The 72,089-nt window shown below is 40.5% G+C and overlaps 1 protein-coding gene across 4 annotated transcripts; it reads left to right on the top strand.

The window, feature by feature from the left end:
• The first annotated feature begins 19,354 nt into the window (after positions 1 to 19,354).
• Positions 19,355 to 47,722, top strand: BMS1 (BMS1 ribosome biogenesis factor). Of its 4 annotated transcripts, none has more exons than XM_043476969.1 (23): positions 19,355 to 19,500; positions 20,900 to 21,114; positions 21,820 to 22,010; positions 22,997 to 23,076; positions 25,114 to 25,302; positions 25,915 to 26,057; positions 26,778 to 26,899; positions 27,575 to 27,768; positions 28,775 to 28,914; positions 30,439 to 31,205; positions 31,419 to 31,520; positions 32,361 to 32,518; positions 35,560 to 35,641; positions 37,565 to 37,638; positions 38,293 to 38,469; positions 40,958 to 41,146; positions 41,236 to 41,416; positions 41,615 to 41,673; positions 42,561 to 42,683; positions 43,666 to 43,813; positions 44,341 to 44,516; positions 46,506 to 46,667; positions 47,207 to 47,722. In XM_043476969.1, the coding sequence occupies exons 2-23, from the start codon at positions 20,939 to 20,941 to the stop codon at positions 47,435 to 47,437; spliced, it is 3,864 nt and encodes a 1,287-aa protein (XP_043332904.1). In that variant the 5' UTR covers positions 19,355 to 19,500; positions 20,900 to 20,938; the 3' UTR covers positions 47,438 to 47,722. The 4 variants fall into 4 exon arrangements, with proteins under 4 accessions (XP_043332904.1, XP_043332906.1, XP_043332905.1 ...); XM_043476971.1 differs by having other exon boundaries at positions 19,368 to 19,645; positions 20,905 to 21,114; XM_043476970.1 differs by having other exon boundaries at positions 19,368 to 19,645.
• The last annotated feature ends 24,367 nt before the right edge of the window (positions 47,723 to 72,089 follow it).

The raw sequence follows: 72,089 nt of genomic DNA, 5'->3' as shown, positions 1-72,089 counted from the left end.
AGTGATTAACTGATTGATAGAAGAGTTACTTGAGAAAGAAACCTTTTTCTGCCATCCTAAAATTAATAAAAATCAGAGATGTGTTAACTAGGATGTAAAATTGAGTTAAGAAGTATGACTATTGCAAGAGTAAGACTTCTATGTAAAATGAGGTAAGTTTAGAAGATTGATTTGGGAAAAACTAGGAATTCATTATTAACATAGGTTTAGTATTAAACAACTCTGATAGACCAAAATGACTGTATCAGCATTCAAAACAAAGCTCTTAAATATTTGATCTTGATGCAAGGATCACCACCTGGTCTGCTTATTTCTTACCTAGCATTAAAGATCACATTTGGAGAAACCAAAGACATGTATCAAACTGCCTGTTTTCTCCCCCTTTTTAAGACTACAAAACGGTCTTTGACATAGAGAGATAGACTAGTCAATAATTAAATAGAACACAACTAATTAAGAGGAATATACATTTTCTTCCTGGACAACCAGGCCTGAAGCCAAAAGTTAACCACATTTAAATACAATTGGAGAGCCAATTCAAAACCAATATAAGATTCATCAGATGTGCTTAATCTTCCTCTGTTCTAGAAAAAGTCTGGAGAGGCCAGAACATTCATGACCAACAATCCAGGCAGCTTATATTCACCAAAAACAAAACACTGATTAAAGAGAGAAATACTTCATGTGAAAAAGCACTTACTATGGGTATAAATCCTGTAGGTTCAAGAAAAGGACACTATAAATGTGATTCATATGAGAAAATTTGAAATATATTTCAGAATTAATGACCAGTAATAGAAACTGTTTAAGAAATGATTGATGAAGGTAATGTATGTGGGAAGTCACTTTTCAGTACTAAGCTTAGAGAATTGTCTGCTGAACTTAATGAATATAATAAGAATGGGAAGGATATCAGTCATTATGGATACCTTGCTCAGCTTCAAACTTTGGAGCCAGACTCTGGATTTAATGAATCTCTGAAAGATTTTTACAAGGCAGGCTCTGATAGCCAAAAGAAATCCCATGCTGGAAAAGTAATGAATATGAAAGAACTTTCATCCAAAAGTCAGTCATCATATATGAGAAAACTCATAGACAAAAGCCCTTTGGAAGCAGTGAACCTGAGCAATCCTGCCGAGTGTCAAAAAATTTAAATCAGAGAACACATATAGGAGAGAAGCCCTTTGGGTGTGATTCATTCAGTTACTCATCAACCATTATTGTACATTGCATAAATCAATCAAAGGACACACCCCATGGGTACCTCAAAATATGAATGCCATAATCCAGACAGCACAGCCCACTGAACATCAGAGAGCTCATACAGGACAAGAACCCAGTGAATGTAATGAATGTGAAGAAGCATTTAAGATTTCAAATTTTAAATATAAGAAAAATGACACAGTGGAGAATCGTTATGAGTTCACTGAGTGTAGGATGCCTTACACAACAAGACTCACCTCACCCATACTCAGAGAACTCACGTAGGAGAGAAATTATATGGATGTAATCAATGTTTCAGACTCTTCAACAAAAAACATACATACTTCACAACACATCAGAGAATGCACACAGGGAAGAATCCCTATGAATGTTCCAAATGTGAAAAAACTTTCAGTGTGAAGTCAGCATTTACTGTGCATCAGAGGATACAGAGGGGAAAAACCCTGTGAATGTTCCGAGTGTGGGAAAGCTTTCTGTGTGAAGTCAAAACTTACTGTGCACCAGAGAACACACACAGGAGAGAAACCTTATGAATGTACTGAATGTGGGATAATTTTAAGTGACAAGTAGACACTGACTGAACATCAGAGATCACACACAAGAGAGACCCTTTGTGTGTTCTGAATGTGGGAAAACCTTCTGTGTAAAGTCAAAACTGATTATACACCAGAGAACACACACTGGAGAGAAATGTTATGAATGTACTGAATGTGGGAAAACCTTAGTGGTAACTCACACCTCGTTGGACATCAGAGAAAACACACAGGAGAGAAGCCCTATGAATATATAGCATGTGGGAAAATATTCAGTCACACGTCTTCTCTTGTTGAGCATCAGAGAACACACACTGGGGAGAAATCCTTTGAATGTAGTGAGTATGGGAGAACCTTCAATTCAAATCTCAAATTGCATCAGAGAACACACACAGGAGAGAAGCCCTCTGAATGTACTGACTGTGGGAAAGCCTATAGTCACAAATAAAGTCTTAATTATCATTGTGGAACACACACAAGGCAGAAGCCCTGTGGATATGATAAATGTGACATATCATTCTGCCACAGTTTGCTTCTTACTAAATACCAGGGATTCCAAAAGGAAAGAAGAACTGTAAGTATAATCTATGTAAGAAATCTTTTTTGGTAGAAGGCAAACCCCATGGTACATCAGATAGCACACCTGGGAGATAAATAAGTAAAAATCAAGTTCATAAATCAAACTCATTGTATGACAAAGAATGGATGAGATGAAACACTGATCATCAAAAAATCAGAATAATGCAATATATTCTTCAAAATCCACTTCCATAAGTAGGTATAACTAATTGTACATCAGAATGTTAGTCAATGATTAAAACTTTGTAGACAGTTTGAACATATTTTAGCCTTTGATAAGAATTCAAAAAGGTTTACATCAGAGAATCATTTAGAGGACTCTTAACATGGAAACGGAGAAGGCAATGGCACCCCACTGCAGTACTCTTGCCTGGAAAATCCAATGGACGGAGGAGCCTGGGAGGCTGCAGTCCATGGGGTCGTGAAGAGTCAGACATGACTGAGCGACTTCACTTTCACTTTTCACTTTTATGCATTGGAGAAGGAAATGGCAACCCACTCCAGTGTTCTTGCCTGGAGAATCCCAGGGATGGGGTCGCACAGAGTTGGACACGACTGAAGTGACTTAGCAGTAGCAGCAGTAACATGGAAAAGTATATTATGAAGAAATAGTACATAATCACAGTTTTAATAAAAGATGTAATACGAAATATTTTATAAGCCAATATTGTGATATGTATATGAGAATGTTGAGAAAAAGGAAGTCCCATGTTGTATTTTCCTCTTTTAATGCTCTAGTGAAAGAAATAAATAGCTAATAAATTACCAGCTAATAAATTACCTGGTGTTCTTATATGTAACTATATTTACATCTTAGTTGAGAGAGAGAGTGAAATCTTCATTGTCCTGTCCCTTGCAAAGAAGGACACCTACTAAGAAACTGATATCAAAAAAAGACATGCTTCTAAGTGGTTTGTCTTTTTGGGTTACCATAACGTGTCATCTTAGCTGATAACAGTATTTAGTAGACACTTTATATTTGAATCCTCTCTGAAATGTTTGCTCTCTCCACCTAACAGTAAGCTTATAGAGCCTGAAAAACTAATCCGTAGAGAAAATATTGCTCCTAGAAGAAGCTTCCATTGGCCTTTTTCCTTTTTTGGCTGCACCTGGTCTTAGTTGTGGCAGTTGGGATCTTTTTTTTTTTTTTCTTTTAGTTTTGGCAAGCAGGAACTTTAGTTGAGTCATGCTAACCCTTCATTGTGGCCAGGGGGATCTAATGCCCCAGGGATCAAACCCAGGCCCCGTGTATTGAGAGCTCGCGGTCTTAGCCACTGGACTGCCAGGCAAGTCCCTTCACTGGCTTTTTAAACAGCTTTATGGAGGTACAATTTGCATACCATAACATTCACTCACTAAGTGTACCATTCAGTGGTTTTCAGTAAATTTTCAGTTGTGCAAATATCACTGTAATCCAAATTAGGGACATTTCCATCACCCAGAAATATTCTCTTGAGTAAATATGCTCTCAGTCTCCACCCACAGCCAACCACTGATTTGCTTTTTGTCTCTGTAAATACATGACTTTTCTGAATGTTTCATACAAATATATGACCTTTTACATCTAATTTCTTTTATTAGACAAAATTTTTTGGTCTAATTTGGATTTGTCTAATTTTTAGTTTTTTTCATGTTATGGAGATCCAATTTCTCTATATCCTGACTACCATTTAGTATTGTCTGTTTTTATAATAGTCATTCTAGTGAGTGTGAAGTGGTATCTCATAGTTTTAATTTGAATTTCCCCAGTGACTAATGATGGCTAGCCATGGCTAACCGTGTATATCTTCTCTGGTGAAATGTCTCATGCAAGTCTTTTGCACCTTTTTGAATTGATTTGTTTTTCTTGCTTTGAGATGTATGCCTACATTTTCTGCCCTGACTTTATGTAAGTGAAAGTCGATCAGTTGTGTCCAACTCTTTGTGACCCCATGGACTATACAGTCCATGGAATTTTCTAGGCCAGAATACTGGAGTGGGTAGCTTTTCCCTTCTCCAGGGGATCTTCCCAACCCAGGGATCGAACTCGGGTCTACCACATTGCAGGTGGATCTTTACCAGCTGAGCCACAAAGGGAGTCATAGAATAGAGTCATCTGTACCCGCTTCATTTGAAAGCTGATAAACCTTGACTGTGAGTGTACAAGTAACCTGGCCAGAGACACCCAGTTTGTTAGTAGTAGAACCAGAAGTAGAAAAAGTCTGTGCATGTTATAACAGATAAGTCACCCACCAGGTTCTATTACAACTTAGTTAGAAACAAGTTTTTAATATGTATTTTTGTATTTGTGCTAGGTCTTAATTGTGGCATGTGGGATCTAGTTCCCTGACCAGGGATTGAACCCATGTCCCCTGCAGAGTCTTAGCCAATGGAAAACCAGGGTAGTCCCACAAGTTTTTTTTTAAATTAATTTACTTTAATTGGAGGCTGAATTAATTTACAATATACAAGTTTTTTTTTTTTTTTATTAGTTGGAGGCTAATTACTTCACAACATTTCAGTGGGTTTTGTCATACATTGATATGAATCAGCCATAGATTTACACGAATATACAAGTTTTTAAGTAGACATTTTCCTCAAGGAACCTCCAGTCCCTTTCTGCAGGGTGATCTCTCTGACTCTAAGGATAGGCAACTCAGGAATATAAGTAAACAAATATGTTGAGTATTTTTCCTACAACGTTGATTATGAAAAATAATGGTTTGTCTTCTGTATAATATTATTTATTCAATTAGTTCTAAATTGGTTTGAAAAGAAAAGTCAAATTAATAAATCATTAGGGAGTAAACCCAGGGTTAAATCGCTCAGCCAAGCTCTATAAATTATCTGTCAGAGTTGCACATGTTAATTCTTCCTCCACATGGTTCTTGCTGACTCCTCAGGGGCCAGAGAAACTTTTTCCCAGAGGGACTTTAAACCAGCTGGTAGGCAGAAAGTTTCAGGAAGCTAAGTCTCAAAGATTCACAAAAGCCATATCTCACATGACCCACTCCTATTTTCTTCTCTCATAGCTGTGCATTCAGCCTTTTCTGTATTTTCCCAAAAGGGACAGAAAAAGAATAAGTTTGTTCTAGGTGAGTTGTTTGTTTATTCATTTCTCACATTGTCTTTCACTGCAATAATAATTAAAGATTAAAATGATAAAAAAAATTTAAGGAATATATAGAGAGAGTTAACAAATCTAAAACAAGGAAAAGTCAACCTTTAGTTATATGGAGATAATATAATTTCTTTGTTTGTATGTATATTATACATATAAGTATCATTTTTATAATAACAATTATATGTGGCTTTATCTCTGATACTTTATACAAAAGGAAAACCCTTTTCTTTGACTTTAAGAATAAACAAAAATAATTCATGGAATATAAAGACTTCCTGGCTTGAAGTCTGAAAAAAATTTCTCTGCTTCATGAAAGTGAGGTGGCTGAAAACCCCACTTAACAAGCCTGAAACGATTGCTGCCTCTCTTTTTCTTTTCTGATTGTCCTTTAGTAGGCACAGAGGGAAGAGAGCCAAAGCATGACTCAGTGGATTTAAGCTGACAATCTCTTGTCTGCTTCTTGGTGTTCTTCCTGTTGTCTTTTAGCAAAGTTTATCCCCAAGCATTCATCCTTGGTCCATTATAATTCTTACCTTAACTATTATTGACTGATTTCATATCATATGGATTGTTAACTATACCAGAGATTGAGACAACCACTCCACATTTGAAATTCAGAAGCTGAATTTTGTAAGTGAGACCTATCACTGGCTAGATATATTCTCAACGCAAACTGTTGATTTTCTGTAGAGTTTTTTGCAAAAAGTTAGTGTATTAATTTCCTGTGGCTGCTGTAACAAGTTACTACAAATTAGCCTAGAAAAACAGAAATTTATTGTCTTTCAGTCTGGACACTAGAAGTCTAAAGTCAAGGTGTTGTCAGGGCTGCACTCCTGCTAAGCTTCTAGAAGAGATTCTATTCACCATCCCTTTTGGCTTTTGGTGGCTGTCGTGAGAGAGAGAGGAGATGGAATGGAAAGAAAAACCAAGATAAAAAAAATACATATCCTTAAACCTGTATCAGTCAGAATTTTCCAAAGAAACAGAAACTATAGTGTCTGTGTGTGTGTGCGCCTGTGTGCTCAGTCGTGTCCGACTCTTTGCAACCCCATAGACTGTAGACTGCCAGGCTCCTCTGTCCATGGAATTTTCCAGGCAAGAATACTGGAATGGGTTGCCTTTTCCTTCTCCAGGGGAACTTCCCTAACCAAGGATCGAACCCATGTTTCTTGTGTCCCCTGCATTGGCAGATTCTTTACCACTCTGCCACCTGGGAAGCTGTTTGCATATATGTATACATATAATACACATGCACACAACCATATGTATTTGTACATGCGTATACTTATTCATTTTAAGGAATTGGTTCATGTGATTGTGGAGGCTGGCAAGTCTAAAATTTGTAGAGCAGGGAATGTGCTGGTGATCCAGTGGTTAAGACTCCACATTCCCAATGCAGGGTGCCCAGGTTCAATCCCTGGTCAGGGAACTAGATCCCACATGCTGCAACTAAGAATTTGCATGTCAGAACTAAAGATCCTGGACAGCCAAATAAATAAATACTAAAAAAAAAATGTGTAGGGCAGATTGTCAAGCTGGAAACTATAAACATATGTGTGTGTGTGCTTAGTCAATTCAGTTGTGTCCAACTCTTTGTGGCCCCATGGACTGTAGCCCATCAGACTCCTCTTGTCCATGGAATTTTTCAGGCAAGAATACTAGAGTGGGTTGCCATTTTCTTCCTCAAGGGGATCTTTCCAACCCAGGGGTCACACCCAAATCTCTTGAATCTGCTTTATTGGCAAACAGATTCTTTACTGCTAGTGCCACCTGGGAAACCCAAAAATATAAGTGTGTGTATGCTTAGTTGCTCAGTCATGTCTGACTCTTGTGGATATGGAAGTTTAAAAATAGTAGAGCTCATATTTAGCACCAAGTTCCCCTTCACTAAGTTCCTCTGGCTACAAATCTCAAATGTCTCCAGTGGCAGCAAGTAGCAACATTCCCACAGTCAGGTATTTCTTCTCAAACTCCATTTATATTCAATTTGAATTTCACATCTGATATACTCACTTTTCATTTCTTTACTGCTCTTTCATCTTTGTTGGCCTTGTTGCAGTTAACTGTTCTTGCAAATGTCTTATTGCTGAGAGATAAGGAGGCAGTACAACTACGTGCTTTGCTGTCTGTATGATGAATGTATAGCAACCAGTCACTGGCAGACAGACCTTGAAGATGACATGACTGATCATTGTTCATGATGTATGTCTGTTATTTTGTAGTGATTTGTGAACTGAAAAACAAGCAGTGAAGTTTGTACTTTATTTAATTACAGTTATCATAATAACTAAAAATCTGACCTGTGTTGTTTGGCTGGTGTTACTCGACTAAATAGTGGTGACTGAAATTTGTGCATATCAGAGGCATGCGAAGTTGGACAATCTGTCTAGACATAAATTTTCCTACATACCTATTAACATAAATTTGTAGATGCTTAAAAGTTTTTCCTGGCAGAGTGGGTCTTCAGATACTTAGGAGAACTCTTTTGTAAAGGAATGTTCCCAAGATTACACATTATCTATGCCCTGAACAGACCAGGGCATTCTATATCATTAAAGACCCAAATTCAGTTCTCTCCTGATTTTTTGCTATTTGTTAATCCAATTTGCATCCATACCAGATTCTAAGCTTCCTGAGAATTGAAACAGTGTTTTATGTATTTTATATAACCACAGAAACTAGGATACTTTCATGCCTACAATGTATTTTATGTTTGTGTGTACTTATATATATGTATATAGTGTAAGGAAGCAAAATTTGCAGCTGCAAAATGTGTCCTTTGGTATGAGGGTTAACTTAAGCTGATTATTTTTAAGAAACAGAAGACTCAGGAAGTCTGTCTTTTTACAGAAAGAATTTAGATATAGGGCCAGTTCCTGGAGTAGAGCTGTCACCAGAGAATCTGCAAAGAACGAAGGCTAGGTGTGGTGGGGCAAACTGCAGCCTAGAGATCCCAGCTTACTGTGTCCCACAGTCTCTGCAGAGCCCAGCAAACATATGTTCACCAAATGTTTGCTTTTCCATCTCCAGGTAAATTGCCTTCCTCCCCTTTGAAATCCCAAATCACTGCCACCAACATCCTCTTTTGTCTTTTGCTGAAGATGGTGTTTAAAGTGAGGGTTTTGGGCCATTTTGGCAAGTTACTTTGTTTTCCTGGGTCTTGCCTCTGTATACATTTCATTAAACTTCTGTTTGATTTTCTTTTGTTATCTGTTCTATGTTAACTTAGTTTATTTTTATTTGAGTATAATTCATTCACAATCTTGTGTTAGTCTCAGGTGTATAGCACAGGGATTCAGTATCGGTTATTACGAGATACTGGTTCTAAGTCTCTGTGCTATACAGTATATCCTTGTTACTTATCTGTTTTATGCATAGTACCTTGTATATGATAATCCCATACCCTAATTTGTCTCTCCTTTTCCCTCTCCCCTTAGTAGGATTGTAAATTGGTGCACCCATCATGTAAAACAGTATGGAATTTCTTCAAAACCTAAAAATAGAACTACCATACTATCCAGCAATTCCACACCTGGCTGTATACCCAGAAAAAAATGAAAACACTAATTCAAAAATTTATATGCACCCAGTGTTTATAGCAGCATTGTTTTTAATAGCCAAGACATTGAAGCAACCCATGAGCCCAACAGAAGATTGAATTAAGGTGTGTGTTACACAGTCACAGAAAAGAATGAAACTTTGCCATTTGCCACAGTGTGGATGGACCTAAAGACCATTTGCTTAGTGAAATAAGTCAGACAGAGAAAGACAAAGCTATATGATATCATTTATATGTGGAATCTAAAAAATAATACAGATAATGCATATGCAAAACTGAAACAGACTAACAGATACAGAAAAGAAGCTTGACATAGAGAATATTATCTTTTGTTAATGTGGTATATCACATTGATTGATTTGCAGAGGCTGAACTATTCTTGTGACCCTAGAATAAATCCAACTTGGTCATGTTGTATGATCCTTTTTATATATTGTTGGATTTGGTTTGCTAATATTTTGTAGAGGATTTTTACATTTGTATTCATCAAAGATACTGGCCTATAATTTTATTTTTTGTAGTGTCTTTGTCTGGTTTTGCTATCAAGGTAATGGTAGCCTCATGGAATGAATTTGGAAGTGTCTGTCCTCTTCAGTTTATTTATTTATTTATTTATTGGTCCTCGGGTTTCTTTTTTTTAAATTTTTTAGAATTTATTTTTAATTGTTTAACAGTGTTGCATTGGTTTCTGTCATACAGCAGCATATCATCAACATGAATGATGTCGTGCAAGTATACACATGTTCTCTCCCTCTTGAACCTTGAGCTCCCTGTGTTATTGAGCTCCACTAGCTGTCAGTTTTACATACGGTAATCTCTTCAGTTTTTTAAAATAGTCTGAGATAGGTGTATGGTAGAATTCCCCTGTGAAGCCTCCTGGTCCTGAACTTTTTGTCCAGGGTGTTTTTAAATTACATATTCAATTTCACTTCTAGTGATTGGTCTGTTCAAATTGTCTGTTTCTTCTTGACTCAGTCTTGGCAGGCTATATGTTTCTAGAAATTTGCCCATTTCTTCTAGATTTTCCAATTCTTTGGCATATAACTGTTTCATAATATTCTCTTATAATTTTTCTATATCTTTGTGATTTCCAAATTGGAACGAAAGAGTTAAACTCTCATGTCAGTTTAATTCTTAGACCAGTCAGAAGAACCTAGAATGGTAGAGGAAAATTTCTTCCTCCCTGACAACATTAATACATGAATTAATAAATTAATTGGGAAGTTTCACAATGTTTTTCTTTCTCTTACCACAAGTAACACAAAACAGGTAGTATAGTAAACACCTTATGTAAGCTTTTTCTAATTAACTCAACAGTGAACTTGGTGAAGAATTAGTTCCTAAATGTCTTTTCTCTATCTTACAATTGTGATTATTTCAGATTAATCAGATATTTCCTGTTATAGGGATCAATTTCATTTGAGGACGTGACTGTGAACTTCACCTGCTCAGAGGATCTTGTGCAGGGACATAATGCTAGAAAACTACAGCATCCACATTTCACTGGGTAAGCAGAGTAACAGCATCAGGCCTATCCTCTCTTTGTTACCGAACATATGGATCCTTTGTAGAGTTTAATGGTATTTGATTTTGGATACCAGGAATATAGGTGGCCCAATGGTAAAGAATTTGCCTGCCAATGCAGGAGATGTGATTTTGATCCCTGAGTCAGGAGATCCCCTGGAGGAGGAAATGGCAACCTACCCAGTATTCTTGCCTGGAAAATCCCATGGACAAGGGAGCCTACTGGGCTGCTGTCAAAAGTGTCGCAAAGAGTCAGACATGACTTAGTGACTGCATGGACCAGGAATATTGTTTGTGTTTTCACCTCCCCATTGAAAGATTTCAGTGGGTTCTTTCATTGTGCAGCTTCTGAAGCTGGACCTTGGTTTTTCTTCTAAATTCCTGAAGCCAGACAGCTTTCTCTATGTCCTATATCACTTTCTACTGTCAGGGTATTGCATTACCAAACCAGAGGAGATCATCAAGTTAGAGCAAGAAGCACCATGGATATCAGAGGAAGAATTTACAAGTCAGTGTTACCCAGGTGAGTAATCCAGGGGAAACTAGATCCTTGGTGGTTGTTTTAGGTACAGGCATCTTTGGAGCTTCAACAACAAAAAATCTTTGGAGCATTTTGAACAAACCCCTTTAGAAGCTCAATCTATTTGGAAATTACTAAGGATATTTAGCCTACATGCCTCAGACACCTAAATTCACCACAAGATATAGTCTCACACATAAATGTTTTCTTTTTGGCTTGGCTTTTTTTAGGAGTTTAATCCCTATTACCTGTACCTTGAATTTCTGTCTCGTAATAAGTATTTTATCTTCATTAGTTCTCTTTGCTCTAGCATTCTCGGTTGCCCACATTCCCTCCTATCAAGGACTTCTTTTGTTTTCAGGAGTTAATTAATTAACCAATGCTAAATTGAGTATTTGATCCATTCCAATCATGTCCTAAGTGAAAGAGATACCACAGCGGATGAACTAAGTCTTTTGCTATTAGGGAATTTACATATTAGCAGGAAACAGACACAGGAAGGTGACTGCAAAAAAATGGTTTAGAAGAGTGGCAAGAGTAGAAGCAAGGAGATCAGTCAGGAAAAGTGATAATGCCATGGACCAGGTTTAGGAGGACAGAGCATATATAGTGATGGAGTTCTAGGTATGTGATGACAGTGAGGTTAACAAAATTAGCATGCAGACTCTAATATACCTCCTCTGATAATTTCTTGGAATACTTTCATTCCTCTGATAATTTCTTGGAACAGCATCCTTGTCTGCTTGTGCTCCATGTCACATTTACTGCATAATTCTCTGATTGAGCATGTTTTATGGTGAATTCCATTCTTTGTAATTCATCCATTCTTACTCTACCTTTTATTCTCTATTCCTGATGTTTCTTTCACCTCTTCTATCCATTTTGAAAGGTATGTATGTTAGTTCAGTTCAGTTCAGTCACTCACTCGTGTCCAACTCTTTGCCACCCCATGAATCGCAGCACACCAGGCCTCCCTGTCCATCACCAACTCCCGGAGTCTACCCAAATCCATGCCCATCCAGTCGGTGATGCCATCCAGTCATCTCACCCTCTGTCGTCCCCTTCTCCTCCTGCCTCCAATCCCTCCCAGCTTCAGGGTCTTTTCCAGTGAGTCAACGCTTCGCATGAGGTGGCCAACGTATTGGAGTTTCAGCTTCAGCATCGCCACATAAATATACGTACATTCATTGCCAACTTTCCTCCCCTTTTCTACCCCAAAGTAGCTTTGATTAGTTGGTTCATTGTCACCCCTTCCCCTCAAATCCTAAGAAAAGTGGAGGAAATGGGAAAATTTATTTGGGAGTTTTATCTCAAAAGAATGGTTCTGAAACCAAAGAGATAAATAAAGTGTATTTGTTTATTAGCCAAATTTAAGAATTATTTTCATTCATAACATATGTTTAATTTTTCTTGTCTTTAGAAGAGTTGAAAGTTGATGGTGTGATAAAGAGCAAAGAAAACCAAGATAGACATATATGGCAAGCTGCATTTATTATTAACAAAAAAGTAATTACAGAGAAAGAGACTATATTAAGAAAGTCATTTAATTTTTGCATAGACTCTATTCCTTCCGGAAAAATGTGGAATAAATATAACCCAGATGGAATCAGTTTAGAAAATATGTCAGAGTTAACCACTAATAATAGAAACTATTCAAGAAAGAAATCTGGTGATACCAATGGATGTGAGAAATTACTTCCTGAAATTAATCATGAGAAAACTCATACTGGGGAGAAACATAATGAATTTAATAAAAATGGGAACACTTTCTATCTTAATGAGGATTTTATTCAGCAAAAGAGACACACAAGAGAGGCACAGTGTTGAGCAACTATTTGAATATAATTCATGCATTAAAACCTTCCAATATAATGCTCTTTTCATTACTCAAGAGAGAACTCACACTGGAGAGAAACTCTGTGATTATGATGAATGTGAGAAAACTGTCAGGGATGAGTCAAACCTCATGTTACCTCAGATAATTTACTCAAGGAAGACTCACTATAAGCTTAATGCATCTAGGGAAACCTGTGATAAATCAGTCTTCTGGAAGAAATGTCATACACTTTAGATATGGGTGAGAAATACCATGTTACACCATGAGTGCAACATATGTGGAAAAAGGCTTCTCCCAGAAGCCAAACCTCACAGTACACCAGAGGACACACACAGGAGAAAAACCCTATCAATGTAATGAATATGGGAACGCTTTTTACCATAAGCCAGCCCTCACTGTACATCAAAGAATTCATACAGGAGAGAGACCCTATGAATGTACTAAGTGTGGGAAAACCTTCTATCAGAACTCAGCCGTCCATCAACATCAAAGAACACACATGGGTGTGGAAAATCTTTCTTCCAAAAGTCAAATTTGACTGTGCATCAGAAGTCTCACATGGGAGAAAAATGTTGTAAATGTGATGAGTGTGAGAAATCTTTCAGTATAAGGTCAAAACTCACGGTACATGAGAGAATACACTCAGGGGAGAAGCCTACAAATATAGTTAATGTGGGAAAATTTATTATATGAAGTCAACCCTCAGTAAGTATCAAAGACTTCACACAGGGGGAAAAATATATGAATGCACTGAATGTAGGAAGACCGTCTGTGGGAAGTCAGTTCTTAAACATCAGAGAACTCATACAGGACAGAAACTTTGTGAATGTGTTGTAAGTAGAAAAATCTTTTCTGAGAAGTCAACCCTTACCAAACATCAGAGGATTCATTCTGGGGAGAAACCCTACAAATGTAACAAGTGTGGCAAAGCTTTCTGCCAAAAGTCACAACTCATTCAACATCAGAGGATTCATACAGAGGAGAAACCCTATGAATGTCAAGGATGTGGGAGAACATTTTGCCAGAAGGCATCCCTCGATGTACATCAGAGAACACACATAGGAGAGAAGCCCTTTGATTGTGAAAAGTGTGGAAAATCATTCTATGGCAGTTCAATCCACCTTAAACATGAGAAAACTCACACAGGGGAGAAACCTTATAATGGTAATGAGTGTGCAAAGACCTTCAACTACAAACCAACTCTTGTCACACATCAGAGAATACATGCAGAAGAGATACGATGTAAAGATGGGTGTATAATACATTCCTCCCATAATTCAGAGGCTTTATGATAGAAACTGTGTCTGGGAAAGAAACTCTATGCCTGTAATGAATGTGGGAAGTCCTTGTACCAGAAGTCAGCCTTCAGTTTATATCAGAGAACCACATGGAAGGAATCCTGGCAGTGTTTTTATACGCAAAAATGCATTTCCCTTTGCTGCTGGACACATTGCTCATCTATATTTGTCAGCCTCTCTCACATCCATGTGGGACAATGTGAACGAGATCTGGCCAATGGGATGTGAACATAATGATGTCCTTCACTTCCAGGTCTGAGACATAATGGGCTCCATGGTAGTCCTTCATGTTCTCTGTTCTCTGTGGGGTAGGAATGTAGCTGACTTCCATTGAGAGGTCTGTACACACTGTATACAGGTGAACTGACACAAGAGTAGAGACTTCTGTCAAAATCCTGAATGTTTAGAAGGTTCATCCATAAATCAAAGTACTTTTAATTGGAGAGATCAGAGTCAAAAAAATCTATTGGTTACAAACAAATATAGAAAGGCCGTACCAAAAGGTGATATTTTATCGAGCCTCAGGTAAATCAGTAGAATAAAACTTTATAAACATTTGACTTTCTGAAAGTTTTCAGTAAAACATACTTTATCATATTTCAGAGAATTCTTATTGAGGGAGGCAATTTAGAAAAAATAGAGAAATTTAAAAAATGTTTTGGTAACAAAATTCTATAAGTGAAAATATTTCCTATGAATGTAGCCACTGTAGTACATGTGGTTTTGTAAAACATCATAATATTTTAAATTAATAGGTATATAGTATTATGAGAAGCTCTTGAACTGTGGGGGACTTTTATATTAAAGTATATTATATATTATTTTCTGTGTTTAAAATTTTCACTGGCACTCAAGAAAATCAAACTAAAACATCAAGATCCTGAATTTAATGCCCACTATGACATGTTTTTCGTTGTAAATGTCACTGTAGTCTTTTATATTTTACCACAATATATATTTTATGTGAAATAATGCTTGACACATTTAAAGTATCATACTAGTTGACCCTTGAATAATGGAGGGGTTAGGGAAACTGAACCTCTGTGCACTTGAGAATAAGAATATATTGGCCTCCACATCTTCAGTTCCACAATCACAGATTCGACCAACCATTTATTATATAGTCCTGTAGTAGTTACTACTGAAAAAAATTCATGTGTGAATGGACCCACACAGCTCAAACTTATATTGTTCAAGGGTCAACTGTACACACATTTTCTCTACTATTTTATGGCATACATTAATAAGTATGAGCATTGTTACTGAACTACCTCTTCAGTAAAGAAATCAACGGTATTTTTGTCAGCCACATGTTTCTCAAATAACAATTATTTACATACGAAGTACAGGCTAAGTTAACAATTTTTATCTCTAGCATAAGCCTGATGTTAAGAAAGAATCTGTGAACAGTAATGCTTTTTTTGCTTATCACCATAAAATGTACTCAGTGAGAAAACCTCCTCTTTCAACATGCTGAAATGTTTAAATGGGGGCTCTTGGTAGGTTTGAGTGTGCCAGCCTAAGTTATATGTACTTAGGAATTATTTGTACAGTAACATGCTAAATACTGTTGTCTTTACTTCCCAGTGTTAGCAGCCATGGATAGTGTGGTGCTGATGCTGACAGACATGTTTTGTAAAAGGTCATATAATAAATATTTTAAACTTGTAGGCCACTTTGCTTTCTGTCACTGTTTCTTTTTAACAACCTATAAAAACTATTCTTAGCTCAAGGATCATTGAAAAACAGGCTGTTGGCCAGATCTGGCCTTTGGGCTAGTATACTGATCTCTGGGTAAAGCAGTTAAGAGCATGGACTCTGGAACCACAGTTACTAGACTCAAATCCCAGTTCTACTACATATTAGCTGTGTGACCTGGGCCAAATCCCTTAACATCTGGTCTGCAATTTCCTTATCTGCAAAATGATGATAATGATATTACCTACCCCAGTGGAGATTAGGTAAGTTAGTAAATGTAAACTACTTAGATCATTGTTTAGAGTATAAGTGTTAGCTTTTCTATGAGGAGTGTAATTTCCTCACAAAAGATTTGTAGGCGCTTTTATAGACTAGATACTCCACAGCTATCTCTCATTTGTTCCATGCCAGCAGAATGTTGTGTTTGTTTCATTGTCCATCTTTCCTTCATATGATACAGAAGATAATGATCTAACCTCATTTATTTTCAGCTTTTGACATATAATTGACAAAATTGTAAGATACAGTTGGTTGTCCATATCCAAGCATTCCACATCTATGCATTTAACCAACCATGAATTGAAAATATTTGAAAAATAGATTCTGGAAAGTTCCAAAAAAGCAAAACTTGAATTTGCTGCATGCCAGTACTATTTACATACCATTTACATTGTATTTATAACTATTTACATAGTATTTTCACTGTAGTAGGTATTATTTAATCTAGAGTTGGCTTAAATTATATGGGAGGGTGTCCATAAGTTATATGCAAGTAATACCCTATTTTATATAAAGGATTTCAGTATCTGACATGGATCCTGGAACCCTTTTAGGACATTTGGTCCTGTCCAAAACATCCATGGAGACATTTGGTCCATGATTCATGAAATAATGCAAACATTTAACTTCATCAAAAATTTGTTGTTTTTGTTGTATGCAATTCATGATGGATTTTGGATTTCACATTTATTCTTCCTTGTCATAAAGTCTGGCAGGGTTACTCTTAGGTTAATGTTCAATTGCTCTTGAGTATGTATTGACCTGATTATTGGTTTTGTATTCATTATACCTGCTAACAATTTTGGTTACATGAATTTGATTTTGTTAATTTCACTGTGAAGTTGGGGTGGCCATCTTTGAATGTGACCACCAAGAACTGGGTGATAACTTGTTCACTGCTTTGCTATTCATCCTTTAACACTTCAGCAGATATCCAAATTGAAAGATGATGCACTACCATCAGCTTTTGAAATTTGTTATGCCAACCTTTCACTGTGTTGCTTGTCCTCTGATCACCATTTAGTACTGAATTATAGACATTCCAAGTTTCTGATGGAAATCTTGCAGCTTCTAGTGTTCTGCTTCTGCCATTCTTTCCATGGACATACACTCTAACTTAATCCATTAGGTATATAAATTTTCTTTTGCATTCTCCCCAGGGAATGCAAAAAGTGTCCTTTAAAACATGGATGTACACTTACGTTGTGGTGGTTTAGTCGCTAAGTCATGTCCAACTCTTGCGACCCCATGGACTGTAGCCCGCCAAGCTCCTCTGTCCATGGGATTTTCCAGGCAAGAATACTGGAGTGTATTGCCATTTCCTTCTCCAGGGAGTCTTCCCAACCCAGGAATCAAACCCGGGTCTCCTGCATTGCAGGCAGATTTTACCGACTGAGATATGAGGGAAGCCCATACACTTATACATGTTACTTCCCATTGTTATATATTGGAGTAACATCCTGGAGTAGGAAGGGATCCTGCACTCAAGTACAGAATTCCTTCAGGTGGACATGGTGGTAATTAATCTACAGTAACAGGCAGGCAGCAGAGAGCTACATGGGTGGATGTGGTAGTGGAAATCTTTGATGGTGGGAGTCTCCACTTCCCTTTTTTTAGTGAAGTAGGAAGCAAGAAGGGGGAGGTGGTGAGAAGGATTAAAAAGAGAAGATGAGGTGTGAAATACTCATTTAGAATAATAGCATAGATCAGGCAAAGTTAAAATTATTAAAGTGAGGGTAGTCAGCACGGTTCTGGGTTTTCCTCCAGTTATGTTTATTTGCATTGCTGCAGCATGGAATAGATGGGCAATTGGGTTTACGCAGGGCTTTCAATTTACCAAGCAGGAATGATGAGGTGACAGGGAGGTGAGGTTGAGGATGCAAGACACTGATTATAATGATTAACCATGGACTTGAAACTAGTTTACTAGGGAGGGAGAAGTCATAAGGGAGTAAGTTAGTACTATATGGGTTGGAGATATGGGTTGGGTCATGATGTCTTGATTCAGGGCATTAGAGGGACTAAACTGTAAAGAAAGCAAGTCAGAGTTAGAGTCGGATGCTTCTGGGGGCTCCAGTCCTTAGACAGGACAAAGTTCAGGTAGGGTACCATCTTAGGGAACGTGAAAAGCTTGAAGTAAGGCAGAGGATAAAAGTGTCATTCATGGAGCCAAGAGGTCGTTGGAAGGATTATAATGTGTGCACTGAAATTTCCAAGAAGTGAGGGGAACAGTGTTGCACGATATCACAAAATTATAACCTCTTCACAGATGAGAGAACTGTGTGCCCTGTACAGTAGCCTCCGAAGCACAGCACAGAGGATATAGAGTTCAAAGAGTGAATACCTGTGGGATGCTGAGGGTGAAAAGCATAGGTGAGCCTAGTTTTAGGAGGTAGAAGAACTGAGCCTCGGGTGCCTTGGTGGGATCATACGAAACGAAAATCTCCAGGAGGGAAATTTAAATTCTGAAAATGTACCTAGCATTGTTGGCACTAGAGCATCCCAGATCACCTGAGAAGTGGAAATGGGCAGAGCCCTGGGCAGGGGGAGTTGTGCCCCAAGAAAAAGGCAAGAAGTCCACCCCCCAGGCAAAAGCTCCGCTTTCAGGAACAGAAAATGGCCCAAGAATTTCATGCTGGGTCAGAGTGTCCTTGCTCTTAAAGTCTGTTGGTCTCGGCAAAAGAGGGTCCTAGCACTAAAAGCGTCCTCCAGCTCTGTCATCTTTAAGGATAGCAACCAGTGCACGCGGACCAACCAGTGCGACTCCCAGTGGAGTGCTACTCCGTTTGGCCAGTTGGAAGATGCAGTACCTGGGGCTTTCGAAGTGGATGGGCTCAGTGACTCCGGTGTGACTAGGACAAATGTGTCATATCTAGCTTTAGTCCCGAACCAGGGAACGGGTACCGTACCGCACCATCACCACGGCCTCGGGGTGAACCAGGGCGTGGGCGGCGCCAGGGGGCTCTCAGGCTCATAGCTGCAGCGCGGGTGGGGCTGCAGAGCCGGGCGGGGCGAGGAGGGATTGCGCTGTGGAGCGGGGCGGGGCGTGGCTCCCGGTAGAGCGCACGGCGCAGTCTTTGCCAACATCTGCCCTCAGCCAATCACAAGCCTTCCTTCTGGCTTTCCTCTGAAAGTCTTCCTCCCGCTGCTCTTTTTCTTTTGCCTCCTTGTTTCCCGCCGGCATGTAGAGTCCGCTGGTAGGTTACATTTCCGCTTCCGGCGCTGTCCATGCGGGCCTGAGGAAGAGTAGCAGTTGGGAACCCGGTAACGGCCGCGGGCTGGGGAAAGAGGCGGCAGTCTGGTCTTCCGGGCTGGGGCTCCAAGAGAGTCGCGAGTCGCGCGCGTGGTAAGGTCCTCCCTCGGTTCTTCTGGACAGTCTGCTCCTGAGGAGCGTCTCTTGCGCGGGGCAGACATATTTCGTACCTGCCAGAGAAGTGTTGAATGAAATTCACTCAGAGAGCCAGGACCGGGAGAGAAGGTGACAGGGAGAGGTGAGAGGTCGTTTCATAGCTGGATAATCCTAGCAGTGACTTAGACCTGAGCCAGATCTGTTGACTCCAAATTGTGCTTTTCTCACCACCCCCACGCCCCCACGCCCCACCCAACCGTAAGAAGGAGAAAGTCATTCGTACAAGTTCGGAACCAAAATATATTCATAGTAGAGAGGAAAAATAATGTCTCTGAAATTCTTCACCTATTTAGTCAAAGCTTTCCTAGAATCCAGCTCTCCTAACTCCCGGCTAGTGTTTGTCTAGGTGGTGGTGGTGTTTTTTCCATTATGCTGGTATATGTGGCCTTTCTGTTTCCTCTGGGGAGTGTCTGTGGGAAGTCTCTGACTGACCGCCAACAATTGTGCAGACTTCTGATGTCCCTATAGAGTGTCACAGAACATGGGTTTGGATTTCTTCCACTACTTTAGGTCTTAGCTGTAGTCGTCTCCGTGTACAATGCCTAGCTTATTATAGGTCGATGCAAGTATTAATTGAACTGAAATAAATTTAGTACCTTATTGAATTAAGTAACCTCACCCCCCCTCTTTTTTTCCCCAAACAAGCGCGCAGATTGTATGCGACCTGATTTTCTAAAAAACTATTCAGTCTAGTGGTTCCTAATTTATGGGCCATGAATTCCTGGGACTCTCAGAAATCATTGTAAGGGTTTCTGCAAACCTATGTGGTGTCAGCAGGGAGATATTGCCGTTTTTTAAAATATATATACATGTATCAGAACTTAAAAATTTTGCATATTCAGCAATTGCTAAATGTAACACTGCTATTATGTTGGAAGATTATAAAATGATTTTATTTTTCAAAATAAAATATCTTAAAAATATGTAAATGTGAAAGCCATTTCATTAATCCAGTTGATTTTTAAGGCTGAGTTTATAGGGTAACTACTAGTCACATGTGGCTATTTAAATTTAGAGTTGAATTAAGTAAAGTTAAATAAAATTTAAAATTCAGTTTCACTAGTTCTTAATACCTACATGTGCCTGGCGGCTACTGTGTTGAAAAATACAGGATATTTAAGACAAAAGTAACCTAAGCAGAGGTAACCAATTTATAGCAAAATAGAAAAAAGTGAAATTGGGGATAATATTAAGCAGTTTCCCCCCTTGTTGAGTAACAGAGGTGGGAAATATATATCTTTTCATAAAGATTTAAATGAAATTTACTATTTTTCTCTGGGTTTTTACTTTTATTTTTTTGATTGTAAAATGCTTCTCTTGCCTCCATCCCACTCAGTATAGGTTAGAGTTACTTGTGAACTGGTAAAAGGCCACGATGGACGCTAAGGACCAGAAGAAACACAGAAAGAAAAACAGTGGGCCCAAAGCTGAAAAGAAGAAGAAACGGCATCTGCAAGATCTCCAACTTGGTGATGAGGAAGATGCCCGGAAGAGAAACCCCAAAGCATTTGCAGTCCAGTCTGCTGTGCGGATGGCGAGATCCTTTCACAGGTATGTTTAACTGGAGTCTAGTGGTTCTTCCATTTATTCTTTTTAAATAGTAGGAGCCTCTCCAGTTATTTGGGTTCATGAGTCTGTTCCAACTCTGAAGGACATGGAGCTACAGGCTATGTTTCTTGTACTGAAATGTAAGAAGTCTTTCCTGTGGAAGCCACTTAGCCTCCAGCATCTGCATACAGATTGGCTTCTTTTGTCCAAGAGAAAAGCTTAAGAATTTATAGAATTTGTAAATTTTAAACAATTTCTATGACAACAGGTACACTTGTGTTGTTTTCTGGATATCTTTCATATAATTACAGTGTGTTGTATTAAATAGCTTTCATTAATGAGTCCTTATTATAGGTATATTAAACATTATTGAATTAAATTCTTCTAATAGGAGAGCCAAAGCCTCCTCTTTTATTTATTATGGTACACTGCCTCCATGTTTGTCTCTTGTTTTCTTTTTAAAGTATTGAAGTCAGCTAATAAGGCAAACCGACTTAAGGTGTGTATGGTTTTCAACTCTGTACTATTGAAGTCAGCCTGATATATATATATATTTACTGAAGTGGTTATTTGGACTGGGACCAGAAGTTAATAATGTATAATTGTATTCACATATTGTCTGTTCTGCTCTCTTTAAAGTCTTTGCTTCTAGGGAGAATGCCTTCTATATTGAAAGTGAATTTTTTTTTTTTTTAAACACACAAATAGGACTCAGGATTTGAAGACAAAAAAGCATCACATTCCAGTGGTTGATCGAACTCCACTAGAGCCCCCACCAATAGTGGTGGTTGTGATGGGGCCTCCAAAAGTTGGAAAGAGCACTTTGATTCAGTGCCTCATTCGGAACTTTACCAGACAGAAGCTGACAGAGATCAGAGGCCCTGTAACAATCGTGTCAGGTAAGAGGTGCTGTCACAGACTGGCGTGGCAAGTGTAGTCATCTGGGGGACATGCATGTCTTTGTTGAACACTTTCTTGGCTGGTAAATGTTAAAGTAATATTGTCACTTCATGTTACTGCTCTTATACTTTTATTATGGCTGTAGCTTCTGAAAAGGATAGATTCCCCAAGGTAATAATAATGTAAATGTATACCTTATTCTGACTGCTATATGGATTTGCAAGCTGTGCTCCTCTGAAAGGCTTGGCAGACCGGGGTGGGCTGGCTTGGTCATGGTGAGCACCTTCATTTAACAGATAGTGAGTACCTGCCATGCACCAGGCATAGCTGCTTGCTCTCATGAAGCCACATTCTTGTGGAAGTGAGGGAGTTTTTCATTTCTTTTTCCTGTGAGAACTCATCTGCTCTGGGAAATGGTGACCTTTCTAAAGTCTGAGGGAAGATGAAACAAATTCCCATATGACAGTGGTAGAATCTGAAGTCTCTTCTGATAGCAATAATATATTTGGATTAAGGCTTTTCTTTTTCTTAAGGCATTCCCATGATTATGACTGATTTCTTTTAGTTTAACTTAAAAATAATGATTGCTACAGGGACTTTCTGTTGCATTATGTTGGAGGGTTTTTTCCACTGTTGTGAGAACAGGGAAAACTTTGATAGAGATAAAAGTGTTAACCCACTTCTAAATATCATGATCATGGCCATCATGAAGCCTACTTATCTGCCCATCCAGTTGGAATTTTACCTGTTTGAGCAATTGATTCATAAGATAGACTTTTGATACTCTTAAAGTTAGAGAACATAGCAAGAAAACTAAGATGGAATTTGTTTGATTAGTTTTCTCCCATAAAAATGAATTTCTGATATACTCTTGTGAATGTATAAGGTGCGGAAAGCAGGTACAATTAAAAAACAATAACAATTAGAATTAACAGATTTTTTCCAAGATTTTTTAAAAGTAAAATTTTCATTTTTTCACTTATAGGTAAAAAGCGCAGACTCACCATTATTGAATGTGACTGTGACATTAACATGATGATTGACCTGGCTAAAGTAGCAGATTTGGTAAGTCACTGGGGATAGCATGGGTTTCTGATGGGGACTTACAGCAGTGAGATAGGTTATTTATCACATGTTGAAGGAAAGAAAGGTTTAAGATTATAGAAAGAATGATGAGTATCATCAGGGATACAAAAGATGTGTTTGACTTGGTGATGATAATGATAATTGTCATAATAAAAATAGAATGTGCATAATGAAACGTATTCTGAAATCTAAAGGCAAACCATAGGTCAGAGAAAACCTTTAATGAATGTAGCTAATAAAAGCTCATTGATGGGACTTCCTTGGTTGTCCAGTGGCTGAAACTCCCTGCTCCTAATGCAGGGGGTCCAGATTCAAATCCTGGTCAGGGAATTAGATTCCTCCATGCTGCAACTGAAGATCCTGTGTGTTGCAGCTAAAACCTGGCACAACCAAATAAATAAATACATATATTTTTAAAGCTCATTAAGATATACATACATACATACAAGTTTATAATAATACCATTTCTTGGACCTTTGCTAACCGCTTCTACAAATTTAGCTCAGCTAATCCCCCAGGATGCCTTTGAAGTAAGTAGGTATTATAACTCTAGTTTATATATGATGAAATTGAGGCTCCCAGAAATAAACAACTTGTCTCAGGATGGGACCTCTGTTCTTGGTTGTGTCAGAAACTCTGTTCTTAAATTATGATAAAATATGGATCTTTTTACCGTATTGGGTAAAAAAAATCTCATGACAACTTCTGAGTATTTACAATAGAAAAATCTATGTTTTACTTAGCATATGGAAATTTTATAGCCTTGATTGCATTTATAGAAATGTTAATGTCTGTTAATTACCTTTAAAACTAGCAAAAATAAAGCCAAAGAGGAAAAAAATTAAACCATATTGATTAGTAAGTGTGGGTTGACAGATACCTTTTTTTAAAAAAAAATTTTTTGTTTAGCACCTCTGAAGAGCTATTTGGGACAAAGAGCTGCAGATTTTATCCTTTGGCCCAGGAACTCTCCTAAAACATAAAAAGTAATTTAATATAGGTGTTACAGTTGTGCCATCTTAATATCAGAGAAATAAGGACCATTCATATTTTGAATATGTAATGCTACCATTAATAAAAATAAATGTTATTGCCAATACACAATAGTATAAACTTATTAAATCTTGTGTACTTAAAGTGATTGAAATAGTTCAGCATGTCATTAGTTTCTCTTTTATGTAATGTACACCATATACTAATTTTAAAAGTATACACGTATTAAGAAAAATGCCTTTCATATACATACAAGATTTAAAAAGGAACACATGCCTTTGGTGAGAGATTCAAATTGCTACAGGGTATGCACAGTGCATGATTTTTGCTTTCCTTTCTCTGACCCCTTATTCTCAGTCCCTCTCCAATATCTTTCCAGATATGTATAGAAACACACATACAACCCTTTTAAAGCTCACACTATTTATCATACATGCTGTTCTGTGCTTTGCTTTTTTTTCACTTAGTATGTCTTGAAGGTGTAAAATAAGTACTGTGGTTCAACCTCATTCTTTAAGTATCCAATTATGTAGATACTTAAAGATTTATTGATTTATTTATTCCAGCTTAATTTGATTGCTCTGTTCTGGGTTGTCACAAAGCCTCTGAAGTCACAGTGAAGTCACAGTGGTATATGGATTTGTGTGCACATGTATGAACATTGGAGGATTAATAGTGGCTTCACTTATCTTTAGTTGACAAAGGTAGTGCTCTTTTCTATCATGGTGATTCCCTAAATAATCATTTGATTTAGTCTGGAGCAGGAATTGGCAAGCTTTTTCTATAAAGGACAACATAGTAGATATCTTAGGCTTTGTGGGTCCCAGTTTCTGTTGTAGTTACTAAGTTGGCAGTTGTAGTGCAAGTGCAGTGTGGACAGTATATAAACAAATCAACCTGGCTGCGTTCCAGTAGAACTTTAGTTATAAAACAAGTGATAGGCCAGATTTGGCTCATGAGCCATAGTTTGGTGGTGGTCTATTTTGAGTAGCCTCCTTAAGAAATTGTGTCTTCTGTTTTTAGGTTTTGATGCTTATAGATGCCAGCTTTGGGTTTGAAATGGAAACATTTGAATTTCTAAACATCTGCCAAGTACATGGCTTTCCTAAAATCATGGGCGTTCTCACTCATCTGGATTCCTTCAAGCATAATAAGCAACTGAAGAAAACGAAGAAGCGACTAAAACATAGGTTCTGGACAGAAGTCTACCCGGTAGGAAGAGAATTAATTATTGAATATTAACACTGTAATCCTTTAAAAATAGAATAAGTAGGAGAGATTAACAAACATCTCTGCAGGATCACGTCCTTAGTTTCGTTAATATATCTGTTCATAGTCCCTGGAATATTGCCTTTAGATAGTCTTTGTTCTGGACTTCTTTCTGTGTCTCATTGGTCTCTGCATCCGTCCTGCACCAGGCAGTGTCTCGCTCTTAAGTATTTTGAATTTGTGATTTAATAGAATTTATCCAGAGTTTTTCCTTGTTGCGGGACCAGGAACTATAGTGCACACACACTGCCCCTCGTTCCTCTTCCCCATACTACTGTGTCCCATCCGTCATAGAATGTTTTCTGTGCCCAGGAGCCTGTGTTCTTTATCATACTCCAGACACATGCCACTGCTTAACTTAAAACTGAATATATTTGCAGTTCTGTCCCTACAAAGCCCTAACAATATGAATCCTGAAAGAACCCAGAGAAGTTCTGGAAGTGTTGGCACAGTGGGTTGCTGGAAGTCTCCCTTTCTTAGAATTGCTTCTTTAAAGGCCTTTATTTTGGTGCTGTATTGACAGGAATTTAATTTTTTGTTTTTCTTAATATTTAGGGTGCCAAGCTATTTTACCTTTCTGGAATGGTACACGGAGAATACCAAAACCAAGAAATTCACAATCTGGGCCGTTTTATTACAGTTATGAAGTTTAGGCCTCTTACGTGGCAAACTTCTCACCCTTATATCCTGGCAGACAGGTAAAAAGTGAATGTAAACTTTTTCCTTCCTGACTCATATAAAGCTAAAAAAGGTTAGCTTATTTTGTCTTAATTATTGAAAGTATGGAGAGAAGTATAGTTGATGGAAAATATCTACTGTTTTTGTACCATTAGTTATAGATACAATGGCTTCAGGAGTTAAAAAAAAAAAACATATGAAATGTTCAAAAAAACGTGAGGATTTTGAAGGCTATACTATGTGGGCCCCATCCTGCTGTTTGAGCCTTAATTTTCAGTGATGCTGTTTTTGGACTGTGGCGCTCCGGTCACTCCGATGTGCTGTGTGCTCTCCTTTCTTTATGCTTTTTTCATATTTTTTTTATCAACCTGGAGTACCCTTTCTCCACCTACCAAATTTAAGCCACACTAAAAAGCCCAGATCAAAGCTTATCTTCTCCCTTAAAGGGTTTTTCTGGATTTGTTCTCTACTTTTCCTTAACCCCGGTTGCATGTCGTTTCCCATTTCTGGTGTCTTGCTTAAGGAATGTGGATACTGTAGAGCCTAAGAGAGATATAGTCAGGTGTTGCTTCTTTTTCTCTAGTAGATGATGAACTCTGCTCCCTTATTTTTGTATTTTCTATACTTTTCTAAATAATACGTGTAGTGAATTACTGAATGTGAGAATCATTGAAATGTGAAGAGAGTTATAAGAACTCTGACATTCATTTCTGCCATATAAAATTGGTTTGTTTTTCTAGGATGGAAGATTTGACAAACCCAGAAGACATTCGAACAAATACCAAGTGTGACCGGAAGGTTTCTCTTTATGGTTATTTAAGGGGAGCACACTTGAAAAACAGAAGCCAAGTTCACATACCAGGTATCCTTTTGCTATAAAATATATTTGTAGAACTCTTGGCATCACTTCAGTTCTCAGTTCAGTGACTCAGTCATGTCCAGCTCTTTGCGACCCCATGGACTGCTGCTCGCCAGGCTTCCCTGTCCATCACCAACTCCTGGCGCTTGTTCAAACTCATGTCCATTGAGTCGGTGTTGCCATCCAACCATCTCATCCTCTGTCGTCCCCTTTTCCTCCTGCGTTTAATCTTTCCCATCATCAGGGTCTTTTCCAATGAGTCAGTTCTTCACATCAGGTGGCCAAAGTATTATAACTTCAGCTTCAGCATCAGTCCTTCCAATGAATATTCAGGACTGATTTCCTTTAAAATGGACTGGTTGGATCTCCTTGCAGTCCAAGGGACTCTCAAGAGTCTTCTCCAACACCACAGTTCAAAAGCATCAGTTCTTAGGAAAACTGGAAAATGGCCAAACAAGATAAAGCCATCTTGCTGAAGTTTTAAGAGTAACTCAGCTCTATATTGGTCACCAGAGGTGTTGAGTTGACCAAATGTCCTCTACTCTGATAGTGTTGTTTAGCTGGACAGGCACAGTGCTAGTGTCAGGCTCTGCCCTTGTGGTTGAAGCCTTCTGTGCATGTCATTTCTGCCACCAGTCACTTGTCAGCGAACACCGTCTTTCTGTGTCTGTCTTCCAGGTGTAGGAGATTTTGCTGTGAGTGACGTCAGTTTCCTCCCAGACCCTTGTGCACTGCCTGAACAGCAAAAGAAGCGCTGTTTAAATGAGAAGGAGAAGTTGGTGTATGCACCTCTCTCTGGAGTTGGTGGTGTGCTGTATGACAAAGATGCTGTCTATGTGGACCTTGGGGGCAGCCATGGCTTCCAGGAATCGGTGAGAGGGAAGTCACAGGAAGTAAAGTAGTCAGTTTTTATTTAACGAAGCTTTTTATCTTTATTCATATGTATGGTAAAGGCCACAGTGCATGTTGTAAATGTTCAGAATATGTAAGTACAACAAGCAGAAAGGGAGAGTCATGTCCTCCATACATCCCTGCTGCCAAGACACACCAGGGATCCCATGTCACCCAGCGTGAGCTTTGGAAGCAATTTGGTGCCTATACTTCCCATTTCTCCAGCTCTCTTTGGTCATTCTCTTTTCTTTCTGTTTTTCTCTAAACATATACATATTTACTTAAATTATATTCTAGATTATTATATATTATATGCAGATATCATATACATAGTATTTGTGTGTTAGAGAGACAGAGATAGTATTTGTTACATGCTGACTGTAAATGCTTTTGCAACTTTTGGGGAGTTGCAAAATATGTGAATCTGTTTTTCCCTGTATTTGCTTCAGGCTTTTAATAGCCATGTTGTCTTTCATTGTATAGATAAACTTTATTTACTGAGCCAATCATTGGAGGGCTATGGGGCTCAGTCCCAGTGTCCCCTGGTTTGAGCAGTTGAGTGCTATAGTGAGTGCCCTCACACATGCGGCTTTGCTCACTGGGAGGGATCTTGTTATGTGGTAAATTCCTTGAAGTGCAATGTTTATATCAGAAGATAACACATTTTTTAAAAACTAGACTCCAAATTTTTATTTCTTTGACTGATCTGAAATGAGAATTTTCTGTAATTGCTTTCTGTAGCATTGGCAACACAGTATTCAGGTTATCAGATAGTTTACTCCATGAACTTTGGAAGAGTTTAATGAGGACAGAGATCAGTTGTAGGCCTTGTTGTAGGAATTCTTTTTTGTTTGTTTGTTTGAGGCAGTAAGAAAGGTTCTCAGAAACTGTGTTTAAGGTAATTTTGAGAAACTGATTGAAACCAGTGTGTTTTCCTTCAGAATCCTTGTGCATTCCTCACTTTCCCTTTCTTGGTGGCCTTGACAGGAAGAGGTGAGGCCCACTCATGAACTGGTCCAGAGTCTCATTTCCACCCATGCCACTATTGATGCCAAGATGGCTTCAAGTAGAGTGACACTGTTTTCTGATTCCAAACCACTGGGTTCAGAAGATATAGACAATCAAGGGTAAGTGTGCTGTTTTTCTATTCTTAATATTAAAAAAAAACAAAAAAACCTTTATTATGTAAGATTATATCATACATCATTTTTCCATCATAAAACATTTTGGTGGGATTAATTCCTGGTGGTTTGGTAGTGCTTTGCTTTGTATGTGCTTCTGTTTCTGAGGGCTCTTCACTTATGTGACAATACATGGAAATATTTTCTTGAAATTATATGAAGGATTCAGTTTTCACAGACTCAGGAAGCTTTCAAATATTACAAAGCCTTTTCCAATAGATTGCTTTTATTTCTTAGGAGTCCTGAAGCCACTTGACTCTAATTGGCCAAAATAACAGGCAGAGTTCAGGTCTCTGTCCAGTAGCCACATACCTTGTCTCTAAAATTTTTACTTAGCTTGTGTTGTAATATCTCCTGTGGGTTAATTTCGACTAATATCTGACTTATGTGAATTATTTTCAGTCTGGGTTGGGAATTTGTATATACCTATAGATAGTGGGTATTTTGGTTGTATATTAGTAGTAGTGACATGACTGCTAATAAAATTTAGTCTGAAAATGATTGAGATTATCTACTTTATAACTTACTATATATATATATATATATATATATACACACACAAAAGCAGGAAAACATCTAATTGATTTTTTCACAGTTTTATATAATGCTGCTACATTAAACAGCTTGGTAGTTTTTTCTTACCCACCCCAATTTTGGCATCTTGATTCTTCTTTATCAGTTATTGCATTGGTGATTTCAAAATGGTGGTATTTGTAATCTGTTACTGCTTCTATGTTTTTTAGCTGGCATTCTTTGACACAGAGCTTTCACCTTTTTATTTTAGTATCACAATTGAATAATGGGGTTTAAAAAGGGAATTTCCCAGCAGTCCAGTGGTTAGGACTTGGTGCTTTTACTGCTGGAGCCTGGGTTTGATCCCTGGTTTGGAAACTAAGTTCTCTCAACCTTTGGGGGCAGGCCGCCCCCTCAAAATTTACTTATTATTATGCGATTACTATCATTATTGTTTGGGATGCCTTTATTGTCCCTTCAGCCTGTCTTCCGTGTCCTTTTGGCATGTTCCTGTTAATGCCAGAGCACGTCTTGCTTTCTAATAATAGGATATTTCAGGCTTGCTTTGTACTTCCCTGCCTTGGACCTGGAGTCAGTTATTTCTCTGAGGGTCATCTATTTCAGGCTTGGAAATAATGGGTTTTCTAAAAGATCTATTAAGCGCCCACTTCCATTTTGAGCCATTATTTTCTAAAATTAGACTTTTTTTTTTAATAAAAGTTATCTCTCTATTTTTTCTGTAAGTTCTTTTGAAGAGTGGCACTGCATAAACACACATGAGTTTGCATATTACTGTAACTATTCCAGTGTTTATCAAATCATTCCTTTATGTGCTGTGTCATTAAAACCATTTCTTGACGTTATTTTCTGTTTCTTTGCATATTTATTGACTTGCCATCTCTGGCTTAGCTGGTTATTGTACAAATAGAATTATTTTGCATTTTTTTGTTCACATAGGCAGTGGATGCCAAAAGAGGAAAAGCAGGTGGATTTGAAAACTGGTCGAGTGCGTCGGAAGGCCATTTTTGGAGATGAAGAAGAAGAAGATGAGTCTGGAGATAGTGATGACGAAGATGATGAAGAAATGTCTGAAGGTGACAGATTGGAAAATAACTCTAGTGATGATGAAACAGAAGAGGGGCAAGATGCTAGAGTGACTGATAAACAGTATATGTCTGGTAAAGGTATAAAACGGCAAAAACTTGAGATGGAAGAAGACTTTGAGGTGGATTTGCCAGCGTTTGCAGACAGTGATGATGACCTTGAGAGGAGCTCAGTGGAAGAAGAAGCAGAGGAAGCTGATGAAAGCAGTGAAGAAGAGGATTCCACTGCAGAGGAAGAGAGGGATATTTTAGAATCTAAGACTATTAGAGAAGGTGGTAAGCCAGAACTGTTACATACTGATGATTCAAGTGATAGTTTGAATGTGGAGAAGTCTTTGACAAGGAAAAAAGCAACTTTCACCACTTCAGATTCAGGTCATTGCACAGCTGAAGAGGCTTTTGCATCTGAAGATGAACCTGAAGAAAATTCCTCTCTCAGTACAGAGGAGGAGGATTCAGAAAATGAAGAGGCTATTAGGAAAAAGTTTCCAAAACCTTCTCAAGTGGTCAGTTGTCAGAAACTGGGGTCAGAGAACTTAATTGATGAGACCAGTGATATAGAAGACTTACTCAAAGAAGAAGATTATAAGGAAGAAAATAACTATTCCACAGACACTTCAGGTATGCTTAAATTTATTTAACTGCCATTGTAAACTTGGCACTGAAAGGGTTCTACAGATAGAATGTCTACATTTGAGTTTCTGCTGTTTTGGAGATTTTGTTAACTGTTCAAATATTATAACTCATAAAAGGTTTTCAGGATGAATGAGCAATGAGCTTGAAGCATAGGGGACAGATAAACAGATTTAACTGATGTCTGTGTTGTCCTTTCAGGTGCCCTTAAGTGGAAGGAAGACCTTTCCAGGAAGGCAGCTGAGGCCTTTCTGAGGCAACAGCAAACAACTCCAAACCTTCGAAAGCTTATTTATGGGACAGGTAAAAGAAAGAGCTCATTTTAATTTCTTAAACTGTTTTCTGAAAAGGAGATTGGTTAGAGGATTTCTGTCATACTTTTGACATCCATAACATATTCCTGGGTGTCATATTTTATGTTTGGCAGATGTTTTTAATCATCAGCTGATGAGGACTGTAAATCAGTCATACAAAGTAGATTTATGGGTTGGCCATAAAACAAAACTTTTGATAAGAATACTTTTCTGTTATGTCATTTTGTACCCCCTGTAGAAAATCCTTCATGGGAATTTTTTTGTAGAATTTAGTATCAGAAAAAATTCTGCCTCTACAGGTGTTTTCTCCTCTCTGAGAATGAGTGCTCTGTATAACTCATTCTGTTTTTTCCTTTTACCCTGCTTTGATTTCATATTTTACTGATTTGTATATATATTCTTTGTGGAAAGAGCTTGACTCAGTAATGCAAAAGACAAAGTGGTGAACCTGATATTGCAGTCCCTATTTACTATATGATTAGAACAAAGCCAAGGAGTATATGTGACCTAGGAGCTTTGAATTGGATTGGTGTTTAATGATTTCTGCTCAAGTTTTGCCTGAATAATCTTAGTGATTAGAGACTCAGCACTCTTCAAGAGAAACTCTTTATGATAGTTGAAAGCTCTGTCTTTAAACATGCCCTCCCTGCCCCAGCCCTCAGTGTTCTCCCTCCAGACTACATGCTGAGCAGTAGTTTCCGGGCCTTTCTGTGTCTGTGGCTGATGTGCTTAGGGGCATCACCACATCTGCCGCAAAGAGGGACCCTCAGTGCCAAGTCCTCTAGTGGGTAGATTTGTTCTCACTTTTCTATCATGGTGATTTCTTTAGTGACAGAGGATAATGAAGAGGAAGATGGTGATAATGGGGAAGAGCTTGGAGGGTTGTTTCGTGTCAGCCAGCCTGCCAGCGAGTGTAAGCACAAGGCCGACTCTTTGGACTGTTCCAGATTTCATGTAGAGGCACCCCATGATTGGGATTTAGAGGAGGTAAGGCTGAATATGAATAGCATATTTGACTTACAAGAGAATTCAGGAATTGTTCTAAAAGATTATATAATTTCAAAATTGCCTACCTGTTATTAGGCTTATTTTTATAACATAACAGGACATTTCTCCAGGTATTGGAATGAGTGTTTCATGCATCCTGAGCAATAATATGTTCTGAGTTTAGTCAGACCATATGCATGTGTTAATGGAACAAAGGAGAATGGTTAGCTCTTAGTGTGGATAGTATTATTAATCTTTATTTTGAAGTGTTGCATGTAGGTTTTCATACACGTGAGATATTTTGCGTTTTATAACTAGGAGATGTATAGTATCCCTGAGTTAACATTTAGAATTTCTACTATTTGTAAGGAAACAGATATCCACAATACTGATAAATTTTCATCTCCCACTCATCACTCTCTAGTCACAGAATTCATTCAGTTCTCAGACTTTCAAGGTTTAATCCCATCTTAGACCTCTTGCCCTCTATGTTCTGGAATGTTCTTCTGACCTTTCCGTGGCTGGCTTCTTTTGATCATTCAGTTTAGTTGAAATGTCAGGGAGGGCCAGTCACTGTCAATTATCTGTTTTAATTCATTTTATATAATCCTTTTATTGGAGGGGGGGCAAAATTTAATACAGATTATAGAAAAGCCTCATGAAGTAATTGTTTGACTTAATGGCTGACTGGGTGAGTACCTCTGTAACCACCGTGTGTCCATCCTAGTCACAGTCCACCCTTCTCTACAGAAGAGAGGTAATAAAATGATCTGCAAAGAACCATCTTGTGTTGCTACTTGTGGCTATTGAGCACTTTAAATGTGGCTACTGAGACAGAAGAACTAAAATTTTAATTTTATTTGTTTTGTTTGATCTTAATTAGAATTTAAATAACCACATGTTGTAGCTGCCCTCTGGACAACACATGTGTTGTCTCAGTGTGTTTTTGTTGTTGCTTGTTTAGTATCATATCTAAGAAACCATTGTCAAATCCAGAATCGTAAAAATTGACTCCTATGATTTTGTGTTAGAGTTTTATAGTTTAACTCCTACATTTAAGTCTTTGATACATTTTGAATTAATTTTTGAATTTGGTGTGAGATGAGCCCAACTTCATTCTTTTGCATGTGGATATCTAGTTGTCCTAGCCCCATCTGTTGAAAAGTCTGTTCTTTTTTTTTTTTGAAAAGTCTGTTCTTTCCTCCATTGACTTGTCCTAAAACCCTGGGTAGAAATCACTTGACCCTAGATACATGGGTTTATTTGTGGGTTCTTAATTATATTCCATTTATCTATACAGCTATCCCTGTGCTAGTATCATAGTATTTTGATTATCGTTTCATCCTAAGTTTTGAAATTAGGAAGTCAATCTCCTGACTTTGTTCTTTTTCAAGAATATTTTTTCTTTACTGCATCCTTTGGATTTTCTGTATGTCAAACTTTTCCATTTCTACAAAGAAACCTGCTGGGATTCTGATAAGAATTGCTCTCAATCTGTATTTTGGGTAGTATCAATACCTTGACAATACTGTCTTCTAATATGTTAACATAGGATGCCTTTCCATTTATTTAGATATTTTCTTTTAATAATGTTTTGTAGTTATCAGAGTATCAGCTTTGCACTTTTGTTGAATTTGTTCCTAGTGTTCTTTTTTAAAAAAATATTTATTTATTTGACTGCATCTGGTCTTAATTACAGCATGTGGGATCTTTGATGTGGTGTTCAGGCTCTAGAGCAAAAGGTCTCAGTGGTTGCAGCACTGATATTTTTTCTGTGGATTCCACAGGGTTTTCCATACCACCTGCGAATAGAAATAGTTATTCTTTCTGAACTGGATTCCTTTTATTTAAATTTCTTGCCTAATGGCCCTGACTAGAACATCTAGTAGTGTTGGATAGAAGTGGTGAGAGGAGACATATTTATCTTACTCCTGACCTTAGAGGGAAAGTTTTCTCAGTCTTTCATTGTTAAGTATGATGTTAGCTGTGGGTTTTTTAAAGGATGCCCTTTATCAGATTTAGGAAGTTCCTGTCTAAGTTGTTGAGTGTTTTTTATCATGGAGTGTCTGTTTTTGAAAATTTGTTTGATCCCTGGTTTCCATAAGTCAGTTGCTAAGCTTCCTGACAGCAAGGATCTTCCTAGAACAGTTTGTCATTCAGTGCCTGCAAAGCTTCTTGGCGTAGAACAGATGTTCAGTAATAATTAGTGAGTAATTGTAGGCATGAAGGGATGAGTGAATGCGCAGACTTGCTTTTGCAACCATTGCAATCATACTAGCTTCGGGGCTACTTTTTCTTTTTTTTTGGAGGGCACAACTCCATGTGGCATGTGGGATCTTAGTTACTTGACCAAGGATTGAACCTGTACCCCTTGCAGTGGAAATGCAGAGTCTTGACCACTGAAACACCAGGGAAGTCCCCCAAGGCTACTCTTAGAGAGTGAGATTATATATGAAAAACATGAACCATGATCAGAATTTATCATGTAAAGATTTGAACCCTTGGCAGTGAGGGACGTGTTCTGTCTTAGGTCAGGTTCCCTAGGAAGCACTCTGAAACACAGAGTTGTGTACAAGTTTTAATCTATATTTGAGAACTGCACCTCGCATCCACTACATGCATATACTGGATGATCTAGCTAGCAGATCTGGAACTGGGAGCCTCAGTGCTTCTTTGCAGTATTGTTCTCATACAAGACATTTTATCTTTGTTAGAGTATTAGCTAAAGAAATTAAGTTTTCAAACAGCCACGATAAGTACAGATTAATGAATTGTTAAATGTCTGACTGTTTACTTATGAAGTCACTAGGCAGATAGTATTTCCCTGTCCACTGTTAATGCTATGATATTTGTTTTTATCTCTGTTATTATACTATCTACGTCAAAGTTTGGAATGAAAATATCCATAGAATTAAAATGAATATATCTATAGAAGTATCTTGAAAAATATTTAAAGGCAGATTGTCAGCTACTGTTTCTAAAAGCGGTTATTTATTGAGTGATTGGAGCCTGTCAACTGAGTGCTGACTTTTCTGTATAAGGTTATGAACAGTATCAGAGATTGCTTCGTGACTGGGAAGTGGGAAGAGGATAAAGATGCAGCCAAGCTCTTAGCAGAAGATGGTAAGTAAAGTCCTGTATTCTTCAGAGAAGACTGCCTTCTCTATATCTTATTTTCTTCCATATCTTTAATAGTCAAGTTGAAGATACTAGTCAATTGTGAAATGCTTTGGGCATCTCCTTTGCTTGGTTCTGCCTGGATGCATATTGTGTCTAAGGTGGAAGAGGAGAGTCTCATGTCCAGTGGAATTCCCCCTTGCTGATAACCCCTGGGCACCTGGTGTATCTCAGTGAAGGAAAGGAGATTCAAGCTCTTTGGGAAAGTGAGCACTTTCCTTCATCACTTACTTTCAGTGGCATTCCTGATTTACCTGGATTGCTGATGAGATCTGGTTCAGTCTGAGGCAAGAATGACCCTGTCTGGGCTGCCTTCTCTTGCTGCTTGGGGGTTGGGAAACACTGGCATTAAGTTGCTTTTCTGTGGGTTGTGGTATAGGGAGACACAGGCCACTATGTCATTCCTCTGGTCCTGGGGACCCTCACCAACCCATCTTTGTCTTTCCACCTTTGAGAGTTCTCCTTTGGTTGTCCCTTGTGCTCTTGCATCATGTCTGGAGTTGATGGTTTTACACAGTCAGGAGGAACAGAGGAAATATGTCTATACCATCTTTTCCAGACTAGAAAGCCTTGGTGATTATTTTCACTGTAACTGTGTATACAAGAGAATTAGAGTCTTCGTGATACTGAATCGTCCTTTCCAAACACATGGTAGTCTATTTATTCAGTAGATAATACTAATAAAAAAAAAAAAATACTAATAATACCTTCTTCATTGAGCCATGAAGAAGGTAGTTAAGGAACTTAACTTAGAGCAGTCCCTAGTATGTGAAGCACTTAAAAGCATCAGCTAAGGTTATTCCATGTGTCCTTTAAAAAGCATATTAAAACTTTTAGCATTTTTAAAATGAAGTTCCAGTACATTTCTTGTTTAGATTAGTCCTAAGTATTTTATCCTTTTTAATTTTTATTACAAATGAAATCTTCCCATCTTTTGTATCTCTTCTGGTCCTTTTGCTTTTTGTTGCATGAAAATATTTTAATACCTTTCTAAATGATGCCTCCCAAAGTTTAACTTCTCTGTTTCTTTTTTTTTTTTCTCTTTTTTTTTTTCTCTCTGTTTCTTTTAAGGGTAGGATCCATAACTAAACCTAGAACTCTAAAAATGAATGAACGAACACTTCTTCTGGGCCTGACATCCTTTTGGATACTACTGTTACTCTCAATGCTGTGTTTTATGTAATCTAAGATTTTCGCTGGGCTTCCCTGGTAGCTCAGTGGTGAAGAATCCATCTGCTAATGCAGGAGATTTGGTTTTGATCCCTGAGTTGAGAAGATCTCCTGGAGAAGGAAATGGCAACCCACTCCAGTATTCTTGCTGGGGAAATCCCATGGACAGAAGAGCCTTGCGGGCTGCAGTCCATGGGTTCACAAAAGAGTCAGACACAACTTAGTGACTAAACAATAACACAACAACAAGATTTTCCCTAGGTATATCATATGGTTGTACTGTATTAATCATATATTGAGACTCTTTTTCACATGTGCTGTTATCATGACATGGATTTTCAAGTCACTCTTTGAACTTTTGGTTTGGGGACTAATGTACATGGCCATGCTTGCCACCTCTGTATGCTTCTCTACTCCAGAATATCTGTCACTAATCCTGGGAAAATGGCTCTTGGCTAAGTAGGATTTTGAAGTAAAATATGGAAAAGTGGATTAAATTCATTTACTTAACCTTAATAGGTGATGAAATACAAAATTTGACAAGAAAAAGAAGGCTGTGTAAATGCAGGATTCTTTAGGGGTGTGTAGCTATAAGAACAATGAAAATGAAGTTTGAGATGCAGAGCATAAAGTGCACTTGGTGCTGGGTGGTGCTAGAGTGTCACATGCAGGGGAGTCATTTGAATGTTCTTTTCCCAGAGGAGCTCTATGGTGACTTTGAAGACCTGGAAACAGGGGACATGCACAAGGGAAAACCAGGCCCAGATACTCAGGTATGACTTGGCCATGGCTCGCCCAGCGTCAGCCACTGGCCTTTCCTTGATCTGTGGTCAGTATGTTCTGCAGGAGGCCGCATACTGAGAAACACAAGTCTTGTTTATCTGTGTAGGTTACAGACTGGATGAATTTCTTCCTAAAAGTGAAGAGGGTGAGAACAGACTAAAAATTGTTGGTTTATTTGTTATCCTTGATTCCTTGAGTTTTTTTGAGTGATATTTATTATCTCCTCTTCTTGTTAGGATTCTTCAGTTATTGAAAGTTTTAGCTCCTGGGGTCACTGTTTTTTGTCATCATTTTCCTCTTCTTACACTAAGTGCTGTTTTAAAAAAAACTAATTCCCTGTTCTCCCTAATATTTTTTAGAACAGTTCCTGGGAGCATTTGGGTTGGGGATACTTGCTGTTATTTTTATTCATGTTTGGCATTCCCAACCACATTAAGGAATTGCAGTTAATCGTAATGCAGTTGTCTCAATGTCTCTTGTTGCAGTGCATGTTATTTAGAGCCAAAGGCTTTGTTTTCTTTTGTTTTCATGATGCGCATAGCTATGATTTTTGCAGCTCAAATAGAACTTTTAAAATCTGCCTTAATATTTAAAGAAAAGGTCTCCACAAATTTTCACAAAATTTACTCTTCTGGAAATTTAAGATTGAAGATGTGGAGGAAGAAGTTAAAGAAGAAATTGACCCCAGTGCAGAGGAAAGTGCCAAGGAAAAGCTTTTAGATAAAAAGAGAAAATTGAAAGAGATGTTTGATGCAGAATATGATGAAGGAGAAAGCACATACTTTGATGATCTTAAAGGAGAAATGCAGAAACAAGCACAGGTGAGAAAACTCAGTTCCTATCAGCCTCATTGTAGTAGTGATGTGAATATGTAACTTTGTTTAGGTCTCTGCTCCCTGACCTGCATCTGGGTCTCTTTTTTGCACTCCTAGATTGAGATGCAGATGGGTGTGTTTATTCATGCAGTCATCTAATTATTTCTCCAGTCAGACATTCACCAGAACTATATCAGTATCTATTTTGTACCAAGCATTATATGTTGAGGAAGCAGAAATGGCTGAGACATTGCCTCCATTTTTGAGGATCTCAAAGTGTAGTGATTTGAGACAGTGTGTTTATTTACATGCAGGCATTGTCTTAGTATTTTGATTACTGCTCCCTGGAGTGATAATTGAAAATTTTGAATGGGCATGTGATTCTTGGCCTTGTGTGGCTGATGAACATACCAGCGCTCTCCAGGGAAGATTTTCTGAAAACCCTCCTTAATCAGAGTTCAAAGGATACTTTGAATGTAAGGTCAGATACAGAGGTAAAGGGAGCATGTAGAATGCTGAAAGGGAGATGGTCTGGCTCTGCTCTCTGGGGATGCTGAGCAGGCTGTTTGAGTTGATGAACTCTAAAGTTAGAGACACAAAGATGTGTACGTAGTTGATGGTGAGTGCTTGAGTTATGCTTTCACAGTTGGGGCCACCAAGAATTCCTGTAAACTGGAGCACACCTTAATATGTCTTAAGCAGATTAAATATATGATTTATTGGGGATTTTTCTGGTGGTCCAGTGGTTAAGAATCCATCTTCCAGTGCAAGGGTTGCAGGTTTGCTCCCTGCTCAGGGATCAAAAATCCCACATGCCACAGGGCAACTCAGCCTGAATGCTGCAACTAAGACCCAGTACAGCCATATAAATAAATATTTTTAAATGTATTGTGACTTGTGAAGATGCAGTTGAAGGGTTTGCTCAACCTAGGCCTTTATTTAGTCAAAGAAGTATGGTTAGTCATTAACATAGTGATTCCTAGTATTTACTGACCTTTGATAGAAGTGACTAGGGAAGTGTAAGGCTAGTTCTGTTTAAAATCACCTGGAACATTGTGGGTCATTTATAAAGAACTTTGAATGTGACATGTATAAGGGGAAATAAAGATGACTTACTGAAAGGATTGGGTTGTCGTAAGTAAAATAGGAAAGCCTTTCACTGATGTCAGTCTGCCAAGGAAGGTGAAGTTGGGAGTGGTTAGGTTTGAGATACTTTTCAGACAAGAGGAGTGTCAGGTGGTCAGTGAGGAGAGCTGTTGGGGGCCAGGGACTGACATGTGCTGTCCTTAGCATCTGGTTGCTTTTTAAAGCTTTGAGATGGGTGGAGTGACCTGGGGAGTGAGTGTAGGGGCAGGAGAGGAGAAGACTGAGACTGACACCAGGTACTCCGTGAGGCTGGGTAGAGAGGATGAAGCAGCAGTGGGGACTGAGCAGCATTCAGGAGATATAAGATCTAAGAGAACACGAGGTACACTGGAAACCACTGTAGATGGAAGTGATAAATTGTTTCAGATCCTGCTGATGTATTAACTGTGGTGAAGACAGAATTGACCACTAAATTGTGAGGCCTTTAGTGACTTTGACAAGCATTTCAATAGAGTGTTGGTTGAAGTCTAATTTTAGGGCATTTAAGAGGATAGGAGTGGCATAACTGGAAACAGCCTTTAGAACACATCTGTGGCATTCTGCTTCAAAGATAAGTGGAGAAATGGGGCAATAGTTACAGGAAGTGAAGTCAAAATGTTTTAAGATGAGAGAAATAATAGGCAAGATTTGTTGGAATAAAGTTCAACAAGAGTACATGATCTAGGGTGCTGCAAGTAAAGGTTGGGATTAAATTGAAGCATGGGTAGTCTCTTAACAGCTGCCTAGTAGAGCTTCCTGTGATAATGGAATGCCACATGTTGATACTTACCACTTGAAATATGGCTACTGTGAATGACTGCACTTAAATTTTATGTAATTTTGATTAATTTCAATTTAAATAGCCATGTGTTCCTACCATATTGAATAGTGCAGAGCTATAAGGCTGAATATGGGTATAAACCCTGGTAGAAGGGCTAATTGGAAGTTCTTTTAGATTGCTTAAATTTTGAGTGAATTAGCAGACAGTCAACAGTTGAGAATGGGGATGAGGAAGGAGGTATTGATTGATGAAAAGAGGAGACGTGTGAAATAATTGGAGAGTAAAAAGAGAATCTGTGGATGGAAAAGTTCAGGGTGTGTGTCAACCAGCATTAAGGGCTTCCTTCAGAGTTGTTTGTATTTGCTGTACTATAGTTTGGAGCACCAGAGAAGACAGTTGGGACATATCCTCAGCAAACTGTAAAGATAAAACATGTATTATTTTTAACTAGGATAAAGCCTAAGTAATTCTGTATATGATTCCTTTATTTAGAAATTGGCTTTTTTTAAATGTTAATCTTACATTTAGTAAAGATAACAGCTTTGTGGATTTTTAATTGTTTTCTTTTTCCCCCTCTCATGTATATAGCTTAACCGGGCAGAATTTGAAGACCAAGATGATGAAGCCAGAGTTCAGTATGAGGGTTTTCGACCTGGGATGTATGTCCGAATTGAGATAGAAAATGTCCCCTGTGAATTCGTGGTTAACTTTGATCCGCATTACCCAATTATTTTGGGTGGTCTGGGCAATAGTGAGGGCAATGTTGGATATGTACAGGTAGGTACCCTTTGCTGTGTACTTAACATCTGAGGTTCTTTGGTCATAGTTGAGGCAATAAATCTTACCAAAATCTCTTCTCCCCTCAGATGCGTCTGAAGAAACATCGTTGGTATAAGAAAATCCTCAAGTCCCGAGATCCAATCATTTTTTCTGTAGGGTGGAGGAGGTTTCAAACCATCCCACTTTATTATATTGAAGACCACAATGGAAGACAGAGGCTTCTAAAATATACCCCACAGCACATGCATTGTGGAGCAACCTTTTGGGGTAAAAACACATTAGAATAGACTTGTTTATAGGTTAATTTAGATCTTTTAGGATTTATCATTGTAGTTTTGCTTTTTTCCTTTCATGAAATCACAATTCATAAGATTTTTCTCTTTTCTGGGGTTGGGGTATATATGTGAAACAGAATCCAGAATGTGTGGTTCACTGTATTTTTTATTTTTTTCTGTTTTCTTTAAGGTCCTATCACTCCACAGGGTACTGGGTTCTTGGCAATACAGTCTGTCAGTGGCAATATGGTAACTATCTTGGATGTTTTATTTTATAGATTGTGTTTGAGAAATGATGTCTTGATTTTAGAATATGTACCTGAAACTTTAAGTTGAAAATACTCATTTTTGGTATTTATAGCCTTCAGGGAGTGGCAACCCACTCCAGTATTCCTGCTGGAAAATCCCATAGACAGAGGAGCCTGGCGGGCTAGAGTCTGTGGGGTTGCAAAGAGTCAGGCATCACTGAGCGACTAACACAGTCTTCTCTTTGCTTTCAATTTTCCTGTGTCTTTTTAATAAGTATGGTGTGGGAGCAGAGAAGAGGGAAGTAGAATTGTAATGGTACTGATAATGTTTTATATTTTTATGCTTTTATGGACATATTTTTCTAAAATTACTTAAGCAGTGCTCACCACTAGCTAATCACTCTGCTGGGTTCTGACGTCCACTGGATACCAGCTAGACATTAGACTACCACCTGGTAATGCTGCTTTAGCAAAGTATGTTCACACAGCCTTCATTTGACCAATCAGAGCAGGTTTTATTAGCCTCATTTAACAGCAAAGAACACAGGATAATGAGCAAATGTAATCTAGCCTAAATGTTCAAAATTTAATTTTTCAGTCATTGTGGCCGAATTACATATTCCCTTTCATTTATCCATCTTTGTGAAGCTGTGTTACTATGAAATCACCCTCAGTAAAATGCTCAAGATATCATCAGTTTGGCTTATGTGTATTATAGTTTCAGATAACTTTTGTTAAAATACTGGTTTGTATGTTCACATATTCTTTCCTTTTCTTAGGTGACTGTAAGTGAGTTGCACTTCAGTAATTTATCGCATTACAGAGAAATGTTAGTTTTTCTCTTGCTGATATTACTCCTGTATTCAAATTGTGGGGGTTCCTTTTTAGCCTGACTTCCGGATAGCTGCCACGGGAGTTGTCCTTGACCTGGATAAATCTATAAAAGTTGTAAAGAAATTAAAACTAACTGGTTTTCCATATAAAATTTTCAAGAACACTTCATTCATTAAGGTCTGTATATCTCTTTATATATTCAACTATTTTTAATGTATACATTGTTAAAGGAGGAATGAAATACTTCTCATCTAGGTCTAAGGTATAGTTCTAATGTTTTCAGAAAAGTATTTGAAATCTTTTATAAACTTGTTTTTTTATATTTTTAGTTTACTCCTTTATATTGTTCTCTGTGTTACTTAAATATGCTCAGAAATCTTAAGGTGACATAAAATAGAGGTATTTAGTAATTAAGGCTATTAATTATTATTTCCCTGTGAGATTGTCACAGAGCCAATATTGAAAATATGTAATCTTCATTCACTAGGTTTTGTTTCTTACCTTTTTGGTTTGTGTAGAGAGGGGAGAAATCATGGGTTTGTCAAACAGATCAGTAGAAAAATAGATAAAGTAGTTCTCAAAATACTTTATTGGCAGGGGTATGGAGAAACGGATGTTATGTCAAGCAGTATAACATGGGAGGGTAGTTTGAGCAACATTTATTGAAAATTTCATTAGTGGGGTGTTTCCATTAAAAATACAGAGTTAAGATGATCATAAAATGTTCTTAAGGTAATATACAACCATCAGCATTCATTTGTCTAGCTTTCTTTATTTTCGGAGTGTGTGCACATAAGTAATAGGATATGAACTGTAGTCCAGCCTTGTGAGACTATAGCAAAGGCCATCTAGGCTAGTTCAGCCAATAAACATCCATTTGTTCCTCTCTTCTACAAAGATAGCAGTAATGAGTATATTTATGAACCCACAATAGAGTCTTAATTAGTGTTATTTCAGGAAAAATAGAGTTGTATTCCTGTTGACCTACTAATTCTACTTTTGGGGGGAAATACATTTTGATTATTTTATCACCCTTCAATGAATTATTTTCTGTTTTTTAACCAAGGATATATTTATGAACTAAGAAGTAAAATATCTGACTTTGTGTTTATATATTGTTAAAATATGTATATTTATATATATAAATATACACCTATAGGGAATGTTTAATTCTGCCTTGGAAGTGGCCAAATTTGAAGGTGCTGTGATTCGAACTGTCAGTGGAATAAGGGGACAGATCAAGAAGGCACTCCGGGCTCCAGAAGGTGCTTTCCGGGCCACCTTTGAGGATAAATTGCTGATGAGTGGTAAATCTCCTTTGTGGTGTGTTCTTAACAGCATGTTACTGTTCAGTATTGATTTCTAGCCAGTGTGAGTTATAGGTGGGAGTTTAGATCTTTTGAAACAGGAGTAGGTGGTCCACCACTTTGCTGGTGGTCCAGTGGTTAAGACTTCGCCTTCCAATGCAGTGGGTGTGGGTTCAGTCCCTGTTGGAGGAGCTAAGATCCCACATACCTCATGGCCAAGAAACCAAAAGGTAAAACAGAAGTAATATTGTATCAAATTCAATTAAGATTTTAAAAATGGTACACATCAAAAGAAAAGAAAAGAGAAACAGGAGTCAGCTGTAGTTCTCCCCGCTTGGAACATCTTGTGCACTGCATCCAGCCACAACCAGAAAACTTTTATGCTATTCAAAAGTAGTTCACTTGGCACAGTCTCTCTTCAAATACTATGCAACCAGCTAGAGAAGTTTGGAGTATTTTGTTTTTTTGTGTACTAAGATGGATATGAATCTTCTGAAAATGTTAATGTAAATACACTCTCTTTCCAGATATTGTCTTCATGCGAACTTGGTATCCTGTCTCCGTTCCAGCCTTCTATAACCCAGTAACCTCTTTGCTAAAACCAGTTGGTGAGAAAGACACCTGGTCAGGAATGCGGACAACTGGTCAACTCCGGCTTGCCCATGGCATCAAACTAAAAGCCAACAAGGATTCTCTCTATAAGGTACAGTTGTGCATGTGTTCTGTAGATGCGTGTCATTCAGAAGTTCGTGTGTAATGTCCTTTTGTGGTTTGAGTTTTCAAGTAGAAAGTCTAACATTAAACTGGAATGAATGTGTTTATGTTCATAGACTATTTTGGAAGGAACACAGGACAAGTGGTAAAAGTGGTTTTCTCTGGATTAGAATGGAGACTTTTCACTGTATATACCTCATTTGAACTATTTTTCTTGGCACTAAACACATATATTACTTTTAAAAACATTAATGTACTTATTCTCATCGAAACAATGTGGAAGGTTATTTTTGAAGGTTTTAATAAACTTTTTATTGAAGTGTTAACATACATACAGCTTCCCTGATAACTCCGTTGGTAAAGATCTGCCTGCAATGCAGAAGAGCCCGGTTCAATTCCTGGGTCGGCAAGATCCACTGGGAAAGGGATAGGCTACCCACGCCAGTATTCTTGGGCTTCGCTTGTGGCTCATCTGTAAAGAATCTGCCTGCAATGTGGGAGACCTGGGTTTGATCGCTGGGTTGGGAAGATCCCCTGGAGAAGGGAAAGGCTACCCACTCCAGTATTCTGGCCTGGAGAATTCCATGGACTACAGTCCATGGGGTCACAAAGAATCAGACACGACTGAGCGACTTTCACTTTCACTTTCAACATACACAGAGATGTACACAAATAATAAGTGTATACAGCTCAGTGAATTTGTTTTGCTTTTTTTTTTAATTGGAAGCTAATTGCTCTACAGTGCTGTGCTGGCTTCTGCTGCACAACACTGTGGATCAGCCCTGAGTATACACATGTCTCCTCCTCCTTCAGCCTTCCTCCCGTCTTCAACCCTGTCCTATCCTTTGCATCTTAAATTCTCAGTCCCTGCCTGAATTCCCACTTTCATAAAGGTTTTAGTCTCTGAGAGTGTCCATTATTTTGTTCACAGGTTAACAAGGCATTTGAAAAGATTTGTTTGTGTTAATGGTGGATATTTAATTGTTTTGTAATAAGTAGGTAATTCAAGGTATTGGTTTATCATTCTGCTAGAAACAGTTTTCCAGGCATTAGTTTTTCTGTAAAATAGTTAATAAAATTTGAGTCATGTTGCCATGAATTGCTTTCAAAATATACTTGAGGACATAGTACTTGTTGTCCAGTTTGTGGAGCGTACTCATTTTTGAGAAGGATATTTCTCTGAATTCTTTCATTCTAAAATATTTTTGTTTTTAAACAGAATATTGAATATTATTGTGGGTGGTGTCTTTAACAATAAATTTAAAGATATTGCAGAAATATTCTCTATGTAGTGAACTTTAGTAAAGGTTTAGGGCAAAACTGTCATCTTACTAACTACTTCTGAGGCAGTTAAGGATTTTGTTCATCTCAATTTAAGTATATAATTCGGTTAGCTTGAGAATTGAATGTAGAGAGAGTTTTGCTTTCATTTGTCATTTAAATCTCACTTTTCTCAATCAGCCTTTTATTAGAAACAGAATAAACTTCTTAATGAGAATCAGGGGTGGGGGCACTTTGGCTCTTCATTGGAGGAAGAACTATATCCTTAAATCCAGAGAGGCTGATAGTCAAGATGAAAAGCTAGATTATTCTTGTCAGGCTAGAAAAAGCCATTTCAGTCCCAAAGATAAGGCCTGAATTTGCCATTAACTGAAAGGTTGAATCTTTTCATCCAATCTGTTAAGATCTCATTGCCCATACTGTAGAAATTTGCACAGTTGATTTCTTAGAAGAATTGTAAATATGTATTCTATATTTATTCTATATATTCCTTTGTTTTGCCTGTAGCTGTGCATGCTCATTGAAGCATTTGAAGTATTTGATGGATGATTGAGTCCTCATTTCTCATGGTCAGCAAACTGTGGTATTACTGATTTGTAGAAAAATCAGTCCATTGAGAAGATTTCATGCAGATTTTAAGTGCGCATAGATCATAATTTAAATATGTCATAGTCTTTGTTTTCTTTTTCTTTTTCAGCCAATTGTGAGGCAAAAGAAACATTTTAATTCACTGCACATTCCAAAAGCCTTGCAGAAGGCCCTGCCATTTAAGAGCAAGCCCAAGACCCAGGCAAAGGCAGGCAAGACTCCGAAGGACAGAGTGAGACCAGCCGTCATACGGGAGCCTCAGGAAAGGAAGGTATACTATCAGTGGATGGCTTCCGGTACATTGCATTTAGATGTGAAAATCATGCTCTCAGTAACACACTTGGCGTTCTTACTGCATTCTCACTTTTCATGAGGAAAGGATAAGGGTCAGACTTATTCAGGACACTAGATCTGGAAGTTAGAAGAAAAGCCAGAATCCATTTCCCTTCTTTTGTTTAGTCATGCTCTGCCTTATGCATTTTAATGGGAAATAAGAAGCACACAGCTGGCACATCACTCTATCTATGGATACAGAGTATCCATAGAGTGATTAACAAAGGTGGTTTTGTGGTCAGGGCCATTATTTAAGTATTTTGCTAAGTCAGTATGCTCCTACTTATATTTCCATGCAAATTATAATTCCCTAGTTCAGGATCAGTTTTTACTAGATTAATATTCATTTGGATAATGAATTGATTCTCATTTTGATACAGTCAGCTGCAATGTTTAGGATTCCTTAAACTTAGAACGAAGGCATGCTGTAGCTGTAAGGATATTCTGATGCTCAGGAATATTCTGATTCCCTGTCAGATCCTTGCACTGCTGGATGCTCTGAGTACAGTGCACAGTGAGAAGATGAAGAAAGCCAAGGAGCAGCGGCATCTCCACAACAAAGAACACTTCAAAATGAAGCAGAAGGAGGAAGAAGAGAAACTGAAGCGACAGAAGGACCTCAGGAAGAAGCTCTACCGAATTCAGGGTCAGAAAGAAAGAAGAAATCAGAAGTCCAGCTTGAAGGGGCCTGAGGAGCAGTTGAAGTGAGCTGCAGACAGATAGACTGTCATTTGAACCCACAGTGATGAATGTTTTCACATTGTAAATGACAAGTCAGGGGACTGGACAAGCCTCTTTGTTTGGTGCATTACACAGACTGTGCCTTTGAGAGGAGAAATGAGACTGCTCATAGGACACCTGTTCATTCTCAACATCTAGGTTATGGCAAAATAAAGCTACATAATTTATGGTTTTCTAGATCCCCTCACATTCCTCTTAACCTGTCTCAGTTTAATTTTGTGCTACGAAAGTATTAAAATATTTTCTTGTTAATTTTGGCTTAGTTTTCATTAAGGATGAATGCTTGATAGTTGCTTTTTCAGCCGCATTCATGATGCGTTTTCCAGGAGGGGAAAAATGTTAACTTGAATCCTCAGCGTTAAGATAAAATTTTAGAGACAGATATGTAATTTTATGTCTTCATGTTTTGCAAGTTAGTGTTAGCTGTGCATGCTCAGTCACTTCAGTCATGTCCAACCAACTCTTTGTCACCCTATGGACGGTAACCCACAAGGCTCATCTGTTTGTGGGAATCTCCAGGCAAGAATACTGGAGTGCATTGCCATACCCTCCTCCAGAGGATCTTCCTGACTTACAGATCAAACCCGCATCTCTTATGTCTCCTGCATCGGCAGGCAGGTTCTTTACCACTAGTGCCACCTGGGAAGACAATAATAGCAAGTTAACACTAAATACTCATTTAATGCTTTAGACCAGGGATGATGTATATCTGTGGAGATAGTTAGGTATACTGTCTGAAGTTCATATTGGTTAACCCTCTAGGTCTAAAATATGTAACTGAGAGACATCAACACCTACCTGGGAGTGAGCAGAATCATCTAGGGATAGGAAAGGATCAAGATGAAATAGCCAGGTCTTACTAGTGCAGTGTTCCTGCCATTAGCTAAGTGCCTCCACATACGTCAAAAGAATATCATCAAGTCCACATGTTCAGGCCAGCGCCAAAGAAGCCCAAGTGATCTTGCTAAGGCAGCCACTTGTCTAAAAGCTGAACAGGTCCAGCTAAGCAAGGCTGTGCACAGAAGCCAGACATGTAACTCACATCAACAGCGAGGGCAGCCTGTCCTTCCCAGTGTCCTAGACTGCTACACGCAGACTTCACCATCACAGTGCTACATGCAGGGAGGGGCTCCCGGCTCTGCCACTGTTCATTATGTGACTCCGGAAGATGATGCTGTGAATCTGCTGCACTCAATATGCCAGCAAATTTGGAAAATTCACAGTGGCCACGACTGGAAAGGTCAGTTTTCATTCCAATTTCAAAGAAGGGCAATGCCAAAGAATGTTCAAACTACCACACAATTGCACTCATCCCACACACTAGTAAAGTAATGCTCAAAATCCTCTAAGCCAGGCTTCAATAGTACATGAACCGTGAACTTCCAGATGTTCAAGCTGAACTTAGAAAAGCCAGAGGAACCAGAGATCAAATTGCCAACATCCATTGGATCATCAAAAAAGCAGGAGAGTTCCAGAAAAACATCTGCTTTATTGACTGTGCCAAAGCCTTTGACTGTGTGGACCACAGTAAACTGTGGAACATTCTTCATGAAATGGGGATCCAAACCCCCAGACCTGCTTCTTGAGAAATCTGTACGCAGGTCAGGAAACAACAGTTAGAACTGGACATGGAAAACAGACTGGTTCCAAATAGGAAAAGGAGTACGTCAAGGCTGTATGTTGTCACCCTGCTTATTTAACTTAGATGCAGAGTACATAATGAGAAACACTGGGCTGGATGAAGCACAAGCTGGAAGATTGGGAGAAATATCAGTAGCCTCAGATATGCAGATGACCACCCTATGGCAGAAAGTGAAGAACTAAAGAACCTCTCGATGAAAGTGAGAGGAGAGTGAAAAAGTTGGCTCAAAACTCAACATTCAGAAAACTAAGATCATGGCATCAGGTCCCATCACTTCATAGCAAATAGATGGGGAAACAGTGAGAGACTTTATTTTCTTGGTCTCCAAAATCACTGAAGATGGTGACTGCAGCCATGAAATTAAAAGATGCTTGATCCTTGGAAGAAAAGTTAGGACCAACCTAGACAGCATATTAAAAAGCAGATTCATTACTTTGTCCACAAAGGTCTGTCTAGTCAAGGCTATAGTTTTTCCAGTAGTCATGTATGGATGTGAGAGTTGGACCGTAAAGAAAGCTGAGTGCTGAAGAATTGATGCTTTTGAACTGTGGTGTTGGAGAAGACTCTTGAGAGTCCCCTGGACTTCGAGGAGATCACACCAGTCCATCCTAAAGGAAATCAGTCCTGAATATTCATTGGAAGCACTGATGCTGAAGCTGAAACTGCAATACTTTGGCCACCTGATGCAAAGGACTGACTCATTTGAAAGGACCCTGATGTTAGGAAAGATTGAAGGTGGGAGGAAAAGGGGACGACAGATGATGAGATAATTGGATGGCATCACCGACTCAATGGACCTGAGTTTGAGTAAACTCTAGGAGTTGGTGATGGACAGGGAGGCCTGGCATGCTGCAGTCCATGGGGTCGCAAAGAGTCAGACACAGCTGAGCGACTGAACTGAACTGGGCAAATTCCCAAGTATCTCTGAGTTTCAAGTTTCTTATCTGTAATATGGCGGTGATAAACTAATCTTGCAGTTTGTGAGGCTTTAATGAGACCTAATGCAAAATGACTGGCACAGAACAGATTTTTAAATTTTTTGTTTCTCCTGGTCCCATTTTAAAGAGTTGTATAGGGTCCAAGAGTTTTAACACTTACACAGATTTTAACACATATCTATATGTTCATGTAACCACCACCACTGTCAAGATACCAAAGAGTCCCATCTCCAGAGCACTTCCTCATGCTATGTAGCTCAAGCCTTACTCACTTCCAACCCCCGTTAACTGCTGATGAGTTTTTCATCACTACAACTTGTCATTTCAAGAATATGTAAGTAAAACAACAGTATGTAATCTTTTGAAATTGGCATTATGTCTTTGAGACTCATCTTGATTGTCCTGTGTATCAACGGTGCATTCTTTTTGTTTACTAAATAGTTACCAGCCAAACAGACAGACCACAGTTGGTTATCCATTCTCCAGTGAAAGGTACTGTGGTTGTTTCCAGTTTGGGGCAATTATGAATATAGCTGCTATAAATATCTGTATAGAGGTTTTTGTGTGAACATGTTTTCATTACTGCAGGGAAAAAAAATAACCCAGAAGAAGCACTTCTGGGTCATACGGTTTAAAAGAACTGTCAAACTGTTTTCTGGAGGGGCTATACCATTTTGCATTCCCACCAGCTAATGGATATGTAGTGGTATCTCGCTGTGGTTTTAATTTGCATTTCCCTAATGACCAATAATGTGGAGCATCTTTTCATATGCTTACTTGCCTTTCATGTACTGTGTCTGTCCTCTCTGGTGAAGTTTATATTCAAATCTTTTGCCTACTATTTATTTGGATCATTATTGTTGATTTTGAGAGTTCTTTGTATATTTTGGAAGAAGTCCTTTGTCACATATGTGATTTGCTAATACTTTCTCCTAGTCTACTGCTGTTTTCTCATTTTCTTAAGAATATCTTTAACAAAATTTAAAATATTTATCCAGCCTAATTTATTTTCTCTTTTATGGATTGTGCATTTGGTGTCCTCACTAAGAATTCTTTTCCTAGCCCCAGGTCAAGAAGATATTCTTGTATGTTTTCTTCTAAAAGCTTTATAGCCTTATGATTTTCATTTTGAGTTAATTTTTATATTAAGATGTGAGATTTAGATTGGAGTCCTATTTTTTTAAGTTAAATTGTTCTGATACCATTTGTTGAAAGGCTATCCTTTCTCCATTGAAATACCTTTGCATCTTTGTCAAAAATCAGTTGGGCATATTTGTGAGGGTATATTCTGGGCTCTATTCTCTTTCTTTGATTGATGTGTCTCACTTTGCCACAGTATCTTGATTATTGTAGCTTTACATTAGGTCTGTAAATTGAGACGTGTGATTCCTCTAAATAGCTGTTTTTTCAAAATTGTTGCTGCTGTTCTAGGGCCTTTCCCTTTATAAATTTTGATAAGCTTGCCTACATTTACCAAAGAATCCTGCTGTGATTTTGATGGCTTTTGATCTATAGATCAACTTGGAAAGAATTGACATCAATATAGATTCCTCCAGTCCATGGCATATCTCTGTTTATTTAGGACTTTTTTTGGCTTCAAATTGTTTACTGCTAGGTTTTAGAAAAATCATTGGTTTTTGTGTGTTGAACTTACATTCTGTGACTGTAATATGACCATTTAGTCTAGATCCTTTTGTGGGAAGGGGAGCAGATTTCTTGGGATTTTATACTTAGACTATCATGTCTGCAAGTAGACAGGGCTTTTATTCCTTCCTTTGTAACTGTAAAACTGATGTGTTGCAGTGGCTAGCACTTTCAGGATAATGTGAAATTGAAGTATTGAATGTGGACATTCTTGCTTTGGTTCCTTGTAGATGCTGTTTTTCAGTTTGAGGAAATTCCTTTCTATGCCTGGTTAGCTGGGAATCTTTATCATGAATAAATGTTATAAGAGATATGGTTCTGTAGAGTTCTTATGTCTATTTGATTATGGTATCAGGGTAATGCTGGCCTTATAAGATGATTTGGAAAATGTTCCCTCTCCTTTTATATTCTTGAATTGAGGGTAGGATTGTTGTTATTTCTTCTTTAAGTGTTTGGTAGAATTTGTCAGTGAGGGAATTCCTTAGAGTTAAACTCCATGCTACCAAGGCAGGGGAAATGGGTTCGATACCTGGTTGAGGAACTAAGATCCTGCAAGCCATGAACTGCGACCAGAAAGATTTTTTTTTAATGTTTATTTAACAATGAATTTAATATATTTAATACTTATAGGACTACTCAGATTATTTCATCCTCAGTGAATTTTCATAGGTTATGAAATGGAATTGATTTATTTCACCTAGATTGTCAAATTTATGGGTATAGAGTTATTTGTGTGTCCCTTGTGTGTGTGTATGCTCATTCAGTTGTGTCTGACTCTTTGTGACCCAAAGGACTGTAGCCCACCAGACTCCTCTGTCCATGGAATTCTCCAGGCAAGAATACTGGAGTTGGTTGCCATTTCCTTCTCCAGGGGATCTTCCCTATCCAAGGATCAAATCTGCATCTCTTGCATTGGCAGGTGGATTCTTTACCACAGCACCACCTGGGAAGCCCCCTGTATGAATCCCTTACTATCCTTTTACTATCTTTTGGGTCTGTAGTGACATCACCTCTTTCATTCCTAATACTGGTAATTTGTGTTTTTTCTACTTTTGTTCTTTGTCAGTATTCCTAGAAGTTTGTTCGTTTTTATTTCAAAGAATGAGCTTCTGGTTTCATTGATTTTTCTCTATTCTTTTGCTGTTTTCAATTTTATTGATTTCTGCTCTTTATTATTTTCTTATGCTTGCTTTGATTTTATTATGTTCTTTTTTCCTAATGTCTTAAGATTGAAGCTTAGATTAATGATTTGAGACCTTTCTTTTTTCCTAAAACAAGCATTTCATGTCATACATGTCCTTGTAAGCACTCTGTAGCTACAGGTCCCAACCAGCCTTCTATGGGTTGTGGTCACAGTATCAGTTCCATTTACATACAAAGCCCTTGCAGTGTTATTTGGGTCAGTCTCATATGTGCATTACCCATAGCCTATGTGGGCCTGGGACATTGATCTATTTCTTTGGCCTATTCTCAGAGTCAATGATATGCTTCTTAGAGTCATATCTATGTGTGCACAGCTCGGGAGGGAGCCCAGGAGCTCATTAACAACTTTTGGGGGTCACTGTCCTGAACTCTTCCCACTCCTTGATTTCCTGGTACTTTCCCTGTTTCCTTTTTAGCCCTCAATCTAAACACTGCAGCTTCCATAATACGTCTGTGCCCACATCCAGAGTCAAGCAAAGGACCAAGAGAGTAAGAAAACAATGGTTAAAACAACAGCAACAACAAAACTCCTTCCAACCTGGATCAAAAAAGGGCGTGCTTATGGGCTGCAGAGGGCTGGGCAGGAGAAAATGGAGTAGAGAAGAGGGGAGATTTCTTGCACTCTCTCTGGGTTTTAGGAGACTCTTTCCTGCTCCTCAGCCTTAAGGCTTTCCTGAGTGGTCTCTGTTTGCACCTACATCCACCTCCGAGGTTAGGCTGCCTCGCTCGGGTGAGGATAGCTGTGAGGTACCAGCAACGGAAAAATGGTAAAACTCCCCACCAGCTCAGTGTTACTTTGAATTATGGTCTTCTGTCCCAGTTCTCCTGCTGTTATTTTATTTGACTTTAAAAGTCCTCAAATAGCTCCTCTGTGCATTCTATTCAAGTTTTTTACACTTGCATTTCAGTGGAAGACACAGAGAGTGAAATGTACTTAATGTTTCTCATGATCTGAAATCCCCTTTGTTTTTCCCTTTAAAACAAATTCCTATAAATAAGATTCTGAGGCCACTTTTTAAAAATTGCTTTTTATTTTGAAATAATTATAGATTCGCAGGAATTTGCCCAAAAATTTACAGGGAGTTTTCCTTGGGCCATTTACCCAGCTTCCTCCAGTGCTAACATCTGGCAGAACTGTAGTACAATATCAAAATCAGGAAAATTGACCTTGGTACAAATCCACAAAGCTTATTCAGATCTCATGAGTCATTTATGTGCTAATTTATGTGTGTTATTCTGTGTGATATGTGTGTAGCTTTAATGATGACAATCATACATAACTGTGACATCACTGGAAGGCTTCCTTGTGCTACCACTTTAAAGTCACATGCCCCTCACCCATCCTTAACCTCTAACAACTATTAGTCTGTTTTCTATCTCTATAGTTATGTTACTTCACAACTTTATGGAATCATATAGTATGTGTCCTTTTAAAATCAGCTTATTTCACTCAGCATAATTTCCTTGAGTTCGTGCAAGTTGTTGTAAGTGTCAATAGTCTCTTCCTTTAAAAAAAAAATTAATTATTTTTGGCTGTGCTGGGTCTTTACTGCTGCCAGGACTTTTCTCTAGCTGCAGCAAGTGGGGGCTACTCTCTAGTCGCAATGTGCGGGCTTCTCATTGCAGTCGCTTCTCGTTGCAGAGCATGGGTTCTAGGCATGTGAGCTCAGTAGTTGCAGTGCTTGGGCTTAGTTGCTCCACGGCATGTGGAATCTCTCCAGACCAGGGATCAAATCCACGTCTCCTGCATTAGCAGGCAGATTCTTTACCACTGAGCCCCAGGGAAGCTCAGTCTCTTCCTTCTTAATGCTGCATGGTATTTCATAATATTTATTATGTTCTACAGTTTGTTCAGCATTCCACATTGAAGGACATGTGCATAGTTTCTGAAAAGTGAAAGTTCAAGTCAGTCAGTTGTGTCCAACTCTTTGTGACCCCATGGACTTTACAGGCCATGAAATTCTCCAGGCCAGAATACTGGAGTGAGTAGCCTATCCCTTCTCCAGGGGATCTTCCTGACGCAGGAATCAAATCCGGGTCTCCTGCATTGCAGGCAGATTCTTTACCAACTGCGCTATTAGGGAATCCCTAGGTTTTGACTATTACAAATAAAACTGCTATGAACATACATGTATAAGATTCTGTGTAAAAGTAAGTTTTCATTTCTCCAGTAAAATGCCCAACATGGCATTTTCTGGGCCAAATGATAAGTCCATTTTTAGTCTTCAAAGGAACTTCCAAACTATTTTCCAGAGTGGCAGTACCATTTTACAGTCTCACCAGCAATGTATGAACACTCTGTGTCTCTGCATTCTTGCAAGCATTTAGTGTTAGTGCTTTTTTAAAGCCATTCTAATGGGTGTGTAGTCATAAGTCATCGTGGTTCTAATTTGCACTTCCCTAATGACTAATGATGTTGCCCATCCTTTCATGTGTTTATTTGCCATCTATATAGCCTCTTTGGTCAAATATCTGTTCAAATCTTTAGTACATTTTCAATTTTGTTTGTTTAATGTTGACTTCTGAGAGTTTTTTTTAAAATAAATTTGTAGACATCTTAAGTTCTTTGTTAGGTATCCAATTTGCAAGTATTTTATCCCATCTGTAATTTGTCTTTTCATCATCTGAACAGGATATTTTGCAGAGCAAAGAGAATTTTTAATTCTGATGAAGTGTGGTCCAATTTATCAATTTTTCCTTTCATGGATTGTACTTTTGGTGTCAAGGTTTCAGAACTCTTGGTCTAGTCTCTCCTCCCTCCAACCCCCACTTCTGCCTGTGCTTGATCGCAGACTTCTCAGCCTCCAGAACTGTAAGAAAGAAGCTTCTGTTGTTTAAGCCATCCAGTTGAATGACATTTATTAGCCCAAAGGGACTAAGACAATGGGAGAAAACCCGGGAGCTCAGTGCAGTGCCACCTCTCAAGTCCCCTCCTTCCTGTCAGGCTGCCTTCCTCTTTCCACCTTACAAATCCTTTTATGGTTGAAGGGATTTCCAATGCATCTAGTCATATTTAGAGGGAAGGGGCAGGAACAGGTGGATCTATACCACCTTGTCATGGAATGCCCAGTCTTTCAGGTGTTTGGAATGTGTTCCACTCAATGTCTGTCCCTTGGGATGGCTGTAACAGTTCATAACCCCACCAGCAATGTTTGCATGCATCCATTTTCTTCATCCATGCAAAAACATCTGATGTTGAGATCTTGTTTTTAAATTTTGCTTCTTGTGATTAACTAATATGGGCTGCTAACTCTATGAACTCAAACCTTGAAGAAGACACAAATGAAATAACTGATAGAGCCCAGAACAAAGGTGAAAACGCAAGAGAAATCCAGGGGAGGCAGAGCCAAGTGGGGTAAGGGAGGGGATGGGAGACATTCCAGTTTGGAAGCTGCTGCTCAGCTGCCTAGGGCCAGGCCAGAGCAGCATCTCTCCTACTTGTACCACCCTGGGGGGTCCCTGCCTGCCCAGCATTGCTCTTGTGAGGAGCAGATTCTGTGCCAGACACAGGCAAGACCAGAGCAGCCTGGAACCTACCTGGAGTGAGTGCCACACAACCTGGGCAGATCAGCTGGCTGCCCCATGGCACCTCCCCATCCCAGGGGACAGTCAATTACAACGCAGGTTGACAGCCCCAGGACAAAGACAACAACCAGGCTAGAAGACAGGGAGGTTCCCTGAAACCAGAGTGGCTTTGCAGGGATGAACAAAAAAGAGGATGCTAAGCCAGCCCATCTCAGCCTGTGCTCTGCCCTGAAGAGCATCCTGCCCACCTTCCCTAACCGACCCGGAAGGTGCTGCCTGGGGCTAAGGCTGCCGGCTCCTCCTCCCAAGTGTACTCAACCGGCTAAGTTGGCTGACCTTCATCAGGAAAAGTGAGTGGCTTGGACTTCCATGGTGGCCCAGTGGCTAAGATGTCACTGCAAGAGCAGTGGTTAAGGGAGCATGGGTTCAGTCCCTGTCAGGAAACTAAGATCCTACATGTCTTGTGGTGTGGCCAAAAAACAAACAAAAAACCCAACCAAACAAGTGAGATAAAACAAAACAAACAGAAATAAAAGAGAAAAAAAAAATGGCTGTAGGGGAAAATGAGACATGTGAGAAGAGTAAACACTGAGAGGAAAAGATCACGAACAACACCAGAGAGAGCAGATAGACAAGACAGGAAAAGCATTTACACATGAATAATAAATACCCTCAGTAGGGTACTGGAAATACGAGGCTAGATGAGGCAGTTATGAAGAAGAACCAGCTGGGGATAAAGGGTGTAAACAGTGAAGAAATGATGAACTCAGTGGGAAGGTTAAAGGGCAGAAGAACGAATGAATGAGCGGGGAGGAGCCAATGAGATGGAGAGTTAAGGGGGGATGGAGGTGAGAAGGCAAAGTGTTCCTGTTTCTCTGTTAATAGTATGAGTGCCAGAGGGAGAGGAAGAGACCAACAGATAAGAGGAAATGTTTGAAAAGTAACTGAATTTTCCCATTTCCGATTCCTGCCAGTGACACATGTGCTCAATGCTTTTAATTTTTGCCAGTCTGGTGGGTACAAGAAATATTTCATTGTCATTTAAATTTGTATTTTTATTAGATATCTAGAGGGCTTTAGCATCTCTTCAGGTGTTTATCAGCCATTCTCATATCTTCTGTAATTAGTGCATATTCTTTGCTTGTTTTTCCGTTGGTCTGTATTGACTTTGTAAAAGCTCCTTAGGTATTCTGGATATAAACCAGGTGGCTGTTTATAAATCTTATAAATATTTTTTCCAGTGTAACACATGTCTTTTGATAAGTCCGTGATGCCTTTCCTTGTATAGACGTTTTAAATGTTGATATGATCAAATCTGGTGCTTTACTTTTTGGCTTTGAGGTTTTGTGTCCTGTCTGGGTGAGTCATTCTTACCTCTTTGATTACAAAAATGACCCTCTATTTTAAATATCCTCTTATTAAAAAAAATCTTTCTGTATGTTTTCTAAATTTTTATCCTTTAGCTTAAAATATTAATAATTATTAAGTATTTTTCTTTTCAATTTCATATTTATCAAGTGATTATTGGTTTTATTTATTTTGACTAATTTATTTACATTTAGTTTAATTTAATTATTTTGAAATAATATATGAACATAGATTGTAAACATTCCAACAATATAGGAATAGTATAAAAAGAATGGTTTTCTCTTTAACTTCCTTCCAAACTCTGCCTCACAGTTAACCATGTACTCTGTCTGATGTGTATCTTCCTGATCTCTAATTTTAGACACTTATATTCATGTATATTTATTTTCTTCCATTGAAGCTCTCTCTTATCACTACTGTATGTGTCTGGAGGATCTTTCTATATCATTGCAGCCTCTGTGTGTGTGTGTGTGTGTGTGTGTGCGTGCGTGTATGTGTGTGAGATTGATCCTTGTTCAGTCTGTTAATCCTGTAGAGAGAACTGGGAGCTTCCCATTCTCTCCTGTGTTCTGGTAACATCCATAACAGCAATCCCTTGTCTCTGGAGGTTGAGGGAGCCCTCCTTCACTACCTTTTCATTTATGTTTATTATTCTTTTCGGGCTTCCCAGGTGGCCCTACTGGTAATGAACCCACCTGCCAATGCAGGAATCTAAGAGACACCGGTTTGATCCCTGGGTCTGGAAGATCCCTTGGAGAAGGAAATGGCAACCCACTCCAGTGTTCTTCCCTGGAGAATCGCATGGACAGAGGAGCCTGGTGGGCTAGTTCATAGGGTCTCATAGAATCGAACATGATTGAGGCAACTAGCATGCACGCTAGTTTCTGCCTCTTGTTAGGCCTATTTTGGTGATTTATATATTTCAGGAAAATCTTCCATTTGAAAACAATCAGAGTGAAGCTGTGCCTACAGTCTTCTTGTGGTTTAAAACATCTCCTTCATATCTGCAGTTGTGTCCCTTTTTTTAACCTCATGTTTTCAGCTTCATATTTTTTCCCCTTTTTCTTTTGATTTTCCAGAGGTCTGCTTATTTTAATGGTCTTTACAAAGAACTGGCTTTTGGTTTTACTTATCAAATCTACTTCTATTGTTGTTTTAAAATTAAATTAGTTTATTTCTTATTTCATCCTTTTTTTTTTTTTTTTAAAGCTTGGCTATATCTTTCCTATATTTAAGAATACATATCGATACTCAGGGCTTACCCAGTGGCTCAGCAGTAAAGAATCTGCCTGCAATGCAGAAGTTGGAGGAGATGCGGGTTTGATCCCTGGATAGGGAATATCACCTGGAGGAGGGCATGGCAGCCCACTCCAATATTCTTGTCTGGAGAATCCCATGGACAGAGGAGTCTGGCAGGCTACAGTAGAGTCACAAAGAGTCAGACACAACTGAAGTGACTAGGCAGGCAAGCATGTATACTCAAAGCTAAGAAATGTCCCCTTACTTGTACATATACTATAGGTTTTGATAGATCATGCTTTTATTGTACTGATCTTTCTCCACTTACAGTGGGGTTACATCCTGATAAACCCATTGTAAGTAGAAAATATCATAAGTTGAAAATGCATTTAATACACATAATCTACCAAACATCGTAGCTTAGCCTAGCCTACCTTAAATATGCTCAGGATACTCAGATTAGCTATAGTTGGGCAAAACCATCTAACACAAAGCATGTATAATTTATAAGAAAGTTGTTGATATGTAATTTACTGAAAACGAAAAACAGAACAGTTGTCTGGGTACAGAATGGTTCTAAGTTATCAATCGTTTATCCTTGTGATCGTGTGCCTGACTGGGAACCGCAGTTCCACATCATGAGACAGTACCACATTTCCCTAGCCCAGGAAAAGGTCAAAACTCAAAAACTGAAGTATGGTTCTACTGAATGCATATCACTTTCACTGTATTATGAAGTTGAGAAATCGTTAAAACATTTTTAGTCAGGGACCATCTGTAAAGAGTTTTTCATTTTAGCTCTTATTTGCTCTTCAACATAAGCTGCCTTTCTCTTTCCCCCCTTTTATTCTGTTTACTACAAATTAATTTGGGGATATGGATTTCTCTGTACTTCACAATTTTTTTGAACTTCATATTTTATATAAATACCTTATGGCTATTGAGATCCAACATTTTATAATTCCCATTGTGGAAATTAATTTGGGTCCAAAATGCATTTCTAATGTTCTTATTGTCCCTAATTGTACTGCACCCTGGTGACAGAATGTGATCTGTGAGAGATGCTGAGGGCTCCTCGCTCATCGAGCACAGCATCAATGTTTCCAAATGCTCTACAGGAGCTTGACAAGAACATATGTTCTCTGTTGGGTTCAAATCTTTCTGTAAAAGCACATTAGAGATATTCCAATCTGTTCTCCTGTTTTGTAATAGCCTCATTTGTTTTGTTTGCTGAAATCTCTCAAGCTAGTGAGACTTGTAATGTATCCCAGGATGTTTCTCTGCTTAGGCTGAAGGGGTAGAGTATAGAGGGGCCAGATGCCTGTCGTCCAGGTTTGGCACCTTTTCATTTGCTCTCGTTGCATCTTGCCAGGTAAGCACTCCCCTGTCTCAGAGCGTACTGAGCACAGTGGCAAGGTGGGGTGCATTTCCCTTGGGTTGGGGGCAGTTCCACCTGTGCTGTTGCAGCTGAGACACTGCCCACTCCTCCGCCTCATGATAGATCTTGTTGGTCAGCTGGCTTCCACCTGGCCTGGGATCCTGGCACGCCCACAGTGTGGACATGGTCCCAGCAGGGATGGAGAAGAACTCAGGTTCCTTTGAGAGAACCAGGGTCTCCCCAGGCTGCTGCTGCTCTGACACCAGGATGTCTGGGAAGCCCCACACCTCCTCCCCAGTGGGCGGTCCTCCTCCTGTGGTGGCTTTCAGAGTGTTCCTCTTGCAGCCTGTCTCTCTTGTACTCTGTCTTACCCTGCTCTTTGACTCCTCACCCTCTGCTCTCCCAAACTGACTCGCATCTTCCGTGAGGTTTATGAAAACCAGCTCTCACATGGTGCTCTAGCAGGTGCTCAGAGTGCGTAGTTCCTTAAAGCAGGGGCTCAAGCAGATCTTTGCACGTCCATGTTCTCAGCAGCGTTGTTCCCAATAACCAAAACTTAGAAGAAACCTAACTGTCCATCAGAGTATGAATGGATGAACAAAGTGTGGTACATCCATGCAATGTAATATTATTCAGCCTTAAAAAAGGAAGAAAATTCTAACATATGCTACAAGATGGATGAACCTTGAAGGTATTATGCTTAGTAAAACAAGCCAGACACAAAAGGACAAACATTATGTGATTCCACTTATATGAGATATCCAGAAAAGACAAAACTGAAGAGATAAAAAGTAGGACAGTGGTTGCCAGGGGCTGGGGGAAGGGAGGACCGAGAGTTGTTTCATGGTTTGGGAGTTTCACTTTGGGAAGATGAAAAAGCTCTGGAGATGGTGGTGACGTTTGCACAACATTTGAATGTACTTAATACCACTGAACTGGTGGTTAACACTTAAAATTGGTTAAAATATAAGTTTTATGTTATGCAGATTTTATCACAGTTCTTTTTTTTAAGGCCTGAATTTTGGAACCTGTCTGCCTGCCTTGGTTATTAAGTCGCTGGGTCTTAGGCAGGTTACATACCTCTTTGTTCCTCAGTCTTCATCTGTAAAATGGAAATCCTAGTATTTTAAGCATGATTCTGGGGGATAACACTGGCAGAGTTGTTTGATCGGCCTGCCTGGTGTTAGCAATCTTCCCTGGGTGCCTCCTTGGGGGTGGGGATTGCAAGAAGAAACTCATTTTATCATCTCGTTTATTCCCAGTCTTCTTCCAGGAGAGCTTAGCCAGGTTTCCCCTCCCACCCAGTACTCAGCACCCCTCCTCATCCTGCCCTACTTGTTCCTTGACCTCTAATAACATCCATTCCTGCTCAGCTGTTCCTGAGTGGCCGCCGACAGAGTGGCCGCCACCAGCCCCTGCCCACTGACGTCCGGGTTCTCGGTGAGCTCAGCGCAGGCGTCCATGTGACGTCTCCTAACACTTCTTTGCATGTTTGTTGCTTCCGCCACTGAATGTTAACAGATCCTGGACAAGGTCCTCAGCTGTGACTGACCGAGGCCGTGGGGCCCTCCTTGGATCCTCCGCTACCACAGTCAGCTTGCCGGGCTTGGCGTTGGGAGCCCCACCTGGGAACTGACCATGATGTCACGTTCTTGGCTGCCCTAACATCCGGCCCTGCCGCCCGTCAGCAAATGCTGTGGGGCTGGACTGGACACAGTGTGTCCTCTTCTGAGGCCTCACTTTCCCCATCTATGATATGAACCAACAAGGCTATCGTAGCTCAGATACGGTGTGCCTTCCTGATGGTGAGCGGTGTCTAACCAGTGTAAGCTGAGCAGAGCCATCCAGGTGCGAAAGATTATGCACACGTGTGCGTGTGTGTGCGTCACGTGTACGTGCGGGTAAGCGTGCACAGGTGTGTGTTCAGACAGAGGACGGCCCGAGTTCCCAGCAGAGCGGAAGACTTTCTTTCTCTTCGGACCCTGGAGGATAAGAAGAGGAAAAGGACTGTTTCCGACGTCTTGGGGTGAGTAAATTCGCCGCTTACTGGGCTTGGACTCGGCTCCCCCGCGCTCGTCCAGGGAACTACACGCAGAGGCCAGGAGGGGGCGCCGCAGACAAGCAAATGAAGAGCGACGGCCGGTCGGCCTCCGGCGGATGGCGAGGGGGCGGGCAGCGCGTGACTCAGATACTGGCCTACCGCTGATGGTGAGGGTAATAATTATGGCTGCTCAGGACACTTGGTGCTAAGTTAGCGCTTATGGTCCCAGGCACTGGGCTGACCACGTAATGTGCATTGTCTCACTTTATTTCGCCAAAATTTGGAACTCTGTATTTTTGTAAATCTGACGTTATACACCCCCGCTCAGGGTTGAGCTAAAAGTATAGAGACCCGAGTTCTGCCACTCAGTCAGTGGTTGTGTGACTTGGGACACGTTTTTGAGCCTGAGGTTCTTCTACATAAATCTACAAAAAATAGATTTTTTTTTTTTTTTAGCCTGTGTGTGTACATGCACAGGTGTCTATGCAGTTTTCATGCAGACCTGAAAAAAAGCATGGAAGGGTCTAAGCAAGTACAAGTAGGTCCTTAGGCCATGGTCTAAGTATGAGTGTGCACGCACACGTGTGTTTTCATGGATGTGTCTCTGTAAGCGTGTGCTTGCACGTGTAAATTAAGGCTGTCAGAGCTGGACTTGGAGAAGTCAAGAGGTGAAGCCAGGAAGGCAGTTACACCGGGCATTTGGTGCCCAGGAGAGACGCCGTGGTCCAGATGCATCCCCGGTGTCCTGTTTTGGGGAGAGGCTCAGAACCTGCTTACAGGAAGAAAAGAGGAGCACTGGTGACTGGATCAGGACAGTCCCGGACTTCAGGGGAGGTGAAGAGAGAGTGACTGAGAAGACGGAGAGAGTGGTTGGAGAAGGGAGTGGAGAGAGGGGGCGCTGAGAAATGCACATGCTGCCAGGAGGGCATCCTGGCCCCTGGGCTGGGGCTGTCCCTTGGGAAGGAGGCTGCAGCAGGGACTGTGCTCACAGCTTGGGGCCTCGAAGGAGGCCCACAGAGTGTGAACAAGTGGGCATAAGACGATGGTGCTACTTCAAGGCACCACTGAAGCAGGAGAGAGACGGGTTCATCTACAAGCATAGTTGAGACAGGTAGTTAATCCATTTTTTAAAAAACTCATAAACTCACTCCTTACACTATGGTTTAAAAAAGATTCCAGATGGATTAAACCTTTAAATGTAAGAAAGAGGAAAATTTAAACAGAAGACTTGTGAGTGGGTGGTTAATTAGAAGATGATTCCAGGAAGCAGGAATGAGGGAGTGGAGAGGAGAAGGGATAGAGGAGAGGCTGACCTTGGGCCTCTGAGGTTGACAGCTTGGTGGCGGGGTGTGGGTGGGCTGAGGGGTGTGGGGGGTGTGGGGGATGGGACGCCTCCTGCCACTGCTCCCTCGGGAGTTTCTCCAAGGTCTGGATGCCTCTCACATAAGGCTCCCTGAGTCAGGAAAGACAGTGCTAGAGAAGACACAGTGTTTGACATCACAGGGTCCACCGAGACCTTCTAGAGCACAAGCAGCACCTGCTTCCACAGGTTTGGGGAAGAGAAAAGTTCGGACCGCCAAGACCATGGCCTAAGGACCTACTTGTACTTGCTTAGACCCTTCCATGCTTTTTTTCAGGTCTGCATATATTTCCATGGTTGTAGTCGTGGAATGGTGCACTACTAAGCAGTCTGGACTTGCACACTTAGCTTTATTTATTTTTATCACTTACTTATTTGGCCACGCAACTTTGGGGTTCTAGTTCCTCGATCAGGGATTGAACCTGGGCCCTTGGCAGTGAGAGCTCAGAGTCTTAGCTACTGGACCGCCAGGGAATTCCCAATCTGCTTAATGTGAGTACTTGGATCTCTGTCCTGATATTGCCATTGTTGAGACCTCCCCCGTGGCTAGACACTCAGGTTGCTGCCATCATTCTGCTCTTCCCATTGTAAAGGTTCTGCCCTGGGGCCTCTGTGCGACTGGCTGGCATGGACTTTCCAAGGTGGACCATACTGTGAACTGCATTGTTATTTCCATCCTCACCATCATTGTCAGCATTGATGGAGAACTTTCTATGCACAAAGCCCCATTTCAGGTGCTTTATAGGACTTTAGTCTCAGCCCTCATATGAAAAGCAGAGGCACAGTTGTCACCCGATTTACTGATGAGGTGCTGGAACTTGCAGAGGTTAAGTAACAAGACCAAAGGCACCACCATTTTCATCTGCTTTGTTCCCAGACCAGCCCTTCTCCCTCTGCCTACTCCCCTTCCCACAGTAACAGAGACACCACCAAGAGTCTCACTGGGTCCCTCCAGCTGGCTCAAGGGGTTTCATCAACCCCTCGGCCCCTGGGCTTCCCTGAGATATGGAGCTAACCAGAATCCTAACTCTGGGAAGGTGGACTGTAGTGTGTATCTTACTGTCAGAGCCTCCGCAGGGCCTAGCACAGGGTCCTGGAGAGAGATCTTATTCTATGAGCCTCACAGAACTCCAAGTGTCTGCATGTGTGCACACATGTACACCTGTATGCACACACACACACCCCCTATGCCCCCTTGTCGCAGAACCCTGAATTATACCCTCCCTTGCCCATCCCTGCCCGTCCTTTAAGGCCATACTCCAAACTCATCTCAGCCATATCTGGCCCTCTTTTCTTCCCTTCCTCTTAGAAATGATGCTCTCCTCTGCCACTGAACATTCACTGGGTGCTTAGTGAATGTCACGGCCTCCCCTGTTAGGTGCAGCTACCAAGTGCAATCCATGTGCCGAGCCTGAGCTCCTCTGAGAGGCCTGTGATGGCCACCCCTGTGCTCGTCAGCAGGCCTGTGTCCTGGTTTCCAGGTGCTGTTCTTTCATCCCTGTATTTGTCTGTTTGTCCAGCAAATCAGTGTGGAGAAACTCTCATATGTACTTTCTCATTGTGATCAGGATATCGGACTATAGCTGACCTGAGAACTATTATAAAAAGTATTCTTAGAGAAGAAACCAGGAGGCATCGTTAAAAGACATTGGCCTTGGGTGTATCCCTTGGGTGTGGTTGGCTTAGTAGGAGTTGTGTCTCCAGGGTACTGGACCTGCAAAATGAAGAAGCAGACTTTGAGATCATCTCCCTATCCCCACCCCAGCCACTAACTCCAGTGGGAATGGTCCTGTCTTTTCTTTCTAATAACAATCAACTTAACAGCCACTTCCCTGAGCCTCTCCCCAAAACAGGACACCAGGGATGCATCTGGACCACGGCATCTCTCCTGGGCACCAAATGCCCGGTGTAAATGCCCAGTGTAACTGCCTTCCTGGCTTCGCCTAACAGAGCTTCCCTGGTGGCTCTCAAGGCAGGGAATCCACCTGCAATGTGGGAGACCCCGGTTCAATCCCTGGCTCAGTAAGACGGGAATGGCAGTCCACTCCCGTATTCCTAACTGGAGATTTCCATGGACAGAGGAGCCTGGTGGGCTGAAGTCCATGAGGTTACAAAAAGTTGGACATGACTGAGCGACTAACACCTAACATCCACTATCATCTACTGGGTGTTTTCTCTGGGCCAGGCTCTGTGTTTAGTGCTTTACATACATTCTGTTATTTGGAACCTCAGAACAACCCTATGCTTACCCATTTCAGATAAGGATAATGAGCCCTGGTGAGGTTAAGAGTTAATTAAGTCCCTTAGCCAGTAGGTGGCAGCACTGCAGTTGGCCTCACCCCTGGGGCTCTTAGGCTTACATCCAGAGCCCTGAATGGTATAATCTCTTTTCAGCAGTCTTGACAAGCAGCTGTGATTGGTCCTGCCCCACTGAGGTGCAGACAGGCTGGAACCAGGACCATCGAACTGAAAGACCTGGAAAGAGAGTCCAGAGCTCATGCCTTTGAGCAGGGCACCCCGGTGTGAACCAGTGAACTCAGATCCGCGCCCACCTGCTGCACGCAGGTTTCTTAGGCAGCACTCCTTACCTGTAAAACTAGGGGGACCTGTGATGTGGGGCCCCTGGGCAGATAACTGGGCCTTCCAATGCCAGGTGTCTGCACATGTGATCACAGGAAAGGCTGCCTCCTGGGGCTTGGCACCCAGTGCTGCTGGCTGGCCCTGTGATACCCCGGATCCCCAGCGGGGTGGCCCCCGGCCCCCCGCCCTGGGCCCCCAGCACTGGCCTTCCTCTCTCCTGCTCTGTCCAGTCCTGGTTACCCTAAATTGGCCATGTGTGAGCACTAGCCCTTCTGGAAGCCACGTCCTCCAGAGAGATTTGATTATGTCCTGGTGGTGCCACCTCGTTAATGCAATCAGGAAGTTTCCTCAAGACTTCAGCTGCTTTGCTGGCAGCCAGGCCTGGCTCCCTGGACGACTGCGCTGCTTCTTGGCTCACGGCTTCTCTCCAGACTGAACGGGCTTCAGGGACCCTCCGCCATCCATGCCTGTGCCCAAGGGAGGGGCTGGCTCTGGGGCGCAGCCTCGCCAGAGAGTCTTCACGTTGCCTTCTTCTCTCCTCTCTCCCTTTGAGGTCCTTGGCTCTGGTGTTACTCGGAATCATTGAGAGTTTGTTTTATCTGCTTAGAAAAAGCACTCAGCATTGAAGAATCAGTACTTTGGGCATTCCAGACAATGGCCATTTTCCATCAAGGTTAGGCGCTTAACTGAAAATTTTAGGAAGAGAGGAAAATTGGGGAGAGTCCAGAAATTCGCTCCATTATAAGCTGTAATCAGAACGAAAGAGTTGTTTTAATTCCCGAGGGTTCTCTCCTGGGAATTGTCCAGAGTGTGGCTTCAATAGACACTGGGAGTCAGGGTGAGACGGAAGTGAAGGAGTCAGACATTCTAGGAAGCAGATACAGGCAGGGCTGGGGTGCACCTTGCTCCTTGCTTTTTCTGCACCCCCACCTCCTCACTCCAGCCTGCACCCAGCACTGACCTCAGAGGCAACTTGATGTCGTGCAGTCTGAAAATGTGGGGACTGGCCTTCCAAGGGATGAGTTTGAGTTGTAGCTGGATGAGCGGGGGGCATTGGGGGCTGTGCAGGGTGTGTGCTGGTCAGGGTCTGGGGCTGAATTTAAGGTCTGAGTTTTCCCAGCCACGCAGGGACTAGAGATGGAAAGTGAGGTTGATGTGGGGGTGGGGTCCCTGTGGAGAGCAAAGGTTTCCCAGGACGCGGCCGAAAGTACCACTTCTCCAGGTGCATCTGGCCTGGCTCACTGGCACAGCCCCCAGTCTCTTTATTTTATTTTTTGAAATATTTAATTTGGTTGCGCTAGGTCTTAGCAGTGTGTGCAGGATCATTGATCTTTGTTACAACATGTAGGATCTTTAGTTATGGCATATGAACTCTTAGTTGCAGCATGTGGCATCTTGTTCCCCGACCAGGGATTGAACCCGGGCCCCCTGCTTTGGGAACTCGGAGTCTTAGCCGAGTTTTATTGAATAAGACTCTCTCTTTGTTGAATAAGACTGTTCCTCAATTTTTGTAGATTTTCCTCCCATTATTACTGATTGTGAGACATCTTTTCTGGAAGGAGGTCAGGCATAAAGATTGAATGAGAAATAATAGGAGATGACTGTCTGTGAAGGACTCTCTGCCCAGGATGGGTCATGGCTGTGGGCTGGAAAGGAGTGGGACTGATGGCCTCAGGAGCAGGTGTCAAGGAACACACGCCTACAGGGACACCATGGCGTGTCGTGTGACATAGACTCTAGAAATGCACAGAAGTGCTGCGCGTGAACATGGTTGAACCTCCCTGTGCACAGGAGTGAAAACCGGATCACAGTCCGTGCCCCTTACTCAGTTGTCACCGCTTTCGTCTTTCTTGGCTGTCTTGACTTGTACCTGTGGCCGCACTGTATGTGTTTGTGTTGTGCTTTGCTCACTGACCTCATGTCAGAGAGAGAAGCCTCGGGCTTTACGTGAGCCCGTCTGACAGTGTCCTGCCTGCTTCTTGCTGAGATCCAGGTTGTTCCTATTTTTCTGCCCCCTGATGAAGATAGTGTACAGTGAGCCTGTTAGTGCATAGACTGTTTCTCTTCTCTTCAGTCATTTCTGAGGGTAATAAATGTGGAATTAGTGCACCTGAGGAGGAGCATTTGCATGCAGGTTATGTGTGGGGCCAGCCCAAAGCAGGGAGCCAGTTCCCGGGCCACTGTCCCCGACACTTGCTCCTGCACTCAGACTTGTCACTGCTGGGTTTGGCATTAAGACATTAATTTGGTGTAGCACTCAATCTGAATTTCTTTGACCGCTATGTAGTTTGACAGATTGCTCTACTTTTTGTTCTTGTGTTTTGTATTGCTTTGCTATTTGTATTTCATTCTCTTAAACTATTTGTTCAGACTCATTGCAACTTTATCAAGGACTCGCTGAGTTCATGAAAAATTGAGCGAATTTTTTATGTATCATAAAACTAGTCACAGGTCAGTCATATTTGTTTTTTTGAAATGTGTTTCATTTATTGGCTGCACTACAAGGCTTGTGGGATGTTAGTTCCCCAACCAGGGATTGAACCACACTCCTTATAGTGGAAGGCTGAAGTCTTAACCAGTGGAACACCAGGCAAGTCCCTGGCCAGTTTTATTTGATAAAAGTATTTTCTAGTTTGTAGTTCCTTCTGGAGAAGGAAGTGGCTAACCACTCCAGTTGGAGAAGGAAATGGCAACCCACTCCAGTATTCTTGCCTGGGAAATCCCATGGACAGAGGAGCCTGGCAGGCCATGGTCCATGGGGTCGCAGAGAGTCGGACATGACTGAAGTGACTAAGCATGCAACCACTCTGGTATTCTTGCCTGGGAAATCCCATGGACAGAGGAGCCTGGCAGGTTGCAAATGAGCCAGACATGACTTAGGGACTAAAGAACAACAACGACAGATTTCCTTCTAATTTTAGTTTTTACCTTAGAAATTCAGATTGTTTTCTACCCGTGTCATGGAAGAATGTTCATGTCATGGCTAGACTATTCATTGGAAAGACTGATGCTGAAGCTAAAACTCCAGTACTGTGGCCACCTGATGCGAAGAACTGACTCATTGGAAAAGACCCTGATGTTGGGAAAGATTGAAGGTAGGAGGAGAAGGGGATGACAGAGGAGATGGTTGGATGGCACCATCAACTCAATGGACATGAGTTTGAGTAGGCTCCGGGAGTTGGTGATGGACAGGGAAGCCTGGCAGGCTGCTGTCCGTGGGGCTGCAAAGAGTTGGACACAACTGAGCGACTGAACTGACTGAACCCATGTCATAGCCTTGATTTTTCTGGGAACCACCCCTGTCCCAATGCAGTTCCCCACCCCGACCTGGGCATTAACGGAGCCTTGCTGGGAGTGGTCTTGGGGTCCTGCATGCCACATCATGCTGTGCTATTCAGGAGTAAAGGCCCAGGAGCTGGGGAAGGGCATACACCTGGACAAGGGCTGGGGGCACACAGTGCCTCCTGGGATTGGAAGGACCAGGTAGGTGAGCTCCCCACTTGGGGAGGGCAGCACAAAGGAGTTCTTACTCAGGCTGTGTGGCTCTTCAAGGCTCGCCCACACGTGAGAAGGAGAGTCCCAAGGACACGGCCCTCAGGGCCCACACGGTCCTCCACGTTGGTCCTGCGCTGAGAGGGCCCTGGAAGTTGCTCTGGGGATGGGGTAGGAGCACCCACAGGGGAGGGTTTTGTGCTACAGGGTCAGAGTCAGGGAGGATCTGAGCCGCACGTGCTGAGCAAGAGCCCCGCCCCCTCAGCCCCCCAGCGCTTCCCATTCTGCAGACCCAGCCTCTCCTCAGCCTCCTGCCCACTGTGCCCTCCCCTTGGGCTGCCTTGGCAGCCGCCAGTCCTGCTGATCATGCACCAGACTCTTCTCACGAACCTTCCCTTGCTGTCTGCTGCAGTTGATCCCAAGGCCTCTGCAGAGCACTTCCTTGGTGCCTCATCCCAGAGGACTTCCTGGTAGAGATATTCCTGCTGGCTATGGACCTGGCCCACAGCTAGGTGTGGAAGGTGGCTGTCAGACTAATGTGTTTGTTGGATGGTGTGGTCTGAAGGGTGAGTAAGGTTCCTTTCTGGTCCCTCTGGGATCCCCTCAGCTCCCCCGATGTGAGTGTGGACTTTTGGGGTTCTCTGGGTGGAGTGGGAGGTTCGGAGGTGCTCCTTTCTCGCCTCATCACAGAGCCTGGGCATAGTTCCGGAAGGCAGCCAGCCATCTCCTTGTCTCCGGCCTCCTTCGTGTGTGAGTCACCATCTGAAAGTCGCCTTCATTTATTTTAATTTAATGGGACTCGGCTCATCCTGGGAGCACGGCAACCAGCTTGTCCTTCCTTCTACTGTAGCTTTACGCTTCTGTGGAGAAAGGGGGCAGGGTGCAGAGTGCTTTGCAATAAAGCACTTCCCCCTCATCATCTTTTTAAAAAAAATTTCTTAACAGAAGCAATGGGAGAAATTTACTGGCCTGTCAGAAAAGCCATTGCTCATCAGACTGGAGAAAGGAAAAGCAGAGGTCATCAATTCATGGGCAGTGTCTCAGGAAGGGATTAAATCATTTAGCAACATGTTCTTAAGAAATCATTGCAGCCTCACACTGCCATTTTCTTTCTTGGACCTTCCCATCAAATACATTTTCCAAATGCAAGGTGAGTCAGCTGCTGATGGTCAGAAGGCTGAGCCTGCTCCATTTCTAGAAGATGATGCAGACCTGTGTGTGTGTGGGTGTGTGGATGATACACACATGTGCCTGCGTGTGCCAACAGATCTATATTTGTGTGATACGTTTGCATAAACACACACACAACCATTGTCTAGCTGTAATGTTCAGTTTGTTGTTGTTTTTTTTTTTTTTTGGATGCATCATGGCATGTGGAATCTTAGTTCCCCAACTGGGGATTGAACGTATACTCCCTGCAGCCAGAAGTGCAGAGTCTTAAGTACTGGGCCTCCAGGGAATTCCCTGATGTTCCGTTTTCTTATGTTTGTATTATTTGTAAGTTGCCACAAATTTATTCTGATAAATACATATCTATGTGTGTATGTGTATGCCCCATGTATATGTATGTATGTATAGGACTCAGAGGCTGGGTCAGAGCCCCTGGGTGTGTGTCACTTCTGTCATGTGCAGGGCTCTGCAGCACTTGCCATGGTGTCATCAGATGACCAGGGGGGCTTTAAACTGCCCCAGGCCAGAAGACCCCTTGAGAGTCAGTAGCCCAGTAGTTGGGAGCTTTGGCTTTGAAGTCGGCTGGAACAGGTTCAAATTCCAGCTCTGAGCTAGTGAGTCGTGTGGCCTACCCTCTCAACTCTCCTCCTGGGGCCACATGAGCCTGGAACACATGATGCTGTGAGTGGTGTTCAGGTTGATGGATGCAGGTTGATGGTTGACAGTGTCCCTGAAATTCTGGCAGCCTCTCTCAGAAGGACAAACAGGGCACTAGGGTATTTGACTAGGCATGAGGCATGGATAACTAAGATATTGTGGTGGCTAATTTTATGTGTCAAACTTGATTGGGCCATGGGGCAGACAGATTAAGCATTATTCCTGGGTGTGTCTGTGAGGGCCTGCATGGACAAGAGTAGGACTTAAACTGGTAGACTGAGTAAAGCAGATTGCCCTCCCCAGAGGGGTGGGCCTCATAATCAGTTGAAGGCCTGAACAGAGCAAAAAGTGGAGGGAGGATATGTTGCCTTCCTGCCTGTCA

The sequence above is a fragment of the Cervus canadensis genome, chromosome 8, assembly GCF_019320065.1.
Source record: "Cervus canadensis isolate Bull #8, Minnesota chromosome 8, ASM1932006v1, whole genome shotgun sequence".
NCBI classification, from domain to species: domain Eukaryota; kingdom Metazoa; phylum Chordata; class Mammalia; order Artiodactyla; family Cervidae; genus Cervus; species Cervus canadensis.
This window is presented reverse-complemented; position numbering and strand designations above follow the sequence as displayed.

Bases quoted from the DNA above. Each gene is read 5' to 3' on its own strand.
- BMS1 (XM_043476969.1), top strand. From the start codon at position 20,939: ATGGACGCTAAGGACCAGAAGAAACACAGAAAGAAAAACAGTGGGCCC. The intron at 28,915-30,438 runs GTAAGTGTGCTG...TTGTTCACATAG, and splicing joins GAAGATATAGACAATCAAGG to GCAGTGGATGCCAAAAGAGG. The intron at 41,147-41,235 runs GTAGGTACCCTT...TTCTCCCCTCAG, and splicing joins GCAATGTTGGATATGTACAG to ATGCGTCTGAAGAAACATCG.